This window comes from Artemia sp. Qi Xiang Cuo, chromosome 12 (genome assembly GCF_049724085.1).
Source record: "Artemia sp. Qi Xiang Cuo chromosome 12, ASM4972408v1, whole genome shotgun sequence".
Classification (NCBI taxonomy): Eukaryota; Metazoa; Arthropoda; class Branchiopoda; order Anostraca; family Artemiidae; genus Artemia; species Artemia sp. Qi Xiang Cuo.
This window is the reverse complement of record NC_142805.1, coordinates 28,845,502-28,911,992: the sequence shown is the minus strand read 5'-3', so window position 1 is coordinate 28,911,992 and position 66,491 is coordinate 28,845,502. Positions and strand designations below refer to the sequence as shown.

The following is a 66,491-nucleotide window of genomic DNA, read 5'->3' as shown; positions in this document are numbered from 1 at the left end:
AAATCCAGCTCAGAAAAGTCAAAAATAGCAAACTACACATCCCACATCATCGGTTTCAGTCAACACACACCAACGAAAGACTATGAAACGTAGCTCAGAAAAGTCAAAAATAGCAAACTATTCATCCCAAACTATTGGTTTCAGACAACATTCACCTACGAAATAATAGAAAACCTTAGCTCAGAAAAGCCTGAAATAGCAAACTATACATTCTAAATCATAATTTTCTGACAACGCATACCTATGAAAGTCTAAGAAATCCAGCTCAGAAAAGTCGAAAATAGCAAACTACACATCCCAAATCATAGGTTTCAGACACCACACACCTATGAAAGACTAATAAATCCAAATCAGAAAAGACCAAAAAGCAAACTATATATCCCAAATCATAAGTTTCACTCAACACACACCAACGATAGGCTATGAAACCTAGCTCATAAAAGCCTGAAATAGCAAACTACTCATCCCAAAGTATTGGTTTCAGTCAACACACACCTACGAATGGCTAAGAAATCCTGCTCAGAAAAGCCTGAAGTAGCAAACTACACATCCCAAATCATAGGTTTCAGACAACTCACATCACCGAAAGACGGGTGCTCGGGGAGAGCCGTTGAGGGTCTGTGGGTCCCTTGAGGGCCGGTGGTCCTTTGGGAGCTCGGGGGGACCTTTGGGGCCGGGGGGTTGGGCTTTGGGGGCGGGGGATGGCATGTGGGGGTCGGGGTGGGCTTTTGGGTGCCAGGGGGACATTTGGGGCCCGGTGGTGGGCCTTTGGGGCGCCGGTGGCCCTTTGGGAGCCCGGGGGACCTTTGAGGACCATGGGAGGGCATTTGGGGCAGTTGGGGGCCGGTGGAGGCCCTTTGGGACCCCGTTGGTCCTTTGGGAGCTCGATGGGCCTTTGGGGGGGCCCGGAGATGGTCTTTGGGGGTCTGGGTGAGCCTCTGAGGGCGCCGGTGGCCCTTTGCGAGCTTGGTGGGTCTTTGAGGGTCCGGGGGGACAGTTGGGGGCCTGGGGGACATTTGGGGACCGGTGGAGGGCCTTTGGGAGCTTGGGGGGGGGCTTTTGAGGACCGGGGGCTTCCTTCGGGGTTGGGGTAGGAGGATTGGAACCCTTTGGGGTTGGGTTAGAGGACCTCACAACACTGTTCAAATGAAACTTGTGTATTATAACGACCACAGAGTTTCACCATTAAATTCTCTTCTAAAATCACTTCAAAAATCTTCTTTTAAAATGTCTCTATCTGTTTCGCTGAAATAGTTCCATAACCTGTCTAAAACAGTTTCGCCCAAATAATCCCTAGACGCAAATTCAGCGTGTTCCTTTGTTATTGGCATCTCTGTGCTAACGCATTTCAAATTAATATGAAACCTTCTCGCGCGCTAAAACAATTCATCGCTAAGATGTTTCTTGCCTAATTGTTTCCATGGCCTTTGGTTATTAATATCCTTTGGAGTTCGACCAAAAGAGTTGTTCCCGAGGCAAAGAAATTAATGACTTGGATCTATTCCTGGAGAAATGTTTCTAGGCGAAAATTTTTAAAGTCTGACAGATGATGTCATTGATTGATTGATCTGTCAAGAAAGGGAAAATTAATTAGTTGTTTCTAAGGGGAATTATTGATTCACGATAGGTGAATTGAGGTCGACAGCACAGGTGTTCCAAGGTCGATGTTGTTGTAATTGCACGCTCTCAGCGAATGCCAAGGTCGATGTTGTTGTTGTTGACACACTTTGATTACGCAATCAAGTTCTCGGAAATCCACTTTCCCTTCGATTACGCAATCAAGTTCTCGGAAATTCACTTCCCCCTCGAGTCCCAGATCAATAACATTGTTCCCGTTAGAATTCAATGCGCATGTGCAACCTTCGCCCCGGAACTATTACACATAGAAACATAAAATAAATCGACCTTGGAAAAAAGAGGTCATTGACCCCATTAACCACGTGGTCTCCCTAGGGAGACTATGCCCTTATATGGTGTGGGCGTGGGAGTTTTAAAAAAAGTGTCCGGATCGGGATTCGAAGGGGTATTGTGGGCGTGGGACCTCATGATAGGGTTCTACTATCGTATAAAACCAATGGTAATAGAATATCGTGAGAAGGCTCGTTCAAACTAAAATTAAGAGGTCTGGTGCCCTTTTTAAGTGACCGAAAATTGGAGGACAACTAGCCCCCATCCTATACCCTTTTCCAGAGAGTTGTCGGATCAAAATTTTGAGATAGCAATTTTGCTCAGTATAGTTAAAAGGTAGAATAAATCTATATAGATTGCATAACCCCTCAGAACCACCAGTGGAAGGGCGACTAGTTTTGAAATTTGCCCATTGTTTAAATATAATATTTGTTATAGAGAGGTATACCAATATTTTCCAGGGGGGAAGGAGATCTTCCGAGGATGCATTTCTTACGAAAAAATCACCAATTGGGATGGAAGTTTCTGGTGGAGAACTTTTCAGGGAAATATTACACGTGAGAAATTTGTCAGAATTTTATACAGAATTTAGGTTATTTATCTTGCGATCTAGTTTTTAATCCAATTTTACATTTGGAGACGCTTTGAGGGAACTGTCAGGGGGAAGATTTCAGCACAGTTGGAGTCCTCTGGGGGACCTTCACGGGGAAGATTTTCCACGGGAGAAATTTTTCATGGGGAATTATCACCAGAAGAAGTTCTCCGTGGAAAATTTCTTCAGGAGAAACTTTGGGGGAGGGATACTTTCCATTTACCTTAAAGTGGACCAGAAATAAAATGAAAAAAGGCTTTTTTTCAAATATTAGCATGCCAAGGAGTATTTTTCAGGTAGAATAATGAGAAAAAAACCTGGGAAGAATTCACAACAGGGATCAAATTATCAGGGAATTATATGAAAAACGGCTGGAAATAAATGAGCACCTAATTTTTCCAACTGAAAGTAAGGGGCAACATTAAAACTTAAAACAAAAAGAAATTATTCCATATATTACGGGGACCACCCCTTCCTTAATACCCCCTCTTTACGCTAATTTAAGACCTTTTTTCTCATTTCTTTAGGAGCAATTCTTGAAAAACAAACTTGCCCAATCAAAATTTTCAGATTGCCATTTTATTCAGCATACTTGAAGGTTCCAGAAATTATGTTTTTATAGATGACCCCCTTCAAAGTTTTTAGGGCAAGGGCTACAAGTTATACTAGTTCCCCATTGTTAACATACTGCATTTTTATGAAAGGAATGATTGGATTGACCCAACTCCTTAGAGCCCTGGGACAAGGATTGTAAGTTATAACCCGGGTAGGCACATAAATTTCAGATGGGGCTCATTTGATTGGATGTTATAATTTATAGTGCCCTTTATAATATTCAAACATGGCGAGGGTAGTCTCCACCCCCCTCCCCTGGAACAAAAAGTTCTATTATCCTGTGATATACTCAGAATAGGTTTGAGGGAAACTAGCCAAACCACCCCCCCTCCTATGTCCCCTGTTTCCTAGATCCATCCGAAAAGAATTTTGAAATAGCCATTCTGTAAAACAAAGTGTCCAAAAAACACATATTAACGGCCACGGGGTAGAAACAACCCCCCAAAGTCCTGGGACAAGGGTTGTATGTTACGCCCTTAGGGGCATAGGGTTTTTATTCAACAGGTGGTTTAGAAACTTCAGATGGGTCTCATTTAATTGGAAATTGAAAGTCCTATTTCCCTTCTAAGATCCAACAGTGATTTGAGGACAACTAGCCCCCCTCCTCCCCCGCGCGACCCCTTTTCTTGAAACAGCAATTCTGTTCAATATAGTGCAAAGAACTTATAACAATCTGCGAATAAATTCATCAGATATAAATTTCTATAATGATTAAAACTATAACATAATCTCCTAAGATTATACAATTCAGCCCTTCAACATTCAACCTTTTCTTTTAGTTAGCATGCCAACCCAAACACAAGGTAGTAAAATTTCTCTTAAGAAAAAAATTACGTTCTTTTCTTCAAAACATTGTTTGTTTTGCGGACTAACACAGGCTTGACAGCCTCGATATAACTTAATCCAAGCGAAAAGGCACTTTGACATCCAATTTTAAGCAGTTCGATTTATTAACTAAAAAATCGATTTTTCATGCTTTGTATTTGTAATTTTTATCTTTAAGTGCAAAAATAAATGAAACAAATAGTTAATAAAAATGGGTAAACGTTTAATTAGATAAGCTAAAGCCAAATAAAGCCTAACCCCCCCCCCCGAAAAAAAACAAACAAACATGGTATTAACCACTAAAATATGCGAGAAAACGAGAGGAAAATGAAAACCGTATATACGTCAAAAAGTTACTTATTTCTTTTACCCACCACATTCAAGTTCTTGGTCTGATAAAACCGGTCTTTATTTTCTTGAATCTGGTGATTTTTGGAGATTTTCTTTTTAGTTTGATGATTTTCATCCAGTTTCGTGATTTTCTACAAAAGTGGTTGACATTATATGCATGATTGGTTTTCGCTGTCCTACTGAGGTAAAATAATCAGTGACTTCCATTTATCGTATTTTATGTCTTGTTTTAATTTGTTATTGCTAAAGAATTCTGTTATTTTGGGCTCTTCTGTATCCTTTTAGCTTGGTAATTAGCTTCCCTGTGGTTACAAATTTTACTTTATAAATACATGCGTGTCCCATGTGTCCTATAAACGAATTGAGGTTCAGAAACAAAAAAAAAGTAAAATAGTAGTTAAATAAAAAGGTTTATTATGGCCAGAAACACGAATTTAGTTTCACAATTTCAGTTTTGGCAAGAAATCCAGTTTTTGGTAAAAATTCTCTTCCTTCTTGAGCAGTAGCCATTGAAAAACATAATGCCGTAGCTCAGGGTACCCAAAACGTCTTTTTGACGTGAAGCCTATCATTATTGACCAACAATTTTTGGTGATTTCGGTGAAATATTTGTGATTTTCACTGATTTTCATGGTAAAAAACTAGTGATTTTATTTTGTTGTTGTGGCAACCCTGCTTAGCACGATAAAGTGCATATAGACTACAATATAGGTATGCTTTAGTTGGTATTTTGGTTAGGTTAAAAACCATTTAGTATTATAGATTCGGGGGGGGGGGTGATCTCCTGTAAAAATCTGTTGTAATTTCCAAAATTGTGTTACTAATGTATTCTATTTAATGGGTAAAACTAAAGTGAAAAATCTATCACTCTTGACCCATACAATATAAAGATAGAACCTTTATTAGACGGAAAAATTGTTAAAAGCTAATTTTGTAAAAAAAAAGGAAAGAACAATCTCCTAAATGTGTGATTAACGTGGGTTTTACTTTATCATAGTGTACTATATCAATTAAACCCTTCCATTTCATAATGGGTTCTCTGCGTTTATTTTTGTGTGCTTGCTGTTTTTATGAGAAAAAGTGTCATATGTTAAAATTCTTTGAAGATCATCAATTTTGATCTTTCGACCTGCAAAACAAACTCAAAACATCATAAAAATATTTTCTAGAAAAAAAAAAAACACAAAAAGTGATTATTGGAGGACTCGTAAGCCCAACAAGACCTTACTTAAACTTATGACACTAAATTGCATAGAAAAATAATATCATTTTAAGTAACCGTTTTAATAACCGAAAGTGTTGCTATCCTTTGAAGGTGTGGATGTCCTTGGGAATCGACAGAATGTTAATGTTTGAATTTCAACGTGTTTTACGTGGCAATGCTGACGACAAATATGAAGCTGCCAGTGAAACTTCGTAAATTTGAAAAAAAATAATAAAAAAAATCGCAATTTTGAGACATGATTAGATCTGAGATGGGTTCAGGGAGCAAAAGTTTTTGCCTTGATTTCATTAGTACTCAGATATTAGAGGAAAGGCTCAAAAACTAAGAATCTTGGCTTCTTTCTACAAAATGATTTACGGCACCAGCAATGATGCTGAAATGTCGATACTCTTTGGCCATTATCAGTCTTATGATAAACAAATCCCCACTTACAACAATTTAAGATGGGCATTTTTAACGTTATTTCTACTTGAAGAATGATCTACGCGACAAGTAATCGCTGGACGAAGATATTTAATAAATATTTCCGCCTACAAGTCACCTGATAAATGTGAGTAGTAGGCATAAAGATAGAAAATGGACCTGTTGTCTAGATTCTGGAAGGAAACTTATTGGTAATTGGGCAGCTGCTCATTCAGAGACAAATTGTTTAAAAAAACGGTAAAGCCTCTTATTGGATCATATTTTGTTAGAAAACCCAGCCTTTTCTGTATATAGACTCAATTGTCAAAGAAGAACCATCCATGGGCGCCCATAAGCTGCATCAAGGAAGGGGGCTTACCTTGTCTAACTGGCATTTTCAATGCTGTATAATAGAAATCTCAAATCAAAAATATGAAATACCAGGCAATATCATTCAGTCAGGGGGGTTGGATCCCCCCCCCCCCATATGGGTGCCCATGTTTCCCTTTGAAATGTTCAACCACTTAAAGTTCTGCTGAAGTTACTTCCTTTTGCACAGTTTTAAAGTAGTAAATTTTTAACTTTTTTCCTAGATAATAAATATTTTATAAATGAACACTAAACAGAGCATTACTCACTTTACACATTCAAGTCCCAACTCAACTGAACATCGAACAAATTAATTTTGAAAAAGCTTTGGGTAAAAATAGTAGTATGAAGATTTTGCACCCTTACTCATCAATGGTTGTTCCACTGGAATATGCCTATATATGGTCATTTTTTGTTGGTACTCTGTTGCTAGGTGTCAGACGCTTCAAAATTCAATACCTTATCCTAATGCCATATTACACGTTTCAAATGTTAAGGATTGCCATAACTGGGTGGGGGTATAACATACTATTTTGCTAAGGATAGATGTAAGACCTAAGCATATTTGATTGATGAAAGGGGGCAAAACTCGGGCACAGTGAAATGAAGTTCTGGGAATTGCATTTTCAAAGACTAAGTGGGGTAAATGAAAAAGCTTCCCTTGTACATTTTTGGTCCAGAGTTAATCACTGAAGGTATTATTCACCCAGCTCAGATACTTTCCAAGCTAGCCAGCAACGCGCTAAGCTAGAATTTCGATGTAAAAGGATACTTGTATATTATATGGTACACATTCGTGAAGAGAAGTTAGGTTAACCCTTTTGAAATATGCAAAAAATATTATGAAAATAAAATACTTGAGTAACACAATTATGAAAACTATAACAAAGAATTATGATAAGAGCGCCGAACAGAACGTATTATATTGATTACCTAACCTAACCCAACCAAATACCATTTCTATATATCAGATACTTAATAAGAATTTACCTACAACGTAGATTTCAATTGATTCTAAGCTAGTTTTCCTCAAATACTGAAATGTTTAAAGGAAAGTTTTCTCTAAAAATACTGCCAGTTATTGCCTGATCCGTATCTGATCTGGGGGGAGGGGGTATTTGGTAAATTCTTTCCAGTTAAAATTATTGACTTAAGAATAAAATAAACATACCACTCGATACATTTTTTAATGCTCTTTCCAAATGTAATAATCACTTTCGTCGGAAATGAGTTTACCCCCCCCCCCGTGCATATACTAATTCAGGGTAAATATTTGCACATTAGGGGGGAGGAGTGGGGGTAAATTTTCTTTCTAATGTAAATAAGAGGTAAGTTTAAACTTTACCCCCAGTCCCCATCTCAACATCGCGCTCTTTGCGCTAAAGTCGTTAATTGTTAAAAAAAAGAGTAGAGTTGTGAGAAAGAGTAAAACTTTAGCGTAGATAGCAAGGCGCTGAAGAGGGGACAGCCCTCTTCATTTACGGAATATTTTCTGCTTGTTTTAAGTTTTAATATCGCTCCTTACTTTTAGTTAAAAAAAAATAATCTAATTTCAGAACGTTTTTGAATTAATACAGGTTTGATTTTGATCATGGTACATGAATAATTAAAACGAAATTTGCATATTCATTTTACTTTTTTTGTTTAAATGGCTTTCTCGAAAGTTGTTTAATTGTGTTTACAAACCTTTTTATTAGTAATAAATATACGTTACTAACAAATTAACTTACGTATGTAATTTCTATATTCATATATTTTTAATATGTATATTAAAATTTATGTATATGACATAGTTATTATATTTTTCGACCATGCTGAACAAAATGGCTATCTGAAATTTTGATCGGGTGACTTGTGGGAAAAAATGAGCGTGAGAGGGGGCCTAGTTGAACTCCATTTTTTTGGTCACTTAAAAAGGGCACTAAAACTTTTAATTTCCGTTAGAATGAGCCAAAATACAAAATTCTACAGAGTTTGAAACCTCTACAGTAGGATTCTCAGATACGCTGAACCTGATGGTGATTCTCATTTAGGTTCTATAGCTTTTGGGGGCGGTTTACCTCTTTTTTTTCAAAACCAGACACATTTTCACAGGCGCGTAGCTTTTGATAGGTATCTCCTCAAAGTTATCAAACTGAAAGTATCGCTTTGGCAGTAGACTGCTCTATAATTATATTGAAGTACTGGACTATTGTACTTATTTTGTAATTATTATTCAATTAATAAAGCAGCATAGATTAATGATCGCAAAGATGTGGCACTTCTTTTTCTAATATTTTCCAATGACGAATTTCAGAACTAGGATCCTGAACAAGATTGTATTTCCAACTGACTCAATCTTTTTATTAGTGGCCCTTAAATAATACCTGACTCTAGGGACATGAAGTAGTATGTATATGATAAGCTATAAGAAAACGAAATAATAAAGTTTTACTTAAACAAGTTGTTGAATTTTTATTAAAATAAAGGGAAAACGAATGTTCTTTTTTTTCTTCTTTGTTGACTCTGGTCATGGCTGAGCAGAAGACAAGGAGCAGAAGAGCTTGGATGAGCAGTAATTCGTTTATCGAAGGGGTGAGCAAAAAAGATAATCTATTACAAAAATGTAAAGGGTTCTATTTCTTTTAAATTGTGAAGAGGGGAGAGAAAGAAGCCTAAAAATTTTACTGATAATTTAATGAATTTAAGATTGAGAACCCTTGCTATTTATTTAAATTTTACAATTAGAAGAAGTCTGTTCTGTTGCAACGACTTTTTATGTAAAAATGAACGCCATTGCACAAAAAGACGGCAACAGTAAACAGACTTCCACACAGTTTGTTGCGAGTTACTGCTCAGCTCTTTTCAAAATTCAGTCACCTAGAATAGAAAAAGGACGTCAATCGATTGACGATAAAGACATGTAAGGAAGTGATTAAAAAAGATAACAAAGAACAGTGCTAAAACTTTAAAAAGAACCAAATTTATATTTTGAGTTATTCTTTATGACTGGTTACCTGTAGTTAAACTATTTTCTTCACAAAAGATTATCAAACAAACATAAAGAATAGCCGCCATAATATAACTTGACATTCTATAGATAACTGTTTTTGTAGAAAAAATCACGACTCTTTGTTCCTTTCAGTTTTGGGCTATCTTAAAAGTTTGTAAAACCTTTAATCTTCCAATTTTCTGGGATTTAAATCTTCCAGTTTGAATCTTCCGGGGATGGATTTTCTACGAAAAAATCTCCCCACTCCCCAAAGTTTCTGGTGGTGAACTTTTCAGGGGAAATATTACAAGTGAACAATTTATCAGAATTTTTATAAAAAATATAGTTTATTTGTCTCACGTTCTCGTTGTTGACCCTATTTTACATATTATGACGCTTTGGGGGAACTGTCAGGGGGAAGTTTTCAGCAGAGTTGGAATTCTCTTGGGGATCTTAATGGAAAGATTTTACACGGGAGAAATTTTCCAAGGGGAATTATCACCAGGAGAAGTTCTCCATGGGAAATTTCTGCACGAGAAACTTTGGGAGAGGGATACTCTCCATTGACCTTAATACGGATAAGAAATAAAATGAAAACAAGGTTTTCTTCAAATAAAAGTATGCTAAGGAGTATTTTTCAGGCAGAATAATGAGAAAAAAAAATCTTGGAAGAAGTCACAACAGGGATTAAATTATCCGGGGATGATTTCCTGGCAGAAAAACTTTCCATGGGAGGAACTTTATTGCGGAATCATTGTGGATTTTCTACAGATGGGGAGGGGGTGTTGGATTTCCTGGGATTATCTGAAAAGCGATTGCAAATAAATGAACAACTATTTTTTCCTACTGAAAGTAAGGAGCGACATTAAAACTTAAAACAAACAGAAATTCTTCAGTATATGACGGGGTCCACCCCTTCCTCCATAGTCCCCTGTCTACGCTAATGTAAAACCTTTTGTCTCATTTCTTTAGGAGTGATTCTTGAAACACAAACTTGTCCAATCAAGTTTTCAGATTGTCATTTTATTCAGCATATTTGAAAGTTCCAGAAATTATGCTTCTTATAAATTACCCCCTTCTAAGTTTTCAGGGCATGGGCTTCGAGTTATACTAGTTCCCCATTATTAAGGTACTGGATGTTTATGAAAGGAGTGGTTGTATAAACTCTGGAGAGGGATAACATTGGAAATCAAAAGTTCTAGTGCCATTTTTAAGAGTCAGAAATGGCCAAAGGGCAACTAGATAGCCTCTCCACAACCCATTCTCTTTTCCCTAGAAGAATCCAACATAAATTTTGAGATAATGTTTTTGTTTATAATGGTCCAAAGAGCCTATAACGCTGTCTTGACGGTTGACCCGACCCCTCAGAGCCCTGGGACAAGGATTGTAAGTTATGCCCCGGGTAGTCGCATAAATTTCAGATGGGACTCATTTGATTGGATATTATAACTTATAGTGCCCTTTATAAATTTCAAACGTGATGAGGGCAGTCTCTGCCCCCTCCCCCCTGACGTGCCTATTTCTAAAAACAAACATCCGAAACCCTGGAACAAAAGTCCTATTATCCTGTATTAAATTCAGAAGTGGTTGGAGGGGTCTAGCCACCCTCCCCCTATGTCTCCTGTTTCCTATATGTATCCAAAAGGAATTTTGAAATAATCATTCTGTAAAAAAAAAGGGTCCAAAGAACCTATATCAAAGCCTACGGGGTAAAAACAACCTCCAGAGTCCTGGGAGAGGGGTTGCAAGTTATGCCCCAGGGGCATGGGGTTTTTATTCAATGGGTGTTTATAAACTTCAGATGGGACTAATTTCATTTGAGTTGAAATCTCCTATTTCCCTACTAAGATCCAACAGTGATTTGAGGACAACTAGCCTGCCCCCCACCCCTTTTCTTGAAACTGTTTTTTGTTAAAAATAACACAGAGAACTTAAAACAATCCGGAAATAAATTCAGCAGACATAAATTCCTATATTGATTAAAACTATAAAACAATCTTCTAAGGTTATACAATCCAACCCTTCAGCCTTGAACCATTTCTTTTAATTTGCATGTCAACCCAAGCATAAGGAAATGAAATTTTTCTTAATAGAAAAATAACATTTTTTCTGCAAACCATTGTTTGGCAGACAAACACAGGCTAGGCAGCCTTGATATACCTTAATCATAAGCAAAAGGGCACTTTGGGGTCCAATTTTAAGCAGTTTGATTTATAAAATAAAAATTTGCAGTTTGATTTCTCAGGCTTTGTATTTGTTATGTTTATCTTTATGTGCACAAATAAATGAAACAATAGTAAATAAATGGGTAAAACGTTTAAGTAGGTAAGCTAAAAGTTTTTAGCACTAATAGGTAAAACTAAAGTGAAAAATCTATCATTCTTGACCCATATAATATAACGACAGAACCTTGATTACGCGGAAAATTGTTAAACACCAATTTTGTAAAAAAAAAAAAAAAAAAAAAAAAAAAAAAAAAAAAAAAAAAAAATAGATCTCCTAAATTTGTGATTAACGTAGGTTTTACTGTATTATAGTGAAACACAAAACAATGGCACATGCTTCTAAACTTTAACTTAAAGCATATGCTTTAAACTTTATTAATTAGGGAAAGGATTTGACAAGAGATAGACCAGTAAAAAAATCCAAATTGTTTTTAGAGGACAAATTATGTTGTGAGAGGATTTTTTGATTTTTATAGGTCCATGCGCTCATGAAGGGAAGAGGTTTTTAAAATCCCCCTTCCCCTCAAACTCAAAATTTTCTAAAACTCTACTTTCGAAGCTTTTTAAATATTTCTAAAGCACTAATTGATAGACGGCTACAAACATCAGAATTGACTTTAGAAGACAAGTTAAGTCATGGGAAGATGTTTTTGAAATCCCCCTTTGCCCCATACTCAAAATTTTACAAAATTCTACTTTAGGAGCTTTTTTTAAATATTTTTAAAGTACTAAGACATAGAGCGCAACAAACATTAGAATCACCTTTAGAGGACAAGTTATGTCACGAACAGATGTTCTTGAAATCCTCCTTCGCCGAAACTTCAAAAATTTCTAAAATTCTCCTCTAGACGCTTTTTAAATATTTCCAAAGCACTAACAGATAGCACGCTAAAACCATCAGAATCTACTATAGAGGCCAAATTAATTCTTGTCGCTGAATCAATTTTTTAGTCACTCGGACCTCCTGGGTTCAAAATCGTGCTCGTGTAAGGTGCTCCGATACGCGTTTGCTAATAAGATGTCTTATTCTTATGAAAATCATGTTTTTTATCTAACAAAAGAATGATTCACCTAAATCAGATAAACTGCTTGTACACTTGCAATCAGCAGCTGTCTCGAGTTAGTTGGCCGTCCCAAAGATATTCAATTAAGAAGACATATTAAAAAAAACCTCAGACCAAAACGTCAGCCCGAGCAACCCTTAAATTTCACACTTATATGGGCAGCCACGCGACACATGTGAACAAACAGTTACACAGTGTGGATGTGTCCTCTAAAAAGGGTTCAGCAAAAATGAGAGACTATTCTGAGGCGTGTTGGTTTTTAGCGACGTGTATAAATGTATAAAAAAATTTCAGTAATTACAGTACATAACGAAACTTTTATAACGTGGTTGTGTCCAGTGACGAATAGTAGTTCAGATCCTCCACTTCCCCCATATACATTGGGTTAGTTTAAATGACAGAGTATCTACATATAATCATGAAGATAGTAGAATAAATACTACGGTTATTATGGCAGGTGTATCTTAAATAGATAAAAAGAAAATAAAAATTCATATAAATGTGCTATAAATCCAACACATTCAACTATGTTCAACAGAGATATGAGACGCCGGACGGAGAAAGTAAATTAACATTAACATTCGGTTTCATGTTTGGGTGTCCAAGGTAAAATTCAAGGTTTAAAAATATTGGCAGGACATAGTTTATTTTGTTTACAGTTGGAACTCCAGATCAATAATAGATTGATAATTTTTCAGATTTTTTGCTTAATTACCTGTTTTTTGTTTTTTGCGCAAAATTCTGTTTTCTGTATGATTCTCATAATAGATAATTTAATATTGTTTAATTATAATTATTAAGTATATATATGTAATCATATTAAAGCCTAGGGTTTTCTTTTCTAAGGTTTTTGAATTAGTGCAATCACTTGCCAAACAGCGAATTATTGTTTTTAATAAATGAGTTTTCGTTTTTTGGGCCTTCCTTAATTACATTAAATAACTTAAATAAGATTAATAACATGGCTATTTTATTTTATCTTACAAAAAAAAAAAGCGACTTATAAAATTTTCGACATTTATCTAGTTTTAATTAAAAAATAAAATTATTGCTCAGGCACCGTAAATACGAGGGCAATTCAGAAACTAACCTCCGATTGGCTACAGTGCGTGTAGTGGGGGGAGTAGCATGCCATCTGTGCATTCACGCACTCAGCAGGTCAGTGGCCTTCAAACCGTAGTCGAGTGAACATTGTAATTGTGCTAGTTTAGGTATTGTGGCAGTTTGAAATGTGTGCTGCAATAGAAAATCCCGCCAAATTCCCCCTTCCCCCCAAACTCAAATTTTTTTGAAATCCCCCTTCGCCCCAAACTAAATTTTCCAAAATTCTACTTTAGAAGCTTTTTTAAATATTTCTAAAGCGCTAAAAACATCAGAATCGACTTTAGAGGACAAGTTATGTCATGGGAAGACGTTTTTGAAATTCCCCTTACCCCCAAACTCAAAATTTTACTTTAGAAGCTTTTTTAAATATTTCTACAGCGCTAAGACATAGAGCGCTACAAACATCAGAATCAACTTTAGACATCTTACCATCTTACTTTAGACAACTTTAAACATCAGAATCATCTTACCGACATCTTACCGGCGGCGCGGCGTGGCGCTCTGTTTTTGGCCCCGCCACCGCCGGTCTTCCCTCATTGGCGCGGTTCCGGGGTCTACTTTGTACCCCTTTACTATTACCCTCAATTTTTTTTCAAGGAACACTAAGCTGTTGAACGTTATTTCGCGTGTTTGTTTGAACCATACAGTGACCTAGTTAATTATTAAATAAATTATTTTTTTAATGTAAAGTTGAGACGGTATCCTAGCAAGGTGGTATCCAGAGAGGGGTGGGGTACGGAGGTATCACATTTAAATGATAATATCTCGATTTTTTTTATAATGAAAGCAGGGATTCAAAAAAGTTATTTTTTTTTTAATTTAAAGCAAAGACGGCATCCTATCAAGGTGGCATCCAGAGGGGGGGGGGGGGTTGGAAGCTATCATATTTAAATGATAATTCCTCTATTTTTTTTTTGAAAGCAGGGATGCCAATAAATTAATTTTTTTTATTTAAAGCAGAGGCAGTATCCTATCAAGATGATGGTATCCAGAGGGGGGGGGGCATAGGGAGTTATTATATTTAAGTGATAGTACCTTGATTTTTTTTTTATTGAAAGCAGGGATGCCAAAGTTTTTTTTTTAATTTAAGTAGAGACGGTATTCTATTAAGGTGGTATCCGGAGGGGGAGGGGGAGTAGGTATATGTTATAGCTAAACGATATTAGGTCAAATTTATTTGTTTTTTAAAGCAGAGATGCCAAAAAGTTAATCAATTTTTTAATTTAAAGCAGAGACGGTACCTTATCAAGGTGCATGGTATCCAGGGGGAGGGGGTTAGAGAAGTATTATATTTAAATGATAATATCTTGATAATGATAATATCAAATGGAAATCCTTCGACAAGAAAGAACATGGCCTAAATTTGGACCAAAAACATGACCCTAAGGAAACCCATCGAGGGTATATGCACATAATGACCCAAAGATGGCAGCATAATAGCTGTAAATAAAATTATTGTTTTAAAAGTAAAATATTAGTACAAACATCAGTTTTACTACGAAAAAAAAATTAATAAAGAGAAGTAAAAGAGAAAAAAGAGATATTAAAGGGAGCTACAATGAAGTGATGCAGTTAAAGATGGTGGACACAGGAGTCCAAATCAGATTTATACATGATTTATTATTTTATGCGAATGACAAAATTGAGAAAAGTAGACCCTTTTTGAGGGGGAGGAATCCCTAGGAAAAGATCCCCTGCGGGTAGATGTGAAAGACAGCCCTTTTCCTCGATGCACAACTGGTGGACAAGTTGTGATCCCTTTACTGAAGCCTTGTCTTTCCAGTCTTCAATATTATTTTCATCCCTCATTGCCGAGTATTATTCATTCGATTATCTTAGGGGATGGGAACCAGAAAAAAGCGATTCAAGGTTAGCTCAGATTCTTATTTAATTTTCCTGAACTCCTATCGTTTTCACAGGCCTGTGTATTTTCGGCCCTAGACTATTTGAAATTATGCCAAGGGGCAATTTACTTTTTTATTGATATGTGGGGTTGCTTCCACAGATAGAAATTAAGAGGCTAGTGCAGCCAATTTTTCACGATGGCTGGCATCATCGAAAGTGTCAGGAACTGATTCTCTGCTCCTCTCAAATGTAAATTCGTGACAGCAAGAAAATTTTTGTTTTCGATTGTGCTGTGCACAATGAATTTCTACGAATCTTGGGGACTTCAACTTTGAAAACCAAATGCGGATGTTAGACAATCTAAAACATGGTGGTCCTACAGTAGAGACGTTTCGAGGACGACCGATCCAGAGCCAAGCGGAGGAAGCACAGGCATTGGTAGAAGAGAAGATGAACAAGTTTAGTCATTTTAAGTTTGGTGCTATTTATTTTATGTCTGAGTTTCCAGCCAATCCACCGGAGATACGGGCCCTTTATCTTAGGAGGGAGGTGTTGGAACCCTTGGTCCCAGTTTGTTTAGAAAGATGTCCCTCCCAGATTCCTTTCTTTTGGCCCCTTAATTATAAATAATTCTCCTTTTATTTTGTGACGCCATTTTGGGTCCTCTTAATTGCGTAGTTGCTCAATAGACCACGAGGTATGAAATTGCGCAGTTAGGGAGGTTGACCAGTAAGTTATTAAGTCCTAGGATTGGCTGGAAAAATTCATTTACCACCCCGTACCCTATGTCACAGACACGCGGCTAGCGGAGCGGGCTGCGAGAAAGAATTCCCTTTTGAAGTTCAGTTCTTATACAGCGTGAATTGAATACAGCAAGACTTTTTTATACTATGTACTTTTTTAACTTTTCAGCCTAGGTCGAATCTAAAGAGATAGTTAGAAATCATATCGGTAACCCTTGGCTTTTAATAGTGGCCCTGGACCATTCGATCACGTTAGTAGGTACGGAACCGTTGGAGTAACCGCTGAAATCCCACTATTTTGGGCCGAAATCAATACGAATTAATATATCACGCAACTAATTAGTATTAAAAAATATAAGGCTAAAATTGCTGCGTGTCATTATGATGGACAGAGATGAGATTAACTCTACACTGAAAAGGGCGAGTGAAGCCCATAGAAAAAGAAGAGAGAGAGATAGAAAAGAAAGGGAGGAAGATATGAGACAACATATATTAAATTTAATGGAGAAATTGAGAATAGCCAGAGAACGAGATGACGAAAGAGATAGAAAAGAAAGGGAACAAAGAGAGAAAAATAGACAAGAAAGAGAAAGAAAGAGAGAAAGAGAGGATAGCTAGAGAGCAGAGAGAAGAGAATATTATGAACAAAATGGAAAAATGAAATAAGAAAAAATACCATCGTGTTCAGGAATGAAACCAGAGCTGCAGAAGCTGCAGCCATCAGAAGATTTTGGAAAAGTGGAGAACCTGCAAAAGTCACAAACATCCCACCAAGTATCATTAAACACCTTCTAACACCTATAAGAAAAGAAAGACGGTAAGAAAGACGGAACTTAGCACCCATTTTCATTATATTTTGAAGATCAAGATGCTTTATAATGGACACATCTCCAGTTACAATATTCCCATGAGTTTGATCCCCAGACGATAGAAATTATGCACAATTACAAAACGGTTTCCAATGGCTCCCGTTGTCCATTCCCTTAAGTATTGAATTATAGCTCAAAATCATATTACCCATTGCTTTTTAAAATTTATATGTTAAAATTAGACTACCATTATACACCAAATTACATGTAAGGGCATTCTTTACTCTCTGCTGGTTTAAGATTCTTGGCAAATTAATATCTTCTATTTGCTTAGAACAAAAATTAATAGACAAATATAATCTATTATCCTTATTTACAATTTTATCAGATTTATTATATTTTGAAATAAATTTTGATTTAGCTAAAATACAAACTGCATCATAAATTAATTTATTTTTTGAGTTACATGTTGTTCTACTTTTTGCAATCCAGAATACTTTTATTAAATTATTCCTTGATAACTTATTTAAAGATTTTATTAAACTCGTCATTCCATTAGTCTCAAATATGTGACCTAAATCGATTAAAAATGCATTTAAATCTAAATAATTCTTTTTATTATTTTTCCTATGTCCTCTTGATCGGTTTTTACGTTTAGTGGGGCAATTAAAAGAAGGGTGCTCAGTTAACCCATTGATACAATTAGCAACTACATTCGACATGTCTCCGTATTTCGCAACTCGATCATTTAGCCCAAAAGGATACGCGGTACCCAGGGCATGGATCCAATACTCTTCTTGTCTGCGTAATTTATTATTTTTTTCTTCTTTAGTAAAGTTTTCTAGGTCCAGATTTTCTAAAATTGTAATAGTTAGATTAGATACTGAGCAAGTACCATTATTACAATGTTGAACTAGATAATTATTAGTTTTTTCCTTGGTAATTGTAGTTTTATGTCCCGAAAATCTCTTATATATGTTGCCAATTGTTTTCGCCACATATTGTAATTGACAATTTTTACATTCTAGTAAGTAGATAATATTATTTGTTTTGCAATTTTCCTATCCAGTTCATAAACATTGAAACTTTTTATTATATAAAGTGCTTTTAACATAATTTCGAGGGATTAAGTTATCTTGACAAGGCAAACAACGACAATTACACTTACTAATATTCGGCAAACCCCTTTGATTATAATCCTTATCAATATTATTCAATTTAAAATCAGAAATTAAATAAAGCAAAAATGACAAACAATAGAATAATCAAAAAAATCACCAAAACCAAAGCCAACAGTCCACAATTAATTAGGTTACTATAACTAATAATACAAAAAAAAAAAAAAAAAAAAAAACTACCCTAAATAGAACATTTGCTTATGCTACCCTTTTAAAATATATAGTTTTTTTGTAGAAATTGATTTTAATTCAAATATTCAATTTAAAAATACATTATTAAAGTAATTTATTTAAATTACTTTTAGTTATGAAAAAAAGGAGAAAATAAAAATTCAAACTTACCGCGCCATAGCAGTGATTGTTCTTCGTTGATCCTAAAATGAAAAATAGCATTGACTAGACTTCCAATGTGCAGAAATCAACATATTACTATGTGGGTATTTCATACTATTGCTGGGATAAAATTCGCAACCAGTATATCGTAAAAATTGCATTTTAAGGAGAAAATGAGAACTAGCAAATGCGAGGCAAAACTTAATTAAAAGTGTTCTAAAAAAAAAATTAACTGAAAAACTACAGTACTTTTCTAACACAAAAACTTTCGAAGAAAAAATTTGAATAATTTCAAAAAATACAGGTTGCAAAAATTCTATACCCCCCCCCCCACCTCTTAAAAAAATGGAGATAATGAATGTGACCATATAAGGGCAATCAGCATAAAAACTTGTTAATGGTTTTAAAAATACGTTAAACATTAAAATATATGCTTAGGAAAGACCTATTTTACTGAAAAAGTGGAAAAAGACTTAATATCCTATCTAGTTTTGCGAATTAAAAAAAAAAAATACTTGTGTAAGCTATTACACAATGCTTGTATACATATATACTATATTTTTATTTTCTTTAATTTTTACTAGTGATTTAATGCAATATATAAATGTTTGACATCGAGTCAACGTATAGATATAGTTTTATTGTGAAACAATCTGTCAAGTGATTAATAATTATATATTAAGAGTAAAAAGAGGAGAAAGTAATTAAAAGTAATTAACTTTCGTTAAAAAAAAGAATACATTGATATATACGAATTTTGAGTGTTTCTTTCTACTATATATGTAGAACTATATACTTTATACTTTATCGAGGGTATATGCAAATAATGACCCAAAGATGGCAGCATAATAGCTGTAAACAAAATTATTGTTTTAAAAGTAAAATATTAGTACAAACATTAGTTTTACTAAGTAATTTTGGCATATGTAAATGAATGAAATACCTATGGTCTCTCTCCTCTCTAAGATTTCTTATTTCAATCTCCATAGCTTCTAACGCCTCTTCAATTGCTGCTATACGTTCAGGTATGCTACGCCACATCTCGATGTGAGGCTATAATGATGGTAACAAAAATTAATCAAACACATTAAAAAAATAAAGTACTTTGAGTTTCAGTTTGAATATGCCAACGTGACCACGGAATCAAATAGGGAGGAAAAACTTTCCCGGACTTGGATTATGCTGAGGATTTAAGCATCCTAGATCAAAGTATGAGCAAAATGAATGAAGTTTTAGAGGTTTTGCGAGTTCAGGGTGCTAGAATTTCTTTGAAAATTAATATTAGGAAGACTAAGTCACTAAGGCTAGGAATAAGTGAAGATGAAAAGGTGACGTTGGGTAATGAAAAGATTGATCAGGTGGGCAGCTTCGCTTACCTTGGTAATACTGTTAGTAAAGATAGTGGGAACAGTGAAAATGTTAAAAGAAGCATAGCCAAGGCTCAGGGTGTTTTTTCACAGTTAAAAAAGAGTTTGGACGAATAGGAAGATAAGTCTGCGAGCCAAGATTAGAATATTAGAAGCTACAGTGATGAAAGTGGTCAAATATGGCCCTGCAACATGAACACTCCGACAAGCAGATGAAGATTTGCTAGATGTTTTCGAGAGAAATTACTTAAGGATTGTTCTGGGTACCCAGCTGACTGATCTTACTTTGAACACTAGGCTATATGAAAAATGTGGTTCAATACCGCTCTCTGGGGCTATAAAGAAAGAAAGGATGAAGTGGCTAGGGCACGTTGTGCAGATGAAAGATGACAGATTGCCAAAGATTCTTCCTTTCGGCCAACCGTCTAGGGTTAAATGAAAAGCAGGTCGTCCCCATCTGGGGTGGGAGGACATCAAAAAGAAAGATTTAAAGGAAATGGGAACTTTGTGGGTGAGTGTAAAAAGGGAGGCTTTGAATAGGTTGGGGTGGAGGAGGAGCGTGCGTAGCTGTGCTGGCCTCAGGCGGCTTGGTGCTCCGGTGAGTTGGTAGTATTAGTAGTAGTAGTAGCAGTATTTGTAGTTTCTGGCTTTGTCTCATCAATTACTGGATTGTATGATCACTTCTTGCAGACAATAGATCTGGAAGCATATGCTTTGAAAAGGGAATAGCGGCTAATTCCACATGCAGGAGAACTGATTCGAGTGAATGCACAAAATAACAGAGATCATTCTTTATTCTGGAACTTCCTTGGGAAGTGCAAGAATTAACGCAATAGATGGCGTTTTCAGAAATTTTTTTTTTGTGTAACTTAACTAGCCTAGAGTTAAAACTTTTTGTGTGGTTACAAAACTGAAACACCTTTGGGACTCCTTTAAGGGCTCAAGATGCAACTAGTGCAAGAAATGATTTTATATTATGAAAAAGCATAAAAAAGGCATCAAATGACATTTTCACTTTCATCTTAGCTAAATTATATAGCCCACTTTAAATTTACCACAAATGGGAGGGGGGGGGGGCAAAACAAGCTACATATGTAATATTTATGGGCAAAAATTGTAATATTAACAGTGTTGATGGTGCATCCAGGAGCAGCAAAGTCTACATTTGCCACACCCAAGAAAAAAGACCTAACTCCAACTCTGATTTATATGCACATAGGGGGGGGGGAGTTTGTTACAATGGAGCTGTTGTCAGAATTTGTTAACTAGGCAACAATTATTCTACATAGCCTAGCCTATTATGAAGGAGACTCCACTCTTTGACTATTGGAAAAAATTAGTTTATAAGCTTATATAGGATGGTAATATCCAATCTCCTTATAATTAAAAATATTTTAGTCATCTAGTTGGAAAATTTGGCATATCTGTATAAGAAAAATCTAAATTTGCCAACTATTTGACTAACAACTTCTCCCCAGCAACACCTAAATTTGCCAACTAGTTGACAATAAATGTTGCCCCAGCAAAACTTTCCTTTTCCAACTAGTTGATTAATAAGTTCTCCCCAGCAAAACTTAATTTTTCTAACTAGGTCCTAGTTGACTACTAACTTTTCCCCAGCAAAACTTAATTTTGCCAACTAGCTGGAAAGAAACATTGCCCCAGAAAACAATTCATTTTCCAACTAGTCGACTAATAATAGTTAAAATTTATTCTGAATAGCATAAAATATGTTAATAACATAGGGTTTTTTTTCAAATTTAATTATTACTATTGTTACTGGATACCACCTGATGGCTAATTTGACCATGTATATAGGCCTATATACAAATCTCTGAATTAGCCAACCAACCAACCAACAACTGTTTTAAGCCTAGGAGTCCAGCTGGACATAGGGAAACATATTAAGAAAACAATTCCTACTCCATAATATGCAGAATAATCCTAGTTGACTCATTTTGCAGGGGAGAGCCTTTATCTTCACTTCTTTCCTTGTTTTTTGTTATTATTTTGTCCGACTCATAAAAACATTACGAAAATGCATATAAACAAATTTTATAAAAAGAAAAATTTATAAAAATTTTATAAAAATATTTTATAAAAATGGATGTCTTTTGCAAAGGATTAGAAGGATTAAAATTTGCTTAGGTAACTTATGTGCTCTTGGAATGCTTAGGTGTAATTGTTATTTAAAAGCAGAGTAAAAGAAAAATAAACAAGGAAAGTCCACAAGTAATAAGGTTACTCTAACTAATCATAAAAAAAAAAAAAAAAAAAAAAAAAAAAAAAAAAAAAAAAAAAAACCCTAAATAGAACATTTGCTTATGAAACCCTTTTAAAATAAGTGATAAATTCGCCAAATAATCATCAATTTCAGGTAAAACCTGGACCAGGGTTAAGGTCCGTCGGGGAGGAATTTTTGATGATTCCAACACCAGCACTAGATCCAACCTGGATTCATATTATGTTTAAGAGGTAATTACTTGGCAAAAAAAAAAAAAAAACTGTCGTCCTAATCCAGCAATTGAGACAAATGTGCACTTGAACAAGGCTTTTACCTTACCCATCTATCCAACTACCTAGGACCAAACAGTATAACCGAACCATCAACCAAATAGAAATGTCCGAATCTATGCAAAGTTGTCCTCAATAAATGTAAGTCATTGTAAATTTACCAGCAAAAGCACCTTAAATCTAGTAAAATATTTCCAAGTAGTACCTTCAATTTAGGGCTCATCAGAAGAATACCACCTGCCATAACGGGTTTCGAGGCTTTACATTCTTTACCCGGCACGGTGGAGCCTCTACCATAAGATCTATATGGTAACCCTATGTCAGGTAAAACTTGTGAAATACATGCATACTAGTCAAGCTATTAAAAATTACATACAAAAGTGTTACATACAAAAATTACATACATAATAAAATCCCAGAGGTCACTGAAAGAGACCATTCTGGAACAAATGAAGACATGTCCAGATGTATCTTTTATTGGTATCTGGAACCAATTACCAATTTAAAGATCCTCAAACTTGTTTGAAAACCCCTACAAACTCAAACATCCAAAAAAGAAACGTGCAACAGAAATTATAATAAAGGATCATTCAATATTTCTTTATAATTTTTTGTATATTTACTGAAAAGTTCATGATACATGAAACTAAATTTTTTGAATTGCCAACTAATTTTTTTGGCAGAAAAACCTCTTAAGATCAGTTTTTCGCTCAGCTTTTTACATCTATTTTTAAAATCTGTGTAATTACTGCATACCTAAATAATTGGGAATAATAAGCCGAATAAGTAATAATTGAATGTATATTACTTTCAAGAAATGGAAAATTAATTACTTCAATATTAAAATCATCCGTTTTATTATATAATCTAAAAACTAATTTATTATTATTTGAAATATTAATATTTAAATCTAAGAAATGGTCGGAGTGTCCCATCCCATAGCTAGGCTCAAGAATTAAATATTGTGGATAAATATTTTTTGAAATCTCAATAAACTCTGCACAATTTATTACTAAGAGGTCGTCCAGATATCTTTTATTATTTGAAAGGTTATATTTTACATTGCTTGGGCTATTTTTATTTATCATATATTCATATTCTAATTGACTTAAAAACAGGTCTGCTATGAATGGACTCGCATTCCCACCCATAGGAATACCTACAGTTTTTTTATATAAATTCCCATTAAATCTTATAAATGTATTAAATAGAACAAATTCCAATATATCGCATACCATATCCAAGCTATAACATCTTGAATTAATATTACTTCTAAAGAAATTCGTCCATTGGGCTTTTTTATTAAAAGTATCAATTTTCAAAAATCCTATATTAGAAAAAATAAAAGATTTATTTATCACCATTTTCAATTTTTCTAATACTAAATTTAGTGACAAATTTGTATACAGATTAGTAAAATCAAATGAATCGACTCTTTTAGCTGAAACATTCGCCAAAGAATCTATCACTTGTAACGAGTTATTAACACTCCAATTTGGATTAAAGTTAGAAAACTTTTTAGTTCCAGAGCAACATGCTTTAAATTTATTTCTGATTTCCCTTAAAATTAAAGATAGACCAGTCGCCACAATTCTGGTCGGACACCTCGCTGCCCCAGAAATAAACCGTGGTTTGGGTTGATTTTTATGAAATTTTATCATCCAATATATGAAAGAAAACTGTTTATCATTGTCATTTATTTTAATATTGAATTTTTTCAAATTCTGTCTTTTTTATTTTCAATTATAATGTTCTTATCCAGATGGGCCTTTTCGTATGTATTTGTTGTTTGTCACTCTTTTGATAAAATATCACAATAGAGTTTCTGACAAATTATGGCAAAATTATTGCTAGCTTTATCAACTGGTACAATTATAAATTCATTCTGTATATTTGCAATTGCTTGTTTCATATTGGCATTATAAAATATTGAATTTTTCACAGAATCTGTTGAATTAGTTCTATACATGCTATTTCTTACACTAGTCAAAATCAAATTTATCCAATTCTGAAATCTATCTTCAGTAATTTTCTCCTTCTTGCACCAATTATCAATAAATAAGTTTAAATCATTCTTTAATCCCCTAAGAATATCTGCTGGCCTTATGCAGTAAGAAAGACGGAACTTAGCACCCATTTTCATTATATTTTGAAGACCACAATGCTTTATAATGGACAAATCCCCCGTTACAATATGCTTATAAGTTTGATCCACATACGGTAAAAATTGCTCACAATTACAAACCGGTTTCCAATTACTCCCCCTGTCCAGTTTTCTAAGTATTGAATTATAGTTAAAAATCATTTGACCAATTGTTTTTGAAAATTTATATGTTAAAATTGGACTACCATTATACACCAAATTACATGGAAGGGCATTCTTTACTCTCCGCTGGTTTAAGAGTCTTGGCAAATTAATATCTTCTATTTGTTTAGAACAAAAATTAATAGACAAATATAATCTATTATCCTTATTTACAATTTTATCAGATTTATTATATTTTGAAATAAATTTTGATTTAGCTAAAATGCAAACTGCATAATAAATTAATTTATTTTTTGAGTTACATGTTGTTCTGCTTTTTTCAATCCAGAATACTTTTATTAAATAATTCCTTGATAATTTAATTAAAGATTTTATTAAACTAGTCATTCCATTAGTCTCAAATATGTGACCTAAATCGATTAAAAATGCATGTAAATCTAAATAATTCTTTTTATTATTTTTCATATGTCCTCTTGATTGGTTTTTACGTTTAGTGGGGCAATTAAAAGAAGGGTGCTCAGTTAACCCCATTGATACAATTAGGAACTACATTCGATAGATCTACTTATTTTCCAACTCGATCGTTTAGCCCAAAAGGATACGTGGTACCCAAAGCATGGATCCAACACTCTTCTCGTCTGCTTAAGTTATTTTTTTTCTTTTATTTAGTAAAGTTTTCTATGTCCAGATTTTCTAAAATTGTAATAGTTAGATTAGATACTGAGCAATTACCATTATTACAATGTTGAAGTAGATAATTATTAGTTTTTTCCTTGTTAATTATAGTTTTATGTCCCGAAAGTGTCTTATATATGTTGCCAATTGTTTTCGCCACATATTGTAATAGATAATTTTTACATTCTAGTAAGTCGATAATATTATTTTTTTTGAAATTTTCCTATCAATTTCATAAACATTTAAACTTTTTATTATATAATGTGATTTTAACATAATTTCGAGAGATTAATTTAGCTTGAAAAATCAAACAACGACAATTACACTTACTAATATTCGGCAAACCCTTTTGACTATAATCCTTACCAATATTATTCAATTTAAAATCAGAAATTAAATAAAGCCAAAATGACAAACAATAGAATAATCCAAAACATCTCCAAAAGCCAAGCCAATAGTCCACAAGTAATGAGGTTACTCTAACTAATCATACAAAAAAAAAAAAAACAAAAAAATAAACAAAAAAAAAACAATAAAAAAAACAAACCTACCCTAAATAGAACATTTGCTTATGCTACCCTTTTAAAATATATAGTTTTTTTGTACAAATTGATTTTAATTCAAATATTCAATTAAAAAATACATTATTAAAGTAATTTATTTAAATTACTTTAAGTTATGAAAAAAAGGAGAAAATAAAAATTCAAACTTACCCCACCATAGCACTGAAGGTTCTCGGTTGAGCCTAAAATGAAAAATAGCATTGACTAGACTTCCAATGTGCAGAAATCAACATATTACTATGTGGGTATTTCATACTATTGCTGGGATAAAATTCACAACCAGTATATTGTAAAAATTGCATTTTAAGGAGAAAATGAGAACTAGCAAATGCAGGGCAAAACTTAATTAAAAGTTTTCTAAAAAAAAAAATAGCGGAAAAACTACAGTACTTTTCTAAAAAAAAAACTTTCAAAGAAAAAATTTAAATAATTTCAAAAAATACAGATTGCACAAATTCGATACCCCCCCCCCTTAAAAAAATGGAGATAATGAATGTGACCATAGAAGGGCAATCAGCAAAAAAACTTTTGAAGGGTTTTAAAAAAACGTGAAACATTAAAATATATGCTTAGGAAAGACCTATATTACTGAAAAAGTTTAAAAATACTTGAAAAAAAAACATTATTCTTCATTTAAATAACGAATCAAAAAAAAGAGAGGGGTTCAAGTTGAATATATAGCCAGATGAAATTAAAAGGAAAATTAACTGAATGAAGTCAGTTAAACTCTGTTAGACACACTTATTGAACTTGCCGAACGAGTTTTAAACAGTAGTTAAATATCCTATCTAGTTTTGCGAATTAAAAAAAAATACTTGTGTAAGCTATTACACAATGCTTGTATACATATATACTATATTTTTATTTTCTTTAATTTTTACTAGTGATTTAATGCAATATATAAATGTTTGACATCGAGTCAACGTATAAATATAGTTTTATTGTGAAACAATCTGTCAAGTGATTAATAATTATATATTAAGAGTAAAAAGAGGAGAAAGTAATTAAAAGTAATTAACTTTCGTTAAAAAAAAAAGAATACATTGATATATACGAATTTTGAGTGTTTCTTTCTACTATATATGTAGAACTATATACTTTTATATGTATTCTAATGTGAATATTTATTTTATTACATATGTAGCTTTTTTGCCCTGGGATGCCAAATGGACACTTTTAGTGCCTTTTGGACACTTTTTCACTCTGAAGGACACCAGGACAGTATTGGATCAAAAAAGGCAGCTTTTTGAAATAAAGGACACTTTTTGGACATTTTTCCAAATCAAATGTCTTTATTTTCTTCTTTTTTTTTACTTTTTTAACTTGTACTTTACTTTTAAGCTTTGGTAATGACTTGGGGATTTTTCTTAGATGTTTTTGTGCCATGTGCAAGCACCATTTATCAATCAAATAAGACCTAAAGTCTTAACCAATGTGGTATGCTAGAACTATCAAATCCATATTTTTCTTCTATCCTACAGTTGACGTTTGTCATAAAATTGGCCATCTTCAAGGACTGACCTAATACTGGGGGCAAAGTCACCAAGGCCACTGAGAAGGCTGGAAAGAGGAAGTGAATGGCCATTCCCTGCTGGCACGAAAAGAAAAGGGCTAAATAGTACTAACTGAATAGCCTGCCTGCTGTGAATTAGAAGAAGTTTAAACTAAGTTGAGGAACTCAATATTTAGATGGTAATATAGCTAATAGATGGCAGAACTATATGGCAAATGAAGTACCCTACATCAGGGGAATGGATAGATATTTTGTTTTCCAGTCAATTTCTTTTGATAGATTAGACTTTTCTGAAGACTTTGGTACATAGGAGTTTATTACTTATGCACTGGGTCTTTTATTATTTCACAAACTTTGACAATTGGGATTTATGTCACAGTAAATTAATTCATCAGAATCATCACTTATGAACAGGTTACTCTGTTACTGGAAAAAGTGTTCTTCTTGATTTGATTTTTTTTAGACCTATCCAAAGCATTTGCCAAGGTCCCACATAATTGGCTTTGTTTTAACTTAACAGCAGCAGGAATTAACCATGAATTAGTAGACTGGCTAATGAACTTCCTGGCAGGTAGATCTTAGACTGTACAGCTCTTCACAACAGATAGCAAATGTACCTAATCCCAGCCCTATAATGTTCTAATCGGTGCTCCCCAGGGAACAGTTTTGAGACCCATATTGCTTCTTGTTTATATAAATGATATAGTTACCAAAGTCAGCAACCATTTAACCCTTTATGCTGTTGATTCAAAACTATTCGGTATACCTGATAAATCATCAGTACAACCTGAGTTGGACCCCATTCAGGCATGGACAGATTAGAAGCCACAGGCATGGCTTCTCTCTTTCAACATATCAAAATATGTCACCACTCATTTTGGTAACAATAATCCTCTGCACCAATACACTTTGAATTATAATCAGACATCATCCCCCATTCCTCTCCAAATTTTCACCAGTAGCAAAGACCTGGGAGTCACTGTGGTTAATCTTCTAAAGTTCCATGAACACTCTGCACAAACTGTTTCCAAAGCAAATTCTAGCCTTGGACTTATTAAAACAACATTTCCTAGCCAATCACATGGAATCTTCTTGAAGTTATGCAAGATGATTGTGAGACCAGTTCTTGACTTTGGAACCTGCCTTGCTGGTCCTTCTTACAAAATTGATATACAGTTGATTGAAGGTGTACAAAGGAGGGCCACCAAGAGCATCTCTGGACTTGGTGAGAAACCATACAGTGAAAGGCTATCTAACCTAAAACTCCCATATTTGACCTTCTCATGTGAGCAGTGACATCCTACTCACATATAAATTTGTCAACCAACCCCAAAATAGCTCTTTAACCAGTAACCCAACAAAAAACAAACACAAGGTCATTCTAAGAAGCTTCAGAAGATTCTATGGCCCAGAGTTAGGCATAGAATCAGACAAAACTTCTTTAGCCAAAGGGACATCAATGGTTGGAACTGTTTAAGCAAGGAGACAGTATCTTCAACATCAGCTGAAGTTTTTAAAAGGAGACTCAACAAAGAATGGGAAGCCAAACCTTTGAGATACAACTGGAGCTGCCCATCCTCTGTGTCTCATAAATAGTGATTAATATATATGTATATAAAAAAGAGTTGTGCTAGGATGCTGCTTGTCATATCCAACCAACTTGTATACTCTATCAGAAATTGACATTGTGGAGTGGTATCTACTCTAAACTACAGAAGAATGGTCCCCTTAATCATACCTATCTATTGTCACCATTACCATGTGAGCTTAAACTGCATCCATCCTAGCACACTCTTAGTCAGAAGGCATGCCAATGGGTTGTAAACACAGTCACAACCCTGTTCTTTTATATTTTGTGTAAAGAGTTTTAACTGTCATCTCAACAATGGAGAAAAACAGGGTAAAATTCTACTTTAGCTACTTTTGGCCATCTTGGAAAGGGGTTAGGTTAGGAAAATGAAACTTTCAGGGATGGGTCTATATGCCAAAATATGTCCCAGGACGGTATTTTGAAATACCTACCTCTACTCCTTCTCTCTTTGAAGGGTCCTGACATTTGATGACTTAAAAAATGTGTGTGTTATAAAAGAGAAACCTTGCAAGATAGATCTTCTGCTTAAATTCAGTACCTATGACACAATTGTTTTCAGCTTCACAACTATGCTCAATCCCAATTTATAAGGTTTTAAAGATACACAAACAAATTTCCTAAATTTTGAAGAAAAAACATTAATGTAGCTTAAAATCCTACTCAAATAACAGGAATTCATCTTCAGAAGGCAGAGAAAAAGAAACTGATAATTGAAAATTAAGGTAAACTGTTGTTTTGTCAAAATTTCAATAGGTCATGAAGGCAAATCTCAGGACCCTCTAGAGAGAGAAGGAGTAGAAGTAGGTATTTCAAAAATACCTTCCCAGGACATACTTTGCTGTAGACCTATCCCTGAAAGTTTCATTTTCCTAACCTAACCCCTCTCCAAGACAGCCAAAGTAGAATTTTACCCCAAACAGATCCAACATTGGACCTTATTTCACTCTGAAGTGCAAATTAAGGTAATTTAGATATGGCCTTATCAATCCTAACATCCTGTAACCTATCTGTGAAGAAATCTGTAATTCATGCCATTGTTTTTAGTCTAGTCTAGTCTCATAATTTTTGTATTTTTTCAGCAATAGAGGTATTGAAACCTTGTCAAATGCCTTACAAAAATCAACATAAATACAATCAAACTTTTTAGCTAAATCAGCCATCATTTGAAAATCATTGATTACTTCTATAAACTGAGTAGGCTATTATAAGAATTATTTTTCCTATTACTATTTATTTTCACTGTTTTTCTTTTCCCTCTACTCTTCCTTATCTACATTACTTCTTTGGAAGATTCACATTCATTCGATGATGTGTTTCCCTGAAGAAGAGTAGGTCTAAATGGTGATTATTTAATTATGCTTGGGCTGACATTTTAGACAGTTCAGAAATTCTGTGCCAGATTTGCCTCCTAGGCTACAGACACTTTGATATAGACTACTCTAATTAGGCCTAGGCTTTCAAATTAGTTTATATATGTTTATTTATTTCTATTTGTTTTAATAAAACCCAATTTAATTGAAAAGTCTTTCATCACTTTAACCAGACTAAGCCTGCTGCTTATGTTACATTACACTTCTTAAGGATTTATAGTAAAATAGGGATAGCCTAGCCCAAATACCATCTTTATTTTCTCCATAAGAAAACCTGTTGTTCCCAATCACTGGTGTTTTAGTAGCCTATGGGATAAGTTACCCAATCATAGAAATTCAACACTTAAGTCCAATATGAAATTTGGGAATTACTTGATAGCAATGCCTTAAATCTGATATTTATCAATTTCTTGCTTCTAAGACCTCGAGGCCAGTAACTTTTTCTGTGAGAAAATTCCTGTTCTCAAACTTATTAAAATGTTTTGCCAGTCCAGCAGTGTTGCCACTTGACCGGCACCGCTCTGCGGCGCCGGCCTTGTTGAAAAGTGGCATATACCCCCCCCCCCAATAATGTGCAAACATATAACCAAAATTGCATTCTGAACCTAAATATAACCAAATGAACTGTACCCTAACCCCTAAATATATCCAAATCAGGTATATATTTGCACACCGGGGAGGTGGGGGCAAAATTCATTTGTGATGTAAATGAAGGTTATATTTAGAAACAGAGTGCAATTTTGGTTATATATTTGCACATGAGGGGGGTGGGGGTACAGCAATATTTTTTAATGATTGAAAATGGTGAGGCAAAAATACAAAATCGCCACTGCTTTATCTATTATTTTAAAAAAATAACAGAATGAACAACAACAGGGATGAATGCTATCTATAAAAAAAAAAAACAATTTTATAGCAACAATTTCAAAAAATTTACACATTTTCTTCAAAGCAAGGCAAAATTGTAATTTTATTTTCTTTCAAGTAAGAAAAAGAGGAAAGACTTGAGGATAAAGGTTCTCCCCTTGGATAATATGTTAACTAGGATCATTATACATAATTGAAAGTAAGATTTGTCTTTTTAACATGTCACCTTATCAATAGTAACAATAGTCACTTATCAATATCAATTGTAAATTTTTACCTTTTTAGCTTTACTACAACTTTGCTCAATCCAAATTTATGAGGTTTGAAATATCTGGATATAGCCCATCTAAAAGGACATCCACCACATGGCTAATATGGGAGTAAAGTTCATTTGTGATGCAAATGGATGTTGTATTTAGATTGAGGATGCAATTCTAGGTATATATTTACACATTAGGGGAGTGGGGGTATATAGGCTATTCTGTGAATATATAGGCTCTAAGAAATTCATGAATTTCTTAGAAAAACTGGAAAAACCAGAAAAAGAAGTGAAGATAAAGGCTCTCCCCCTGCAAAATGTGTTAACTAGACTAGAATTATTGTACAAAATATGCAGTAAGAATTGTTTTCTTGATATTTCCTTTTGTCTAGCTGGACTCCTAGGCTTAAAATACTGGTTGGCTAATACGTAAATTTTTACCAAATCATATTGTTGACTTACAACTAAAGTGAATATACCACTCAATGCCTTTTTTATGCTCTTTACAAGTATAATGATCATTTTTGTCAATAAATGAATTTTACCCCCACCCCTAAACATACCAATTTGGGTTTATGTTTGCATGTTTGGGGGGAGGGGGGTAAAGTTTAAACATACCTCTTATTTACATCATAAATAAAATATAGGCCTACCTTCACCCCCTAATGTGACAATATATATTCCTACCCTGAATTGGTATATATAAGGGTGAGGGTAAAATTCATTTACCCTCATTTACCATGAGGGTAAAAATGATTATTATATTTGTAAAGAGCATAAAAAAGGCATCATGTGGTATATTCACTTTAGTTGTAAGTCATTAGGCTAATGTGAATTGGTAAAAATTTACTGGCTAATTTAAAGATTTGTATATGCTATATATACACTCAAATAAGCCATCTGGTGGTATCCTATCTAGAAACACTACTGCAACTTTTAAAGGAGCTAATTTGGTTAGAAATTAAAAGTTCTAGTACTATTTTTAAGCATCAAAAAAACAGAAGAGATCAAGTAGCCTTCCTCCCAAGCACATTCAAAAGTTGAGATACATCTAGTCAAAATTTTGTGACAGCTGTTTATTCAGAAGGGTAGACTGCTCTAGGCCTAGTTACTAATGTTTAGGGATATTGAGTAGGCCTAGTAACATAGGCCTATGTCAACCTCCCAGAATTGTGCTACTGGCTCATTATGCTTTAAAACTAGGCTAAACAAAAAGGCAATAGGCCTATATAATATTCAATAAAGTTTACCAGACCGGAAATTTTCAGGTCCCTATTGAGGGACCTGAAAATAACCTCACACCAACCACTTAACCCTACTTAGAATAATGTCTAGGAGGATATGAATATGAGAGAATGATGAATATGCCACACTTTACTAGACCCGTTTTTTAGCACTAAAGGGCTGGGCACACGTAGCTGATTTCGGGAACTGATTTCCAAATCAGCGCCGATTTTAAAAGAAATCAGCGTCGATTTGAGGTTGAAAAATTTTCTAGTTTTCGCGGCGATTTTCATCATGATCATCACCAAAAAAAATACGGATACAAACAAACAGTCAGCCAGAGATGTCTGTGGTGAAAGACTCCGCTACTGAGCTGAAAACTAAACTGAAAATTAAGTTGAGATCAATTATGCAACTATTAATAAACTCCAGTTGACTATTTGTGTCCATGATTTTTGATTTTGAAAATCTCACGCAAAATTTTTTTTTTTCTTTCAACCAATTTTTCTTACCGCTATCGTTTGTCCACTGATGCTGAAATTGGTTCCCGAAATCAGCCCAGCCCTTAAGATCTTTACTATGAAGGTCTAAATCGCGTAAAAACTTCCCAAATTCTCTTAGATAATTTTCCCAAATTTCTTTGATTATCAACGCGAATTTGGGATGTTTTGACCCGATTTAGACTGTCAGGTTAAAACTTCCCAAATTTTCGTTGAAAATTTCAACGAAATTTGGGAAAATTATCAACGAGAATTTGGGAAGTTTTGACCCGATTTAGACCTTCATACAAATCGGGTCAAAACGTTATACAGTTACGTGCTGACATACCTTTCAAGAATTGTGAAGTACACAAAACCCATCTCCTTTGTCACAATCAATAATTGCGCGAATTTTGAATGCTCTTTTTACAATTTATTAGATTAGCCTAGGTAAAGAAAAGATTAAACCGTTGGATAAAATCTTTACTTCAAGTTTAAAATCTTTTAGTGAGTATTGGTGATTCATAAGAACTTATTCAGTCTTTTACATTTTTAATAGTCTCAAAAAATTGTGTTCTAAATTTCTCAGGTTGCAGTTCAGCATATACCCTACTAAGTTATGTTAGCCTATAACATATTATACACAATCTGGCACCTGAAATTTAGCAGGTGGTGCTCAGGGATTGGACCTTTTTCTAAATGAAGAGGCAGACACTTTTGGTAAATTTAATCAGAGACCAAATAATCATAGCCTACAAGAATAACTACAAAATTTAACCCAACCTTAGTGGAGCTTAGAGCTAGTCATTGGTGAGAATATTTGTGATAATTTTGAGAATATTGGTGATAACTGTATATTTTAGTTGAGTTTTAAAGAGACTTTTAAAGTGGTGTGGAGATAAATTAGAATCAAGAGAAATGGAGCCAGTGGCTCCATCTCCACTTCTGAATAATCCATACATGATGCAAGCTTCACATGGGCTTTATATGGTTAACCAATATGGACAAGTATTTGTACCATTTCAGAAACCAGGCAGCCCCCCAGTAAACTTACATCATCCAAATCTGTGTATACCTAGTTCATCACCTTATGTACCAATTAGTACTACTCACAACCGAGATACCCGTTTAGATGACAAAAAAGTTCCAACTTTAACGTGTGATCTTGATTTGACTTTATAGACCTGAATAATCCCCTAAGAATCATAAGGAATTGTGAATATCCAAAAAAATATAGCAGTGAAAAGAAGAGTATCTGAACCAGTCGGTGCACAACCTCAGTTCGAGAGAGCTAACCAACTGAAACAAAGAATAGATTCAGTGACTTACTCACATGCTGAGGCCAGCAAGAAGATGCACCAACAGTAGAAGGTCCCTGTAAGTGAGGATTTTGAAGTCCAATTATATTATCTATAAATTGTTGGAATGATCGTGGAACTTCATTACGTAGATACATTAAAGACACTTCCAGAAGACATCAGCCTTGGTAAATGCCTGAAAGAAATACTGAAAGGGGATCAATTTGAATTTGAAACTTTCAACGAAAGAAAGAAGATGATCTTATTCCTTAAAACAAAAGAAGCATGTGAAAAAAAGAAGATTAAACAGGTGATTGGAGGATTAAATTTGAACATTCAGAAAAGAAGCAATACTGTGAAAGGAAATATCAAAGGTGTCCCCTTAGAACTGTCAGAACAGGAGTTAATTGAAGGTGTTGACAGTCAAATGTCAATTATCAGTTCAAACAGGCAAACTTTGTTCAATTATTAATCAATTAATCTGGAGGACCTCCCGTAACTTTTAATAGCTTTTGACATTAACTTCCTACCACTTGCAGTTTGGATGTGTTGTCGGAAAAGAATTGTGCAAGAATATAATAGACAACTAATACAGTGACGCAAATGTCAAAGACATGGACATATCAAGAACAATTGCAGGGCCAAAGAAGATCTTTATCTGAGATATGTTGGTAAACATCAGTCAGCTTTCTGCCCTTTGAAAAACCTAGAACAACAGAAGAAAGCAGATTATTTCAGGTGTGTAAATTGCAAAAGAAACCATCCTTCTACCTCCTCGGTATGTAGTGTTAGAAGAAGGAATTTGGAAGTGTTGAAAGTGGCAGAGAAACACCAGATGAGCTACGGGAGAGCAGAAACTGTATACAGATCATATGCTGAAGTTGTCAATAAGAATGTTTACAAAGAACATTCAGTGAGAGCGCACATTGTGTCCAAATTTTGAGTTAAACAAGCTATAAACAATGCTGCAAACAATATTGTTATTGGACTTTTGATATCACCAGAATTATTGGATATGTCAAACTTATAGAGAAAAGAGAGGGTAGATAAATTATGCAAGTTTATCGAAAACCTAGGAATTGCAGAGCTGGATTGTAGTTCAGTAATTCAACAGTGTAAAGGCAAATCACTTTGAGACAAAGGCTGAAAATTATGTGATGGAACGATAAATTTTTTGTTACAGTTAATAAATATATTCTGCTGGACTAGTGTACCAGTATTGATGCCAATATTTTATGTATTCAAGATACGTTATTAAAAATATATATTAGTACTCAGTTTCGGACTTAAAAGGTGTTTCGACTGGACATATTGGATAAAGATAGTGGAGAAGTTATCATTGGAATCAAGAAGCAACTCAATAACACTCCTATCTATTTTAATCATTATGATCTTTGTGAGATGGAAGTGGTTGGATGTAAGTTATATGTGTCACCATCATTGAAAAAGAATATATTTAATGTCTATATTCCCGATGGAAATTCTTTGAAAACGCCTGAAATCTTACAAAAAATACTGGACTTAGTACCTAAAGGAGAAAAAGTGATGATAATGTGAGATTTTAATGCTCATCATAGAGCATGGTGCACTTGTGGACTAGAAAATAGAAATGAAAAAATTGTAGCAGATTTCCTGCTAGAGAATGGTGAAGTTTCTCTTTTGACTCCCAAAGATTTGCCAACCAGACTTAATGGAAGGACAGGAAGAACTGCAACAATAGATTTCGTTACAGGCTCAGAAATCTTAGCCTCAAATGTTGAATTAAAGAATGACAAAGCGTCATGTTTGTATAGTGATAACGACCAAATAATAACAGAGCTCTACTCCCAAAATGCTGCAAGAATTCAAAACGAGACAGATAGAAAGCTGAATCTAAAGAAAGCAAATTGGGATTTATTTAAATAAATATTGAAAAAAATACACATTAGAAGTAAAGTGAATTGTCAGGAAGGCTTTGAAGCAAAAATTGAGACATTCCAAAATGAACTGAGAGAAGTTGCAGAACAGGTGATCCCTAAGACAGGAGGAAGACAAAAAGGACATAAATTTAGTCTATGGTGGAATGAAGACTGTACTATGGCAAAAAGAGAGTTAGTCAAAGCAAGGAAAATGTATTACCAAGTAACAAATTTTGAAAATTACATGTCGTGTCAAAGAATATGTGCTACATTTAGAAAAAAAATCTTTGAAGCAAAGAAAACATCTGTTGAATAATTTTTAGGCAGATTGTATTTCAGAGAACCCGAAAATCAAGTTTACCGTGTGGTGAAAAATTTAATTAATGGGAAGAATGAAAATATTGAGAATAGTCTTTTGATTGTAGATGGTGTGATAGTTACTGAAGATCAAGAGAAGGTGGATAGAGCAGCAGAATATGTGGGGTCGGTGAAACGCAATCAAGATGAATTAAGTTACCTGGAAGCACTAACAATTGCCAAAGCAAAGAGACCAAGTGAGAAACGTAATGAAGAAGAATACAACAAATCATTTACAATTGGAGAATTGAAAAGAGTGCTAGAAAAACTGCCACAAACAGCACCAGGAACCGATGGAATTTATTCTCAATATGTCAAAAGGTTGGATGAAAGATGGGTAAGTGTATTGTTATATATCAAGAGTAATTTTTGTGACAAATGTTGTTTCCAAAAATTATTTAAAGAACAAATAGTTGTACTTATTCCAAATAAATGACAAAATACAACAAAATGTAAAGACTATAGACAGATATCTATTCTTTTGGTATTAGGTAAAGCCTATTAGAGAATAGTTAACGTCAGACTAAACTGCGTATTAGATAAAGCGCAGATAATAAAGGAAGGTCAGTGAGGCTTTTAAAAAAAAATATCTAACACGCAAGTTTTGACAATGTTTATATCTGACACATAATGTGACTTTGAAAATTTAAAGTTTTTTATAGCATTAGTCCTTTTTGTGAAAATGGAATTTTAAAAAATTTTACTAATACCGCGATTTGACGAGGTAATACAAGAACGTAGTAATTTACATTAACTTTTTTTTTGACATGATTTTCTAATGAAAAGAGAAGTAAATGTGAAGATAGTACAAGTAAAATTAGCGAGAAGAATATTGAGTCGTAGAGGGGTCCCTCAAGGCTTAGCTCTGGGGCCTGATTATTATAATATTAGTGAGTTCGACATCCCGTTGGACATTGGTGGTGAAAGAGCTGGTATATTTGCTGATGATAATGGTTTTTGGGTTATCACCAATTGCATAGAAGAAGGACAAAAGACTATTCAAGAAACTCTTAAATCGTTAGAAATATGGGCAGGAGAAAACTGTGTTAAATTTTCAACTCAGAAAACCAAAGCAATTCTGATAACCAGGAAAAGGAACTTTTCACTACCTAACTTAATGCTGAACCGCGTACAAATAGAATTTGTTAATGAATTTAAGTGGCTTGGTTTGACTTTTTGATAAAAACCTAACTTTCACACCCCATATAAAAACTTTGAAGACAGCATGCGAAAGACGGATAAATATTATGAATAATTTTTCTGGTGCTAATTTTGGTCCAAAACCACAATTTATGGTAGAATTTTATCTAAAATACATTAGAACTAAGATAGAATATGGTAGCCTGATATACTGCGCAGGCAGTAAGTCATTGCTGGAAGAATTAGAGACAATCCAATACAGTGCGATCAGAATAGCTTTTTATGCAAGAAAAAACACTCCAAGGCCATTCATTTTATCATATAGCGGACTGGTTCATCTGGTTGCTTGGAGAGAAGTACTAGCTTCAAAATATTTGAGAAAGACGTGGACTGCAGACAAATGTAATCCGATTAAATCCAGGCTTATTAAAGAAGTACGAGTATGGTGTTCAAGCAGACAGATGCATGGATTAGTAAGAGGCAAGGGAATTATGGAACGGTACACAAATGAGTGCAGTGTGACAGAAATGCTGAGAATTCTGAATCTGAAGATTGTCCCGCACTGGAAAGCTAGAACATTCCCTTGTGAAACTGAGTCTTGACGGTCTTGACGTGGTCTTGACGTGGTCTAAACTGGTCTTGACGTGGCGAAGTCCTTTAGAATGTCGAAAGATTCAAAATATGGCCAAGCAGTGAGTATATTTACGGATGCATCCAAGAAAGCTCAAACAGTTGGAGTGACTTTTGTCAGTACCTCCAGGAATGTGAGGACTATGATCCAGTTCGACTCTTAAACAACAGCCTATCAAGTTGAAGTATTATCTATCGCCGATGCTGTGAGATATGTGAATGAGAACGGGCTAAATAGGGAGATCTATAGAATTTGTTCGGACTCTAAGAGTGGCCCAGAGGCATTGAAAAATATTTATACGTCTCAATAGGTTGCTGGAGAAATTATTTATTGACACAGTTAAATACAAAAAGTACGTTATAAAGGAAATGACAGCGTGATTGATTGGGGGACCGGGCATGCAAATAGCGATGAAACGGTCTGAGCGGAGGAAGTGAAGAACATATAAGCGGAAGGAGATGGATGTGTCTTAGAAACCACTACTCCAAAGATTGTAAATAGTATATCTAAATCTATAAAGCTATTAAATGAAAAGGCATTTGAAGACATAAAGGAATTTTCAATGAATAGATACATAGTGGACAAGAAAGACAAACGATTTCATAAAGCAGTGTATGGTGAACTAACTCGGAGGCGAGAATATTATTTAGACTAAGATCGGGTCATGCAGCAACACAAGCATATAGAGCTAAATTTTACGTTGAAGATGGAAAATGTACATATGGCGGTGAAGAGGAGACGGTGAATCATATGGTGTTTCAATGTCTGAAAACGGAGGAAAAAAGAAAACAAATAAGGAAGTTCATGAAAGAAAGAAGAATAGTGGTACCAGACGATTTACTAAGTAGTGAAAGATCTTCAAAAGACTTTAGTGAAGGTCTCAAATTTATATTCAAGTTCATAAAAGACATTAACCGAATTAAAACACTATAGTGAAATATGTCAGTTGGATTCAGAAGAAGGAAAGCCTCTCAAGTCCTGAGGGAAGAGGGAAGGATTCTACTTTCATCATCATCATCATAAATTAGCCTATCTCTTAAATACTCTTTTTAAATAGGCTAACCCTGGGTTCCCACATATACGATTATTCGCATGCGAACACGATTATTCGGCCAGATATGCGAATATCGCAGCTGTTTGCGAATTTTGGTTAAAATCTATCCGATTCTCTAAAATATCGTACAAGTTCACAAATCTCAGATAATGCGATAATTTTGATGAATAAATCGTATCAAGAAAAATAAAAATAGATATTGAGAAATTAATTTTACCTGTTAGAAATTGCAAAGTTCTCTACTCTAAAGATGATAAAAACCGTAAAACAGGTTGCTTGTAATGAAAGCATGGGATGAAGTCTCGTAAGAAGTTGGAGTTGAAGGTAAGATTAATAGGCTAATTTAGATGGTTTGGCCTAATTAAAAAAAAGTATAGAAAAGTTTATCAGTTTTGTACAGTATAGCCCAGGTTCTGCACAAAAAGGCCTATATTGGACAGGGCAGCTAAATATATAGACTTGCATGGGACAGGTTACTCTGGCAGTCACACTTTTGAGTAGGCTAGTCAATTTTTTTTTGAGCTAGAAAAGAAGTTATAAAGAAAAAATGTAAAATACCATTTGATTTCTTGCTTACAGCTATTTTTAAAAGTCATGATTACTGATATTTTTCAATGTGTCCCACTCCCTTACCCTAACATGGCAAGATACAGGCTTTGCCTTAGGCTATTAAAAAAAGTTGAATAAATATGCTGTGTTTTTTTTTCAAATTCGCTTTACTGATGTTACATTCTAATTATTAGTAGTAAACCAGCTTTTAAAGATACTAACAAACCCATAGAGTCAGTGATTTTTTTGTATTTTGCCCAGGATATGTCCAGTTAAGAAGAAGGTTGATGGTGATGTACATTGCAAAGTATATCTGAAAAACTTAGGCAGTTTACATTAACTTGTTGGTTAAAAGAATGTAATTTGATGTTCCTTTCAATGTTTTATTTCCAAAAATGTTAAGCCTAATTACCACCATTCTAAATGTAACTCAGACCCTACCTTCAGATTTCGATTGGTACCCCTAGTTTAAATAGTAGACTTGATTCTAGAACTGTTGTTATAAAGCAAAAACACACAAAAAAAACAGTAAAATAAGTTAACCCTTGCAAAGGGTCTAGGTCTATCAGACACTTTTTATGCATCCTGTCCCTTCCCCTAAAATAACAAGATATAGGTCTTTCCTTGAGCTATTAAAAAACGATTAGTTAACATACTTTTGCTTTTTTTTCTTTATTTTTTTGTCAATATATCTTTATTTTTTTTATTAACTTTTCATTTGTAATAAATAAGCTTAAGATGATAATTGCAAAACCATGAAATAAGAGAGCTTTTTTATTTTTCCCAGGCTAGAACCAGTTAAGGAGAGGGCTGATGGTATTATAGATTTCAAAAGAAATCTGGAAGACTTTGGATCTTTGGCCTCTATCACTTTGTTTGCTAAAAGATGAATGTGTCATTTGATGTGCCTTTGAGAATTGAAAGATTAATTAAATACAATAGCCAAATTTTTGATGGGGAAAAAAATATACAAATCAGTAAAATGAGTTAACCCATGCAAAGAGTTGAGTTCTATCAGACACTTTTAATTTGCAGGTAACAAATCTGGATCTACTTGATTTTCTGTTATGATAAAATTATGGAGACAGCAACATGCCTTTATTATACTTTTCACTGTCTCTATATTACTGTCTATTGGTGAATGGAATATGCGCCATCTTGCTGCTAATATCCCAAATGCATTCTCAACCACCATCCTTGCTCGAGAAAGACGGTAATTAAATATTCGTTTCTCCCTATCAATCAGCTCTAAGCCACCAGGAAATGGCTTTAATATGTTGCATTTCAGTGGAAAAGCCTCATCTGCCACAAACACATAAGGGACAACTGCTCCAGTTCCTAAAGCCTTTGGTTCAGGAACATCAAGGGAGGCATCAATAATGGCATTGCCAAAACCTGATCTACCAAATACTCCTGAGTCACCAGCACAACCTTCTGCTCCAACATCAATGAAACAAAATTTGTAATTGGCATCCACTACTGCCATTAATACAACACTGAAAAATTTTTTGTATGAATAAAATTTTGATCCACTATTATCTGGGCACTTTATTCTGATATGTTTACCATCTATGGCTCCTAGGCAATTAGGAAAATCCCACTTTCTTTTAAAATCTCCTGCAATATTTTTAAAATCATCCTTGGTTGTGATTTCATGTAAGTGTCTTTCAGGTTTATCCAAATTGCCTATGTGGTCTCACATATGATTTTTGAAATAGTAGAACGTCCCACTAAATATTTAGCAGAGAGAGATCTTCTGCTTTCTCCAGTTGCAAGGTCTCGAAGGGTAATGGCTAGCCTTTCTTTGGTGCTTATAGGCTCCCGCCAGGATGTAAATTCCTTTTTAATGTCATTTTTGACAAGTGATAATATTTCATTAAATTGTTCAGGACTAAGCCTAAAATAGTCAAAATACTATTCTGGGTCATTTTCTTCCATATGTTTCACCAGAATTTTATATGTTCCATTATTTCTTCTTTTTTGTAGCATTGTCCTCACCCACCAGCACCAAGTTTTTGGTGATTTGCTCTGAAAAAAAAGCTGCAATTATTATTACGTCTAAGTCAATAAAGGGAAAGTATTCTTCAGACAAAAAATTAAGAGACTTCTTCATAAATATTTAAAGCAATGAAGATAAACTGAATATAGAGAATATGGAAAATACCCACCTAAGTAAATAAATAAATATCAGAGCTGTGTATCTTATGATGAAATCATTGTTACTGATTTTCCCAATCTTTTTATTTGCCAAGTCATTTATAGCTTCAATAACTATACATAAAGGATTTTTTTTTTTTTAACATAATGATCAAACAAGGATTAAGAGTGTAGACTGAAAAAAACTAGCCTAACCAAACTTCAGAACTATTTATATTAAATCAATAGAATATATGTTTCTTTTCAAGAAGGATCAAAATATTTATTAGAGCTAAAATGCAAAATTTTTCCTTAAGTAATTACATTAATTTGCCCCTTGACAACTTGAACTAAATACAACATTCATCATCAAAAAAAACTACATACACAAAAATAATAATTAAGGTTAGAGATGAAATCTTCAGCTACTATAGCCAAATTTCAGTAATTTTGTCTCTGAAATTTATTTAAAGGGATATGTGTTAAATATGTTTCTTATTTTGTGTGTTTACATCACAGACCAAATACATTAATCATCAACAAAGAACAGATTTATACCTTTAGTTGATCATGAAACATTCATAATACTAGTAAACCAATAGGGATAGTTTCAATGTTGTGTTAATTTCTCTCTAACTTAATGAATTAAAATCACATCAATTTACTAAGTTCTAATAGTCTTTCAAATAGATTAATACACTAAGATCAGAAGAAGTCATGGTTACATGTTCAATCAATTCAACTATAAGATTTGTAATCATTTTTAAAATACACACTGAGTGTTATTTTTTTTTAATGACTAAAAAATAAATCAACAAATGTATCATCATTTCATGTATAAATATAGGCTATTAATTAAAGTACCACTTCATTTTTTAAAACCTAAAGGTAATTTAAAATTCCAAAAACTACATAAAAGATTTATTTCTTAATATTTTTTTTTTTGAAATTGTATAAAAATTAAATAGTGATCCAATTGATGATGGTTATTTCAGAATACATCAGGGAGAAGGAGAAATTCTGGCTGTAAAAGTAAGTCTATTATATACCTACTGAGCCTAAGTTTATCTTAAAAAATTACATTAAATTACACTTGGTAGCAATAGGACAAATAGTTTCTAGATAATCTGCATATTTACCAATTATACTAATTGTTACCCTTAAAGTTTGCCCTAGCAACTTCTATTTTTGACCAGATGCACTTCTAGGCTATTAAACAATTTCTTTATTTGATTTTATTTACAATAATGAACCAGTTGATGATGAGAAGCAAGCATAAAAAAAATTAATGAAAATTAACATAGGCTATATTTACCCTATTACAGAAAGAAGGCATGGGTGCATTTCCAAGCAAATCAATCATAATATTTGGAAGTAGGGTTAAAAGACACACTGAGTGGCATATTTTTTAAATAGCTAATAAATTTATCCTCATGTCTGGATTAAACACAGGATATTAATTAAAATACTGCACTTTTTAAAATAATATTTTTTTAAATTCATCAAATATTAATTTAAAAATTAAATTAAAATCTGTAAAAAAAACAAAAAAAACAATAAGCTATTACTTACTGGTGCTGAACAGTTGTGATATTTTACCTGTTCATTAAAAAGGTATAAGGATATAAGTTTCCTATTTCCAGAACTTAGAAAAACCATCTTGCTTTATGACTGTAAAGGTAAGTATTTTATACCTACTGAGCCTAAGTTTATCTGAAAAAATTACCTTTATTTGCGCTTGGTAGCAATAAGACAAAAGTTTCTAGTAAATTTTTACCAAATAATATTATGGACTTACAAATAAAGTGAATATACCACTTGATGCCTTTTTATGCTCTTTCCAAATATAATAATCATTTGTGTTGGAAATGAATTTTACACCCACCCCTATATATTCCAATTCCGGGTATATATTTGCACCTTAGGGGGGGGGTGTCAAATTTTATTTGTTATGTACATGGGAGGTAATGTTTACCTCCACCCCCTAATTTTCAAATATATGCCCTGAATTAGGCGATAGTGGTGGGAGTAAAATTCACTTTTTATAAAAATTATTATTATATTTGGAAAGAGCATAAAATAGGCTTCGAGTGGAATATTCACTTTATTTGTAAGTCAATACTATGATTTGGTAAAAATTTACCCTTATATTTTTGGCCAAATGCAGTTCTAGGCTATTAAACAATTTCTTTCCTTTGATTTTATTTAGAATATTGAATTCATTCATGATGGGAAGGAAACACAAGAAATTAATGAAACTTAACATAGGCTATATTTACCCTGTTACAGAAAGAAGGCATGGGTGCATTTGCAAGTCAATTGGAATATTTGGAATGACGGTTAAAAGATGCACTAATTGGCGTATTTTCTTAATGGCTAACAAATCAATCAAAAAATTTATCCTGACTTTAGGCGTAAATATAGGTGATTAATGAAATACTGCACTTTGTAACACAATCTTTGTTCAAATTCAGCTTATAAACACCATCTTGCTTTTTGAAATTTTTGCCACTGAAAATCGGACGATAATAAATTGTGTAGTGTGACCCCCTATTATAATTATCGCGTAAGTATGCGAATTTCGTTTGCGATTTTTTAATGCGATATTTCGCAGAAAAAAAAATCGTATATGTGGGAACCCACGGTAAATCAAGTCCAAGATTGTGATCCTGTCGTTCCTGTTTAGGAAAGATAAATCTTGATCAAAATAATTGTGTGAGTACTGGGGGTCTTTTCCTATAGCCTTGGGATATATCTGGTCCCATAAGGGAAGGGGGATAGTTAATAATTGTGATAAATTATAGCCTAAATGCCGTAGCACATGGGTTTAGATAATTAGGACTAGGCTAAGGTGTAATTGTATAAGCAGTCCATTACAAAGGGAGACATGTTGATAAAGAAATTCTTACTTTATGATATACAAAATGATCCTAGTTAGGTATATCTTTACCAACTTATATTATTGACTTACGAATAAAGTGAATATACCACTCAATGCCTTTTTTCATATTCTTTCCAAATACAATAATCGGTAAAATTCTACTTTAGTTACTTTTGGCTATCTTGGAAAGGAGTTGGGTTAGGAAAATGAAACTTTCAGGGATGGATGTACATGCTAAGGTTTGTCCTGGGAAGGTCCTTTGAAGTACCTACCTCCACTCATCCCCCCTCTATATAATGGTAAATTACTGCACATTACTAGTTGTTTTTAACTCATATGTCATCCTATATTACTATCATAAATATAAATCACTGCTGACCTTACACAACTTCTGCTTTTAACCTTGTTCATTAAAATATATTCCAAAATCCTATTTATATTCTAAGCCATTTAATTTTAAACCCATGCTGACTTTCTTTATGGTATATCAAACCAGGTTTGTTGTGATGTCACACTTGCCTTATCAGACACCCTGCTACCCTTATCAGACACCTGCTACCCTTAAGGGTAGCAGGCACATGCCAAACAACTCTGTTGATAAGACCATTTAAAATGTATTAATTAGGGAAAGGATTTCACAAGAGAGATCAGTAAAAATAACCTAATCCTTTTTAGAGGACAAATTATGTCATGGGAAGATGTTTTTGAAATTCCCCTTCCACCCGAACTTAAAATTTTCTAAAATTCGACTTTAGAAGCTTTTAAAATATTTCTTAAGTACTAAAAGATAGAGTACTAAAAACATCAGAATCGACTTCAGAGGACACCTTATATCATGGGAAGAGGTTTTTGAAATCACCCTTCCCCCCAAACTCAAAATTTTCTAAAATTCTACTTTAGAAGCTTTTAAAATATTTCTAAAGTACTAAAAGATACAGTGCTAAAAACATCAGAATCAACTTCAGAGGACACATTATATCACGGAAAGATGTTTTTCAACTCCCCCTCCCCCCAAACTCAAAATTTTTCAAAATTCTACTTTAGAAGCTTTTAAAATATTTTAAATATTTCTAAAGCGCTACGACATAGAGCGCTAGAGACATCAGAATCAACTTTAGAGAACAATTTATGTCAGGGGAAGATGTTTTTGAAATCTCCCTTCCCCCCAAACTCAAAATTTTCTAAAATTCTACTTTACAAGCTTTTTAAATATTTCTAAAGCCCTAAGACATCCAGAGCTAAAAACATCAGAAGCGACTTCAGAGGACACATTATATCATGGGAAGAGGTTTTTAAAATCCCCCTTCCCCCCAATATCAAAATTTTCTAAAATTCTTATTTAGCAGCTTTTTAAATATTTCTAAAGCACTAATAGATAGAGTTCTAAGAACATCAGAATCGACTTCAGAGGACAGGTTATATCACGGTAAGAGGTTTTTGAAATCACCCTTCCCCCAAACTCAAAATTTTCTAAAATTCTACTTTAGAAGCTTTTAAAATATTTCTAAAGTACTAAAAGATACAGTTCTAAAAACATCCGAATCGATTTGAGGACACATTCTATCACGGGAAGATGTTTTTGAACTCTCCCCACACTCAACTTTTTTCAAAGTTCTACTTTAGAATCTTGTAAAATATTTTTAATATTTATATAGCTATATTTAATACAGAACTAAAGACATCAGAGTCAAAGAAGACAATTTATGTCATGGGAAGAAGTTTTTGAAATCCCACTTCCCCCAAAACTCAAAATTTTCCTAAATTGTACCTTACAAGCTTTTTAAATATTTCTAAAGTGCTAAGACATAGAGAGCTAAAAACATCAGAATCGACTTCAGAGGACACGTTATATCACGGTAAGAGGTTTTTAAAATCCCCCCTCCCCCCCATCTCAATATTTTTCAAAATTCTTCTTTAGTAGCTTTTAAAATATTTTAAATATTTCTAAAGCGTTACGACATAGAGCGCTACAGACATCAGAATCAACTTTAGAGGACAATTTATATGACGGGAAGAGGTTTTTAAAATCCTCCTTCCCCCCAAACTCAAAATTTTCCAAAATTCTGCTTTAGAAAGTTTTTAAATATTTCTAAAGCAAGACATAGAGTGCTAAAAAAATCAGAATCGACTTCAGAGGACACGTTATATCACGGGAAGAGGCTTTTAAAATCCCCCTTCTCCCCAAACTCAAAATTTTCTAAAATTCTACTTTAGGAGCTTTTTAAATATTTCTAAAGCGCTAAAACATAGAGTGCTACGGGAAGGGGTTTTGAAAGTCCTCCTTCCCCCAAAACTCAAAATTTTCAAAAATTCTACTTTAGAAGGTTTTTTAAATATTTCTAAAGCGCTAAGATATAAAGCGCTGCAAATATTAGATTCAACTTCAGAGGAAAAATTATGTTATGGGAAGATGTTTTTGAAATCCCCCAAACTCAAATTTTCCAAAATATTACTCTCGAAGCTTTTTTCAATAGTTCTAAAGCGCAAAGACATAGAGCGCTACAAACATCAGAATCAACTTCAGAGGATAAATTATGTTATGAGAAGATATTTTTGAAATCCCCCTTCCCCCAAACTCAAAATTTTCCAAAATTCTATTTTAGAAGCTTTTAAAATATGTCTACAGTACTAATAGATAGAGTGCTAAAAACATCAGAATCGACTTCAGAGGACACATTATGTCACGGGAAGAGGTTTTGAAAATCCCCCGTCCCCCAAAAATCAAAATTTTCAAAAATTCTACTTTAGAAACTGTTTTCAATATTTCTAAAGCGCTAAGACATAGAGCGCTACAAACATCAGAATCAACTTTAGAGGATAAATTATGTTATGGGAAGATGTTTTTGAAATCCCCCTTCCCCCCAAACTCAAAATTTTCCAAAATTCCACTTTAGAAGATTTTAAAACATTTCTAAAGCAGTAATAGATAGAGTGCTAAAAACATCAAAATCGATTTCAGAGGACACGTTATATCACGGGAAGAGGTTTTTAAAATCCCCCTTCACCCCAATCTCACAATATACCAAATTTCTACTTTAGAATGCTTTTTAAACATTTCTAAAGCGCTAAGGTAGCGAGCGCTACAACATCAGAATTAACTTTAGAGGATAAGTTATAGATTTGGACGCTATTTTTGAAATCACTCTACCCCCCAAACTCAAAATTTTCCAAAATTCTACTTTAGAAGCTTTTAAAATATTTCCATAGACACAGAGTGCTAAAAACATCAGAATCGACTTCGGAGGACACGTTATAGCACGGAAGGATGTTTTTTAAATCCCCCGTCCTCCCCATCTAAAAATGTTCTAAAATTCTGCTGTAGGAGCTTTTTAAATATTTCTAAAGCACTAAGACAGAGTGCTAAAAACATCAGAATCGACTTCAGAGGACACGTTATATCACGGGAAGAAGTTTTTGAAATCCCCCTTCCCCCCAAACTCAAAATTTCTGCCAAAGTTAAATTAATGCAACCTGTGACTAAACAGGCGGAATCGTTGGGTCAACCATGTAGGCTCAACACTAGGATATTTGCATCAAGGGTAAATGGGTATTTGGTGGTATAGAGCGAGGAACTGGTAATTCATTCATGGTTTCTATGCCGGATAGAAGTAGTGCCACGTTGTTGGGAATTATCCAAAACTGAATCCTGCCAGGGACAACAATTATCAGCGACTGTTGGAGGGCCTACGATTGCCTGGCTAGCCAGGGCTATCAGCATTTACGCGTCAACCACAGTATAAATTTTGTTGAGCCTACAACAGGTGCTCACACACAAAACATCGAAAGACACTGGCGTGACGTTCGAGACAATATATCCAGATATGGCAGAAAAGAAGAACATATGGAAGGATATCTGGCAGAGCACTATTTCAAAAAAAAATATTCAATCTCCTCGAGAATGCACCATTTCATGAAATATATATCGGAGCTTTATAACCCCAACTAATTTGTTTTTTATGGGTATTATTTACTAATTAATGATTAAAACGTTGTAACAGAAAATTTGGCAATTTACGGTATCTAACCCCATTTGTTCTTAAAGCAATTCAAATGTTTTTGTCCAAATAGTTTAGTGTAGCAATCTTGATTCTTGAAGCTACGAGACGTTATTAAAGTGTAAATAGGGAGGGGGAGAGAGGGGGCAGAAGTACATATTTGACTATAGATTATTCGGTACTTGTGCATTATAAATAACCCACCACTATGCATGAAATAAGTCAAGTTTGGTTAGTTATAATGAAATAAAATAAAATATTATTCAAATATAACATTTGATAAACAATTTTGGGCTATATATTTGCACATTTGGGGGATGGGGGGTAAAGCCGAGCCTATATTAAATACGTAACCTAACCTAGGTACCTTCCCTCCTAAACCCGAAAAAACAACAGTTTAAATATTGTAAACGCAATAAGAAATCACGTCTGGTTTCCTTGTACAGTCTATAGCGGTGGGTTATTTATAAGGCACAAGTACTGAATAATCTATATTCGTTTTGATTATTTTTTTTGGAAACCCCTTAACATTTTGAGTTGGGTAACCACATCAAACATATTCAAATAGCTTAATCCTATAATGTTAAAAATTTTTGTTTTTCTTTTTTACATCCGCGATTTAAAATATGTAAAAAATGTTGGAACTTATGTAGAAATATTCTTTTGTGGGTGCAATGGTTAGCTGAACGGAGATTTGATCGGGGGTGGAGGGGGCGGGCGGGGGCAGTGGTCAGCAACCTGTTCGCGGTGCCCCTGCTTCTACTAATCTAAGCTGACCATTTCGTTGCAACATGTTGCACCAGAATAATACTCTAAAATCTGGTTGATAAATTGCCTGTCTAACAAATTTGTCTGAGTTTCGTAAAAGGGGGAAACAACCCCTAAAAGTAAAAGATTTTAATAAAACTCATACCATCAAATTTGTGGTACTTGGCGAATACCCGCCGGAAAATCCCCCCTGAAAAATACCTCCCCGCGAAAAATGCCCCCCACGGGAAATACCCTCACGGAAAATCCCCCCTCCCCCCCAAAAAAATACCCCCATGGAAAATAAGGCTTTTCAAATTATCAACCAGATTTTAGAGTATGAAGGGGGAATGGGATGTATGGTAAGGGGGATTTCTAAAACTTTGAATGAACTTTCAAAATTTGTGAGTTATAGCAACGGGAAACAAATTTGGGCTATATATTTGCACATTAGGGGGTGGGGGGTAAATCATAGCATACATTAAATATGTAACCTAACTCACACAAATTTGTTAGACAGGCAATTTATCAACCGAATTTAGAGTATTATTCTGGTGCAACACGTTGCAACGAAATGGTCAGCTTAGATTAGTATAAGCAGGGGCACAGCGACCAGGTTGCTGACCCCCGCCCCCGCCCTTTCCCTCCTCCCTCTATCAAATCTCCTTTCAGCTAATCTTTGCACCCTTGCAAGAAAATTTCTATAATTTGTCCTCTGAAGTTGATTCTGATGTTTGTAGCGCTCTATGTCTTAGCGCCTTAGAAATACTTAAAAAAGCTTACTAAGTAAAGTTTTGTAAAATTTTGAGTTTGGGGGGAAGGGTGATTTTCAAAAACTCTTACCGCGATATGACTTGTCCTCTGAAGTCGATTCTGAGTTTTTTAGCACTCTATCTACTAGTGCTTTAGAAATATTTTAAAAGCTTCTAAAGTATAATTTGGGAAAATTTTGAGTTTGGGGGGAAGGGGGATTTCAAAAATATCTTCCCATAACATAATTTATCCTCTAAAGTTGATTCTGATGTTTGTAGCGCTCTATGTCTTAGCGCTTTAGAAATATTGAAAAAAGTTTCTAAAGTAGAATTTTTGAAAATTTTGAGTTTTGGGGGACGGGGGATTTTCAAAACATCTTCCCGTGATATATAGTGTTCTCTTAAGTCGAGTATGATTTTTTTTCACTATATATATTAGTTAATTATAAATATTTTAAAAGATTCTAAAGTAGAGTTTTTGAAAATTTTGAGTTTGGGGGGAAGGGGGATTTTCAAAATTATCTTCCCATAGCATAATTTATCCTCTGAAGTTAATTCTGATGTTTGTCGCGCTCTATGTCTTAGCGCTTTAGAAATATTTAAAAAAAAGCTTCTAAAGTAAAATTTGTGAAATTTTTGAGTTTGGGGGGAAGGGGGATTTTCAAAACCTCTTCCCGTAGTGTAATGTGGACTCTGAAGTTGATTCTGATGTTTTTAGCACTCTATCTATTAGTGCTTTAGAAATATTTTAAAACCTTCAAAAGTAGATTTTTAGAGAATTTTGAGTTTGGGGGGAAGGGGGATTTCAAAAATATCTTACCATAACATAATTTATCATCTAAAGTTGATTCTGATGTTTTTAGCACTCTATGTCTTAGAGATTTAGAAATATTTAAAAAATCTTCTAAAGTAGAATTTTGGAAATTTTTGAGTTTGGGGGAAGGGGGATTTTAAAAACCTCTTCCCATGATATAACGTGTCCTCTAAAGTCGATTCTGATGTTTGTAACACTCTATGTCTTAGTGCTTTAGAAATATTTAAAAAGCTTCTAAAGTAAAATTTTGAAAATTTTCAGTTTGGGGGAAAGGGGGATTTCAAAAACATCTTCCCATTACATAAATTGTCCCCTAAAGTTGATTCTGATGTCTTTAGCGCTCTATTTCATAGCGCTTTAGAAATATTTAAAATATTTTAAAAGCTTCTAAAGTAGAATTTTGAAAAATTTTTAGTTTGGGGGGAGGGAGATTACAAAAACATCTTCCCGTAATATAATGTGTCCTCTGAAGTCAATTCTGATGTTTTTAGCACTGTATCTTTAAGTACTTTAGAAATATTTTAAAAGCTCCTGAAGTAGAATTATAGAAAATTTGAGTTTGGGGGGAAGGGGGATTTCAAAAACCTCTTCCCGTGATATAAGGTGTCCTCTGAAGTTGATTCTGATGTTTTTAGCACTCTATCTTTTAGTACTTTAGAAATATTTTAAAAGCTTCTAAAGTCGAATTTTAGAAAATTTTAAGTTCGGGTGGAAGGGGAATTTCAAAAACATCTTCCCATGACATAATTTGTCCTCTAAAAAGGATTAGGTTATTTTTACTGATCTCTCTTGTGAAATCCTTTCCCTAATTAGTACAGTTTAAATGGTCTTATCAACAGAGTTGTTTGGCATGTGACTGCTACCGTTAAGGGTAGCAGGTGTCTGATAAGGGTAGCAGAGTGTCTGGTAAGGCAAGTGTGACATCACAACAAACCTGGTTTCATATACCATAAAGAAAGTCAGCATGGGTTGAAAATTAAATGGCTTAGGATTTAAATAGGATTTTGGAATATATTTTAATGAACAAGGTTAAAAGCAGAATTTGTTTAATGTAAGCAGTGATTCATATTTATGATAGTAATATAGGCCTAGGATGAAATATGAGTTAAAAACAACTAGTAATGTGCAGTAATTTACCATTATATAGAGGGGGGGATGAGTGGAGGTGGGTACTTCAAAGTACCTTCCCGGGACAAACCTTAGCATGTACATCCATCCCTGAAAGTTTCATTTTCCTAACCCAACTCCTTTCCAAGATAGCCAAAAGTAACTAAAGTAGAATTTTACCCAATAATCATTTTTGTTGGAAATGAATTTTACCCCCACACTTATATATACTAATTAAAGGTATATATTTGCACATTAGGGGGGCATGTGTAGGTTTGATGAAAATGGTAGGTAACTTTAAAATATCGCCCCAACCCCCTAAATTTACAAATATAGCCTATACACTGAATTGTTATAGAGGAATGGGGGTAAAATTCATTTCTGATAAAAATGAGTATTATATTTGGAAATAGTGTAAAAAAAAGGCATTGAGTGGTATATTCACTTTATTTGTGAGTCAGTAATATGATTTTGTAAAAAATTACCCCTAGTTAACGTAGTTTCCAGGGGAAGGATTAAAATCAAGTAGGCTTTTGTGCAGGCATCAAGGCCAATTATAGAAAAAGCCTAGACAGATAGTCCAATTTATTGAAATGCAAGTCTGGGATAATCCAAGTTTAGGATTGTATAAAAATGATTTCGTTTCATTTGTTGGTAGATAAGTCTATTTATAATCCATCCAAATATATATTTCCCCAATATCTTACAACAAAATTAAAGAAAAAGCATAAATGGAAAATGAGAATAGTAGGGCAAATTTGGTGGACAAAAATGTATGGTGCAAAACAGCACTGTGGCAACATTGGGTCTAAACATTTGGACAACGACATGATTACATTGCTGAAGCAAATCCCATCTCCTTTGTCACAATCATTGAATGCACATTATTTGAATGTATCTCTTTTAAGTGAGAAGAAAAATGACTACTGAAACTCTGTATTCTTTGATTTTAAGTAGGTAAACAGAATTGATCGTTAAAGAAGGGTAGATGTTGGCATTTCTTGTATTGATATAGACCTACATTTAGATAACAATCCTGCTTCTATGTAACCCAAAAAATTTGTTAACAACTTAAAATATAAATATCTAAATTTCCTTAGAAGTAAGAAAATCCAAATATTGATTATAATTATAATTCTTGATGTATATCACAGAGAGGAAATAAATACCATTAAATGTGATGCCTTACCAAAAGAAAAACGTATGTTTGCAGGAGCTGACCAATCTCTTAGAAAAAGGAAAAACATGGAAAGAAGTCTCTGAAATTCTTGGCATTAGTATAAGTACTGCCAAAAGAAGGCTTTTGCATAGTGGTCAGTTCAGATCTGCTGTTATATTACAGGGTTAATGAGTATTTTCTTATCACACATTCATTCTAATCTTCTGACAAAATTATGGTAAATAACCAGTGATGAAACCATGTTTATTATATTAAAATATAACACTAATAACTTGTTAATTCATCAAAAATTAACTAAAATGTATATATCATTGAATAGCTATGCTTAGAAATTTAATAAAACATATTTATTACAAATTTTCTAAAAACAGCTTCCTTGTTTGATTATTTACAAGCTCTTGACATGGAAAAGGAATTCTGAAGTAATTTGGTTTTACATTACATGGCAAATAGATGCTCAATTATTTTTTATATTTGATTTAGTTCAAAATCTTCCTCAATGTTCTGTAAAATTTTCACATTTATATATGTAGTCTTAATTCTACTAGTATCAAACTAGTAGTGGTAGTGGTAGAAAAAGTAGTAGCAGTTATAGTTTATTATTATTAGTAGTAGCAGCAGTATTGATAGCAGTAGATGCTTAGTGTGTTTTGATTTAGTTCAAGTTTCCTTTCAACAGTTTCTCCGATATGTTTCCAATATCCTCAGCCTAAGTAGTACTTGCTACAGAATTAGTAGTTTTATTTATAGTAGTTGTAGTAGTAATAGTAGTTGTGGTAGTAGTTGAAGCAGCAGTAGTAGTAGTAGCCAGCATATATGGCCTTTTGATAAATTGTTCATCTCCTTATATTTTCTGAAAGTTCCAAATTAACATACTCAGTCATTCTTGAAATAAAACTTTTTACAAACCCATATGCACATAAAAAGTTTTGATTTAGTTCAACATTTCTTGAAAGACCCATTTTAATGGCCTTTGTATTTTGGGAAAGTAAAAGTCAAACATGCATACCTTTCTTAATAACATATACTATATTAAAACAATTAAGAAAGGGCATAAAGGACCGCCCGGGAGCTGTGTCCTTGGGATGGGGGGGGAGGGGGGTTGAGATACCCAAGAGCATATGTACTGAAACTTTCAATAATGCTGATAAAAATTGATGTCTTGATGTGTTGTGTAGATGTTTGTTTTAAGTGTGGAAGGTGGGTAGGGTTGGTTGCTCTTAAATCACTGACTCTTAAAAAGGGCACTATACCTTCCTTTTTAAAATCAAATAAGATCAATCTGAATTTTAAATGACCACCCATTCCATTAAAACCTTATATACCCAAAGGACCTAACTGAAAGCCCTGATCCAGGGTTCTGGGGAAATGTGTCAACCCTGAACAAAATTGATATTGCACAATTTCAATAAGATGTGTTTGGTGGGGATAGTTGGGGGGACTAGTTGGCCTCCATAACTTTTGTCTCTTAAAATGGAACTAGAACTGCTAATTTCAACCAACTGAACTGACTCTAAAATTTGTAGAACCATCCCAACATAAGAATCTTAAATGCCTCAGCAGTATAATTTATAACTATTACACCTAAGCTCTGGTGGTTTGTATCAACCCCCAAAGCTTCGTTATGTGATTTTTGGAATATTTTTAATAACTACAGAAACTATGAACAGCCAAGATGAATGCCATCTATAAAAGAAACATTCAGTAAAAATTTGAGAACAGACAGAACGTTTATTAAAAGAATGGCTTTTTTCTTATATTTTATTGTAAAGTTGGGAAAAGAAGTAAAGATAAAGGTTCTCCTCCTAAAAGTATGTTAATTAGGGTCATTTTGCATATTATGAAATAAGAATTGTTTTCTTTACATGTCTCCTTATGTAAGGGGTTTTTCCGCCGTCCAACAGAAAATTGTTAGCTAACATTTTTCCCAACAATCATTTTTCCGCTATCCAACTAAAAATTGTTAGCTAACATTGTTAGAAGATTTCTCTAACAAATCGAATGCATGTTGAAGGAAATTGTTGGGGAATTTAAAGCGAAATATTCAAAAACAATAAAGATGGATACTTTTTATGCTTATAATATTGACAAAGAATCGAGGACTGCAACTGTTTCTCACAGTAATCATATTCTTTAGTTAGTTTCCTTAAAAGCCAGGGTTTCCTATTTGACCTTAGAGTTAATGAGAAGTCATAAGATAGTTTTAGTTGTTTTGTTTTAAATTCAATAATTTTTATTGATATAGGCTAGCCTTAAAGTTATTGTTGCAACAAGTGTGAGCCACAGCTCTTTAGTGGGACCATGGACTTTTTATCCCTTGCTATTCTAGGCTATACAAATTATTTGGTTGCAAATATGGTAACAGTGTAGAGTTACAGCTCTCCTAAAAGAAACATGCCTTAGGGTCATTGTTGCAACAATTGATAGCCAGAACTATTTAGTGGGAACTTGGCCTTTATATCTATTGCTATTCTATGCTAAACAAATAACTTTTGACAGGAAATATGGTAACAGTATAGTTACAGAACTTTTAAAGGAAAAATGCTAAATAAATTAGTAGCCTATATTTTATATAGCCCTACTACATATTGTATGGTTGGGGTATCTTCATGAAATTGTACTTGGTAATTCAAAGATTGGTAACATTCTATTTTAGCTACTTTTGGCTATCTTGGGAAGGAGTTTGGTTAGGAAATTGAAACTTTCAGGGATAGATCTACAGGCTAAAGTATGTCCCGGGAAGGTATTTTGAAGTACTTACCTCCACTCCTTCTCTCTCTAGAGGGTCCTGACCTTTGATGACCCTTAAAAACATGTGTCTTATAAAAGTTAAACCTTGTAAAATAGATCTTCTGATTAAAATTAAGTCCAAAAAAATTTTTTTCAGCTTCACAACTGTGCTCAATCCTGATTTACAGAGTTTTGAAGATATGTAAATACATTTCCTAAATTTTAAAAATTAACACTGATAAGGCTTAAAATTAAGCTCAAATAAAAAAAATTGCATTTTGAGAACTAAAGCCAGAGAAAAAGAATCTTATAACTGAAAATTAAGGTAAAATGTTGTTTTGTCAAAATTTCAATAGGTATAGACCTGTCATGTAGTCAAAATTCAGGATCCTCTAGATAGAGAAGGAGAGAAGGTAAGTACTTCAAAATACCTTCCCATGACATACTTTAGCCTGTAGACCCATATCTAAAAGTTTCATTTTCCTAACCTCACCCCTTTCCAAGATAGGAAAAAGTAACTAAAGTAGAATTTTACCCAAAGATCTACCTTTCTGACTAAATTGTTTATCTTGGTATTCCTATTGGAAGTACCATTTCTCACACTTGCCATCTCCTAACAGAAGTCATCAAATGCTGCAAATCAGCTTCCTATGCTTCTATAGTGTTCACTAACCTTGGTTTCAATCACCATTATCTTGCATTGATGTACAACACTGTTGGTCTCCCCCACATCCTCTACATTGCACTCTTCTTGAAGATTCTTACAAATGCCAATAAACTGAAAATCCACACCACTTTTTTCTGTTTTGCCAAATATCTACTGTGATATCCAACTTGAACATAAAATTCATAGCTCATCAATTGTTTTCACATAGCAGATGTTACTATAGCTGTTTCTAAACTTATGAAAAAACATGTCCAGAAGGTTTCAAGACATTCTTGGAGCCTGCTTCTTTAATTCTAGCTATGTTGCCATAGTTGTATAGTGATAATTTACTCTTTTTTTCTTATTCTTTCTTTGTAGTGCTCTGTAATTTTTTTTTTGTACTAAGCCAGGTTTTCAATAAATAATAAAAATAATGTATTTTAGAGTTAAAAAATCAATTATTTTTATATAAAAAGAAATAAGAAAGATGATTATATTAATGTAAAATTATATATATATGTATATATATATATATATATATATATATATATATATATATATATATATATATATATATATATATATATATATATATATATATATATATATATATATATATATATATATATATATATATATATATATATATATATATATTAATAATAAAAATTTGAGATTGTTTAACCAGTGATCAGAAGGAGTTGGTATGTTTGTGACAAACCTCAACTGGAAAAGATTCTTATCATTATCTTTTTGATTTTAATCTGTTGTTTATAAATTTGTATGTAATTGTTTTGGTTATATTCCTTAAAAGCCAGGTTTTCCTACTTGGCTGTGGAGTTAATCACAAGATTAGTTTAAGCTCTAAATCTTACTTTATCAAAAGTTTGCAATAAGCCCTTTTTTGCAAAATTCACTTTTATTAAGGTCAGTGAGGTTAAGCTCTTAAATTACTTTTTGTTATGGAGGACTGGAGAAGCCTATGTTGGGTATGTTTTTTATTAGCCTATGTTAAAGCATTGGTATCTGAGGCAAATGAAAATAGCAGCGCAGCTGGGTAGATGAAACTATCAGGAACTACCTCTTTGTTTGCAGTATGAAAATCAAACACTGAAATTGTAAGAGATTCAGTCAATTTCTGTTCAATTAAACAATTGTTCCAAATACAGCCATACAGTCATTATTTCAACAATTGTGAGCCACAACTCTTTCATGGGACCATAAACTATTTATCCCTTGGTATTCTAGGCTATACAAATAACTTGGCTGGAAGTATAATAACAGTGTAGATTTACAGCTCTTCCATAGGAATCATGCCTTGGGGTCATTATAACAACAAGTGTGAGCCACAACTCTTTAGTGAGACCAAAGGACTATGTATCCCTTGCTATTCTAAGTTATACAGATAACTTAGCAGGACATATGGTATCAGTGTAGCATTAGAGTTGTCTTAAAAGAAACATGTCTTATGGTCATTATTGCAACAAGTATAAGCCACAACTCTTTGACAGGAACATGGACTTAGCTATATATCTGTTGCTATTCTAGGCTGAACAAATAATTTATCAGGAAATATGGTATCACTGTAGTTGTAAAGCTTCTAAAGGGAAAGTGCTAGATAAATTGAACTAGTAGCCTATATTTTATCTAGGGCCTACTATATACATTATGTGTGGGCTATGATTCTAGTTTTTATATTTAGAAAATCATTTTTTATATATAAAAGGAAATAAAAAGACTATTTTAATCTCGTTTTTTATGTAGAATACATGTATACATTAATAGTAGATAACTTAAGATTTTTTAACTAGTCATCAGAAGGAGTTGAATGGTGTGTTATAGAAATCAACTGGAAAAGAATTGTAGTGTTGTCTTTTTTATTGTAATCGAATGTTTTTTACATTGGCATGTAGTTGTAAACTTGATCTTTTTTCAATTTTTAATTTCAAGTTATATAATTTGTGTGTTTTTTTGTTGCAGTCAAATACTGGAAAGGGGGCATATCTATTTGGCCTCTATACTTGAGAGCTAAATTGACCTGTGTGCAGAGCAGTCAAACTATTTGTTAATTCCCCTTAACAAATAGTACCAACTGGTACTTAAAGAAACACCATAAATCAGATGCATCTGCCAAAAAAATGTTGTTGAATTTGAGGGTTTTTGTAAATTAATATTTTGTTCTATCAAAAAGTCACTTTATAATAGTCTACCTACTCACTCATGCTGTCATGCAGGCTAAATCCCTATTGCTTAAAAAGGATTGTATATTCACAGAAAAGTTTACAGTTGAATAAATTTTAAAATTATAGATTGAATTTGGTTTTTGTATGGTTTATTTTTCCTTTACTTTTGTATCAAGTTCAGTTTAACCTGTCAAATTAATTAAAAAAAAATTAATTTAGTACATGTTACTATTGTCTTGATCCAAGGTCAGAGCTACACTTTTTTGCTCAAGTGTTTTTTTTTCTTTTTTTACTGCATGCCTGTTATAAAATAGCTTATGTTTCATACATTGTAATTTCAAGTTCTTGCTATGACTATCCCTCTGAAAATTTTTTCCATAGTATTCTGTGAAATCTTGTGGCTATGATGATTGTCATCATGATTATTGTAGCCACTGGTTCAGCATAGGCACCATACTAAGCTTCCTCATTTAGTTTAATGAGGATTTATTCTATTTCAGATGCTGACATGTCTGGAGACAAATTTATTGTGAGCCAGTCAAACTACTCAGCCTATGGTATCAGTGAAGAGCAGTTTTTCAGTATTTTTGATCATGGTTCTGAAGAAAGTCCAGGAGGTACCAGTACCCTTAGACTGTGGTGCAACTCAAAGGACCCTGATCAGCAAGCAAGAGACAATCAAGCAAAACTTGCCTTATTCGAAATATTGGCAACTGATGCCATTAAGGCAAAATTACAAAGTAAATTAATAAAAAAAAATGGTGTGGGCAGAAGTGGCAAACAATCTGAGACTGAAGGGATTTGAAGTTATGGAAGGGGAGGTGGGGACAAACAAAGTATGGGCACAAGCTTGGTCCCTGGAGCACACCTATAAAAAGTATATTGATTCCTGCAAAAACACGGGATCAGAATATAAAAAGCCTCCAAGGTTTTTTGAAGAGATGGATAAATTATTGGGGGACAAACACAATATCAATCCCCCCAAAATATATGATTCTATTGCGAGTCCTAATGTTCAACCTCGAACTTCTAGTACTGGGAGTGATAATCAACCTAAAACATTGCAAAATTTGAACACCAATATGAGTGAAAATGATGTTACAGGAAATGAAGCTCAACCTGGAACACTGCAAAATTTGAACACCAGTATCATAAGTGAAAGCAATGTTACAGTAAATGAAGCATCTAGCAGTTCGAAAAAAGAAAACAAAATCACCAAATTGATGAATTTTTAAAAGAGATGAGACTATTCAGGCATTCTTTTGAAAATGCACAGATTAAAAATGAGCAGGGAAGACAGAGGAGACATGTGGAAAAAATGAAAAAAATAGATGAACTCATTAAAACAAAAAGAGGAAAAAAAAAGAAAGAGAGAGTTGTGAAGATGAATAAAGTTTCTATTTTGCCTTCTAAATCGTTTAACTGTTTATTTTTCTTTTGGTTTTTTATTTTTTTATAGTTTTGATATTTGCTTGTGTTTATATCTGAAACTTGTTTTATAGTATTTCTTAGTATATTTATTTTATGACAATGCACCTTAATTTTGTTCAGTTTCAGGTATTCCTAAAACAATAAGATTGCACTTCTTTTAGGTTTGAATTTTTGGGAAAGCAGGCTTGGGCATGCAGCACTTTTGACCAATTCTTCCTCAAATATCATGATTTGTAGAATATTTTTAATAATTGGCTTAAGTAAAATCTTGTGCATTTGCAATTTACAAGGTGAACTAAAGAGTTCGTCATATAGTCAGCAATACCAGCCTTTGCCTTCCACTTTCAATTAAGATTGTTGAGATTTTTGTTACTTTTGAGGTTTTACAACTTTTATTGATCAAATAATTGTTTATCACAGTATAATAACATTATAAATGCATAAAACTATCCTATCATGTCAATATAACTTAGTCATTTCGCTTGACCATCATTTGTATGTAAAACATCAGATGAGTTTGTAGGAGGATATTCTTCCTCTATATCCTGTAAATTTTGCTCTTCTTCATTTTCAATTACATTGTCATTCTGCCATGCACAAAAGTTGTGCAAGCAACATGCAGTTACGACTATACTAATTGCTCGAGGTACCTTACTGTGTATAAATCTAAATCTTCGCCATCTATTGAGTAGATCACCAAATACGTTTTCAATTACTACCCTAGTTTTTGAGAGCTTCTTATTAAATCTTTTTCTTTTTTCATCAATAAGTTAAGTTTCTTTTGATGCTGGTATTAACCATGTAAGTGCAGGGAAGGCATTATCACCAATAATGTTATAATAAGCATTAGTAAACAGAGTTCAATTTGCCTGGGCTGCTTGGTGGTAGAGACCCAAATTTCTCAGTACTCTACTATCATGTACACTACCGGGAAAACCAACATGAATGAATGAAAATTCTCTATTCGGAAGACATACGGCAAGAAGCACAATAGAATGAAACATTTTTCTATTTAGATATGTAGCTTGTTGTTCAGATGGTGCTACTATTCTTACATGGCAGCCGTCAATGGCACCAAGGACTCCCGGGAAACCACTGCGATCAGCAAATTTTCAGTTACTGTATTTAGACTTAATGTACTTGGCCATTTAATGAACTGGTCTGATTTTCTCTCTATATGAGAACAAACCCTCCCAACAACAGCCCAGACACATTTTATTGAGCGATTGAATTTATCTCCAATTTGTCTGAGGGTACAAGCTTGGTTAGCTATATACAACAGAGTTATATATAGCATTTCATGTTTCTGAATAGGCGCATTACCATCACACTAGTCTGACTCAGGCAGATCAATAAAGTCTAGCAGCTTTTCGAATGTATCTGGATTCATTCTGAAGTGCTTTTTAAAGTCTGTATCTGAATACTTTGCGATCACGTCTTTGATGTAATTTTCTTGTCTCACATGAATTTCATGGTTTAAGCTAGAAAAAGCAGCCACTGTCACCCTTGAGTACTCGTCCATGACTACATCTGAGTCATCACGTTCAGAGGAAGAAAGAAGCTCTTCTAGAATACATCTCATCTCTGAGTCATCTGTACCTGCCACTTTGCCTGTGAGGAGTGTTTTGCAAGTTTTAATTACAGTTCAGTAAGTTTTGTTAGTTTTAATTTTAAGTAAGAGACATTACTTAAATAGCACTGTTTTCACCGGACAAAGTTCTTTTCACGTGACATAACCCCCCCCCCCGTCCAGGAAAATTCATTCCAAACAATTCCATTCTAGAGAAAAATTCCACTCAGAAAATTTCTTGTGGACGATCTTGGGTGAAAAATTGTTCTTAGCACACTTTCATTGGAAAAAGACTAATTTGTGATTGTTTTAAAATCATATTGGTAATCCCCTCTCAGTGGAAAAGTTTTCTATACCCCCCCCCCTCCATACCCTATTAGAAAGTTGCTCCCGCAGAAAGTTCCCTCTGGAAAATATATCCCATGGAAATTCCCCAAAAGCATAATGTTTTCCCCAAAAGCGTAGTTACTTGACTTTTCAACAATGCTAAACAAAATGAATATCTCAAAATTTTAAAAATTGTAATCGATCGACTTCGAGGGAAAAAGGGGGGTAGTTTGACCTCCAATCCTTTTGATCACTTAAAAAAGGCATTAGAGCTTTTACTTTCCGTTCAAATAAGTCCTTTCCTGATATTCTATGACTGTTTTTTCGATACGATCACCCCTGGGAAAAGAAAAAAAAACACGCATTCTTGATTCTTTTTCTGGCAAAAATACAAAATCCCACAGTTTTGTAGATGGGAATTTTGAAACTTCTACAACAGGGTTCTCGGATACACTGAATTTGATGGTGTAATTCCCTTTAGATTAGTTGACTTCTAAGGGGTGTTTTCTCTCTTTTCGACAATTAAATAAAAAAAAACAAGTTTTTTTAACTGAAAGTAAGGAACGACGTTAATACTTAAAACGAACAGAAATTATTCCGTATATGAACGGGGCTGTCCCCTCCTCACCGCCTCGCTCTTTACGCTAAAGTTTTATATTGTTTAAAAAAAATAGAGTTGTAAGAAAGTCAAACTTTAGCGTAAAGAGCGAGGTTGCCAGGGAAGGGGTACACGCTTTGAACTGCCCATTTTTCACATATAGTATTGGTTATTGGGAAGTATACGGATACCTTTCGGCGGAGAGTGAGGGGGGGTGTGGGAGGAGATCTTTACAGAGATATTTTCTGTCGGGGAAGGTATTTTCCATGGAAGGGGAACTGGAATTCCCGGTATTATTAAAAAATCGATCAGAAATTAAATAAATAAAAGCAAATTTTTCTACTGAAAGTAAGGAACAACATTAAAACTTGCAGGAACAAAAATTATTACGCTTAATAGATTGCCCCTCTTCAATACCTCGTACTTTACGCTAAAGTTGTTTTTACAACTTAAAAAATCTTCGTATTCTAATTAAACGAATCTTGTGTTTCAGGAGTCATTCCTGAATGATTGAAACAAAACGTCAAACTTTCGTAAAGGGCAGGATATTGAGGTGGGGACAACTTCCTTCGTATGGGTAATAATTTCTGTTACAATTCAAGTTCATTTAATTTCTCAATAAATCACTACAAGACAAAATAACACTTTTACAATATGAATCAATGGAAAACAAAATATTTACAGAGGGTGCCTACACAGTGAGTTATACTCGAACAATCTTACCTATTATTGACAAAAAGATATTGAAACTCACACAAAAAGTTGAAGGCTTCGACTGTTAGTTAAAACGCTCCGTTAAAAATAAGATAATGCTGAGAAAGCCAAAACAAAACTAAACAAAATTTTACTAAATAAGAAAATAAATAATTTTTTATTCCTTTGATGCTAATCTTTGTATTTTTAGTTGAGTTTAATTTATGGTCAAGGATATAAGCGTTCTAGCTTTATGTGTCAAAAAGATGCAAATAATGTCGTTAAAACAGATATGGACAATTTAAAAGCCATAGCTGTTTAATATAGTCGAGGATCCAAAGGATTCAGTCATGCAAATCGATTCTAAATTTTATGAATTTGGTTAATTTCCTCCCTACTTGTGATAGTTTTTGTGAATGTGCTATGTAAAATTAAACAAATAAAAAAAGAGTTTTTTTCAACTGAAAGTAAGGAGAAACATTAAAACTTAAACGAACAGAAATTATTGCATATATGAGGTGGTTTGCCCTCCTTGTCAATACCTCGCTCTTTACACTGAAGTTAGATTTTTTTCCAATTCTTTAAGAATGACCCCTAAATCACAAAGGCCGTTTATTTAGAATAAATGGCTCTTTTGAAAAAAGTTAATGTCGCTTCTTAATTTCAGTTAATTTTTTTTTTTTTTACTTAATTTATGATCGTTTTTTTAACAATTTTTGAAAATCTGGTGCACCTCCTTCACGGAAAATTCCTTTCCTTCATGAAAACTTCCTCCATGGAAAGATTCTCTAATGTAGCATCCTCCCCCGACCCCCCACTAGATAAAATGCCCCTGAAAAGGTCTGTATACTTCGCAATAACAGATACTATGTGTAAACAATGGGCAAAGTTTATAACTTGTAACCCTACCCCTAAGGACTGTGGGAGATTAAATCATCCTCAAAGACATAGTTATTAGATTTTTCGACTATGCTGAACAAAAAGGGTATCTCAAAATTTTGATTGAGTGACTTTGGGAAAAAAACAACGTGGGAGGGGGCCTAATTTCGCTCCTCTTTTTGGTCACTTAAAAAGAGTATTAGATCTTTTAATTTACTTTCGAATGAGCCCTCTCGCAATATTCTAGGACTACTGGGTCGATACGCTCACCCCTGGAAAAAACAAATAAATATGCACCCGTGATCTTTCTTCTGGCAAAAAAAAAGCAAAATTCCACATTTTTGCACATATGAGCTTGAAACTTCTGCAATATGGTTCTCTGATATGCTGAATCTGATCATGCAATTTTCATTAAAATTATATGACTTCTAGGGGTGTTTCCTCCTTTCTTCGAAAATACAGCAAATTTTCTCAGGCTCGCAACTTTTGATGGGTAAAACTAAACTTGATAAATTTTATATATTTGATATCAAAATAAAAATCCAATTCTTTTGATGCATTTATTGGTATCAAAATTCCGTTTTTTAGAGTTTCGGTTAATATTGAGCCAAGTCGTTCCTTACTTACAGTTCGTTACCACGCACTGTTTGGCTATTTCTATTCAATCTCTTTGCTTATCAATTTAATTATTGAGACTTACAGGCAGTGGTGTCAATAGATGGAGGGGAACACCCTTCTATAATTTTCACCTCCTCCTTCTAGACATTTTTAAGACTTACTGGCAATGGAATCAATTAGGGCACAGGGCAACGACTCATCTAAGATTTTCTTCCCCCCCCCCTATAAGTTTAGAGTCATTTTTTTTTGTAATCTAATTATATAAAAAAAATCCATTCTTCCACTGAAAAAATAGAAATAACAACGAAAATGCCACCTGCCTAATTTTTTTTACACGTTAGTTGCCCCCCCCCCCATTTCATTGGTAATGGATACTTCTCTCCTTAATTGAAAATTCCTTTGATTTGCACCTTCAGTGAAAAGAAATTTTTGGTCATTTGATGAACTGGTCTGATTTTCTCTATATGAGAAAAAACCCAACATTATAGTCCCCCCAATTTATTGACAATGGATACTTTTCTCCTAAATTGGAATTTTCTTTGATTTGCACCTTCAGTGAAGATAAATTTTTCTTTAATTAAATTCATTCCTCAGTTTTACTGGGTCAAAAAGATGTAAATTAAGTTGTAAAAAGTAATGTGGAAAACTTAAAAGTCATAGCAATTTGATATGATCAAAAATCTGACAGTTTCGTTCATGCAATCAAATTACCATTTTTAAACAGGTCGTTACACTTTCTTCATGCATGGGATAATTTATGTAAAAGCTTTAAACAGTTACTTTATGAAAGCTTATGTACGGGTGTTTTAGTTTTCGCCTATGCCTAAACTCAATATAGTTTGCCGATTAATAAATGCTTTGTGCCTTTGTTTCGCTTGCTGGCATTAATAGTTAAATTTTATTTTATATAAGCTACGAATACTTTGCAACTTTCTATTATTTGAATTTCAAAGCTTTCGCGTCAGTTGAGTATTATCAAGTTGATATAAACTCACTGCAACACTATCTTGATCAGAATTTTTGTTTGAAT

At 33.7% G+C, this 66,491-nt stretch overlaps 2 protein-coding genes across 2 annotated transcripts; both read right to left on the bottom strand.

The window, feature by feature from the left end:
* Nucleotides 1-16,645: 16,645 nt before the first annotated feature.
* On the bottom strand, nt 16,646-32,859 carry LOC148945971 (uncharacterized). Its single transcript, XM_089097563.1, has 5 exons — nt 32,800-32,859; nt 26,095-26,126; nt 19,503-19,612; nt 18,569-18,600; nt 16,646-17,037 (listed from the first exon to the last, which is right to left on the bottom strand). Exons 3-5 carry the CDS (start codon nt 19,598-19,600, stop codon nt 16,646-16,648), a joined length of 522 nt encoding a protein of 173 aa, XP_088953689.1. The 5' UTR covers nt 19,601-19,612; nt 26,095-26,126; nt 32,800-32,859.
* Nucleotides 32,860-41,198: 8,339 nt separating this feature from the next.
* On the bottom strand, nt 41,199-42,088 carry LOC148945970 (uncharacterized). Its single transcript, XM_089097562.1, has one exon. The coding sequence runs from the start codon at nt 41,658-41,660 to the stop codon at nt 41,199-41,201; it is 462 nt and encodes a 153-aa protein (XP_088953688.1). The 5' UTR covers nt 41,661-42,088.
* Between the last annotated feature and the right edge of the window lie 24,403 nt (nt 42,089-66,491).

What these genes read in the sequence shown, in the direction of transcription:
- LOC148945971 (XM_089097563.1), bottom strand. Translation starts at nt 19,600, where the DNA reads ATGTGGCGTAGCATACCTGAACGTATAGCAGCAATTGAAGAGGCGTTA. An exon ending in AGAGAGGAGAGAGACCATAG is followed by an intron (nt 18,601 to 19,502) that starts GTATTTCATTCA and finishes TTTTCATTTTAG; the next exon opens with GATCAACGAAGAACAATCAC. An exon ending in ACAATCACTGCTATGGCGCG is followed by an intron (nt 17,038 to 18,568) that starts GTAAGTTTGAAT and finishes CTTTTCTTATAG; the next exon opens with GTGTTAGAAGGTGTTTAATG.
- LOC148945970 (XM_089097562.1), bottom strand. Translation starts at nt 41,660, where the DNA reads ATGGCAGTAGTGGATGCCAATTACAAATTTTGTTTCATTGATGTTGGA.